This window comes from Lycium ferocissimum, chromosome 11 (assembly GCF_029784015.1).
Source record: "Lycium ferocissimum isolate CSIRO_LF1 chromosome 11, AGI_CSIRO_Lferr_CH_V1, whole genome shotgun sequence".
In the NCBI taxonomy this organism is placed as follows: domain Eukaryota; kingdom Viridiplantae; phylum Streptophyta; class Magnoliopsida; order Solanales; family Solanaceae; genus Lycium; species Lycium ferocissimum.
In genome coordinates, this window is record NC_081352.1 from 43,999,351 (window position 1) to 44,071,439 (window position 72,089).

Below are 72,089 nucleotides of genomic sequence, written 5' to 3' on the forward strand. Positions count from 1 at the left end.
ACCAAAAAAAAAAATTATTATTATTATTTTCTTATTTTTTGCCCACCCATGGAGGATGGGCATCTAATAACATGATAGGGCAAAAAAGGATTGATACTTTCCCAGACAAAATGTGATAAATAAAATAGTAAAAAGGAGAAAAAGAGAGAGATGTTGATGAATTCTTTTTAATTTTGACCAGAGAAATGTTGATGACTGACATAGTTAGAAGCATATTGCAGAGACTGGAGCCTTCTAAGCTTCTCTGATCTCCACTCTCTCCAATATATCTACTTATTTTCCTTCCCAATAGTGAGACAGAAGTTAAAACAATAAAGCAAAAGAAAAGAAAAAAAAAATATGGCCTATTGAACAATGAAATGAGTTGAAAACTATGTTTCATTTTCAAATTTTACCAGCCGTAAAAGATAGTATAATTTGTTTCCTTCTATCAAAATACTGGAGGATAGAATTACCAATAGCTGTGCTGACGGGAGACAACACTATGAATTTAGTTGAGGTATGTAAAAACTAATTCAGACACCACTATTACATACCAAAAAAAAAAAAAAAAAAATCGATCGACGCACTTTACAAATTCCTACATGGAGTGCCGAGAATCTGGCCGAACGCTCAGTGCCTATTCTTTATTGTATGCAACCAACCTTACCCTGTATTCTGCAAAAAGCTATTTCAGCAGCTCGAACTCGTGACCTCCTGATAACATTGCAATAATTTTACCAATTGCGCCATGGTTACCTTTCACCACGATAATAAAAAATGCAAAAAGGGGAAAAGACAAGACCAGTGAGTGAAGTTGAAGTCTCCCTAGGAAATCTTTTAAAGAATGAGACACAAATCTCTCACCCTTTTTTCTTATCATTAATAACTCCTCTCCACCCCCAACCCCAAAAGCCATTCAATTTATTTCCCTCTTTCATTTAACAATGTGCTTCCTATTCTCTCACTTTATACCAATTCCTGCCCACTCTCTAACCAAAAAAAACAAAAGCTAAAACAAAGAGCTTCATCAAGAACCATAGCAATGGACTTTGACCTTGAAAATCCATTGCCATTTAGCCATGACCCTACTCATGCAGACACTATTTCTACTCTTTTCAACATTGAAATTGATCATATGCCATCTAAACCTTACCATCAAAAACTCGAAAACTCGGATTTTCGCATCACCATTCGTGAAACAACCATTTCTATAATCTTACAAATTTCTCATCCCTTTGATCCATTTCTCTCATATCTTGCCATTAATTATCTGGACCGCTTCCTTTACTTCCATTCACTATCGGTAAAATAACATTCAACTTTTTATTAACATATAAAAAAAATAACATAATTTGTATAATTATGATTAGGTTTTGGTAATGTAGGAAGGGAAGCCATGGATCTTGAGGCTGATTGCTGTTTCTTGTGTTTCATTAGCATTGAAGATGAGCAAAACAGAGTACTCTGTTACTGGCATTCAGGTACTTTATTCTTCTAATGCTAGTTGAAACTACCAATTATCAAATACAATTGCTTAATGTTACACATTTGCTACAGCAAGATGGTGGTATAATATTTGATACAAAGACGATAAAGCGTATGGAGTTTTTGATTCTTGGGGGCCTAAAATGGAGAATGCGCTCAATCACTCCCTTCGCTTTCATTAATTTCTTCATATCTTTGTTCAAATTCAAAGATCTGCCGTTACAACAAGCACTCAAAGGTAGAGCCACTGAGATTATATTCACAGCTCAAAATGGTAAGTTAATTCGTCACAAATGACTAATTAGTCAGAATACACCATCAACAATTTTTACACCATCATCCAAATTAATGGATACGTAAAGACATTTGATAGTATAAAAATCGTTTACAAATTGATGTATATTACTTAAGCTCATTATCACTTTAAATATCTCATTAATCTTCTTTTGTTTTTTCATTTTAGAGATCAAGATTTTGCAGTTCAAGCCATCAATAATCTCAGCTTCAGCTCTTCTCTCTGCTTCTCACGAGCTTTTCCCATTACAATTCCCATGCTATAAATCTGCTATCCTAAACTGTTCATATGTACATAAGGTAATTCATATTCTTGCTCAATTTCGTTTTTATTTTTTTCTTTTTAGCTGGTTTGTAGTTTTTTTATTTCTTTATTAAGCACATTCATTCCATTCATTTTGTTCTTTTCAAAAAGAAAAAAAAAACAGTCAATAATGTTCACGATCTTTTTCTACCTAAGACAAGTGTAATAAGCATAGTGCATAGTACAGGATAACTATATGTTGATAAATTATAAATAATGAACGTTATGATTATCTAATTAATACATTTAATGAATGCGGTTCATAAATAGTTGTTTTTAACACCAGCGGCAGAGCTTCCACACTTTATGGGTCAAATTAAGGATTTTACTCTAGTTTATATAGCTACTACGGACAACGGAATTTTAGTTGGGGTAACCAAGTTCTATACAATAATTTATTCTAAGAATAATGAGAGTGAATTACATTAAAGTTAATACTCCTAACACATAAATGAACCGGACTAGCTGTAATACGTTGCACCTAGTATAGCTAGACAATGTAGTAACTATAATATGCAATTGCACTTATTCCCAAGATTTAACTAGTACTATAACTTAAACTAACTATCAGTGTATTTCTACTGATAGTAAATTAAGTCACGTTTTATATTCTTTTACAGGTTACTAATCTATGTATGTTTACTACATAAAGTTACTTTGAATCAACTTATTAGGGATATGATAGAGTAAATTTTATTTACATTGTTAGTGCTGAACAGTGTAAACTTAACAATAACGGTATAACATTACTGGAAAAAGGGGGAATTTACGACGGGCGTGTCTAAAAAGGGAAATTTCTGATGGACGTTCCCATCGACAATTCGTCGGAAATTTGTATTTTTGATAGACAAACTTTTCGACGAGCAAACTTCGTATGATAATTCTACCAAAAAGTCATTCTTTTTAGTAGTGTAGAAAATATCAATAAAATTAGATCACTTATAAGATAATTACAAATAATAAATCTCTATGCATTAATTGTTAACACGGTGAAAAAAAATCTTTACATCGACAATGTACATAACTCAATTTCCATAACATGCATGTATAATATTTGTGCAGGATGATTTGTTAAGTTGCTATAATGTGATGCAAGAGATAGCAAAGGAGGGATATGAGTCAGTACTAGGCATAGCATCAAGCACGAGCACGCCAGTCAACGTGCTTGACCTGCACAGTTGGAGTTCAGATAACGAGCCAATTGAAGATAATACTATACTTAATGCAAATAGCAATGCCAGGCAAGAGAACAACTTCAAACGTCGAAAGATTATTACTACTACTATTGAATGACAACAGTTAAATTCAGCTTTCTACACAGCGTTGGTATTGATGTTTGATAGAGATATTAAGCTATCAATCTGAAACGTATTTTGATGAAAACGAAGCAGTGTAGTGGTGACCACTGCAAGAGTTAAAAAGATAGCATCAGGCGAAAAAGCTTAACAAGCCAACTAGTATGTATACCTATATGTGGCCCATTGGAGAGTGACACTAGCTTAGCTTTTTTGCATCAAAAAACTAAAAACGAAAAGAAAAATAGTACTCTTATTAAAGGGGTAATTGAGGATTAAAAAAAAAAAAAAAAAAAAGGAACCAAAAGAAGGAGGAGATATTGTGGGTTGGGAATGGTTTGTTTGGTTGGTGACTTTGCTTTGTATGAATGTGGAAAAAAGGCAAAAAGACTTGAAAAGGAAAAAGAATAAGAAGAAGCGAAAAGAGATCAGAGAATAATGAAAATGAGTTTTATTTCCTTTTGTTTTATTGGGAAGAGAAAAAAGAAACAAAGAGAACGAGGGATGTTAATGTGTTCAACTTTTTAAAGTTGTTTCATGTTGGTGATGGGGCTCTTATTTGGTTGCAAATTAGAGAATAAACTGTATTGTAATGCCATTCTAGCTTGACATTTTACCTATTTTATTAATGGCTTTGTTTCATGATTTTTTCTTATTTACAAAAAAGAATTTGTAGAATAAATTATTTTGTTACTTTTAAGTGTGAATCTTTGGGCTTTGGAGAAGGAGTGAAGGTAATGGTCCCAATAAATATTACTCTCTCCGTCTCAAATTATTTGTCGTTCTTATTAAAAATATTTGTTGTTTTATTTAATTAAGACAAAATCAAGTAACTTTTTCTTTTTTACCCTTGTATTAATTAGTAACACATTTAAGAGATTTTCATCATTAATGAGTAGATATTTATTGAAGAGAGATTACATAAAATATGTTAAGAGGGTAACATAATCAAAATGCTACCCTTGTAAATGCTTTTTAAACGGCGTATAAATGAATAATGCGATTAAATGTTTTGAGGCCGAGGGAATAGAGATTTGGGGATTTCAATATCCCAGAAATATGGCCAGACGTTTGATATCTGTGTAGGCAGCAGTTTGAAAGTCACCACACACATTCATACAAAATTGAACCACAGACCGAATTTATAATCGAATGTCTACTGCCCTTATTAATTACCCATCCATTATTGTTTCTACTAGTTGGCGTATGCCCGTGTTGCGCACAGGCTCAACACTTTGAATTATAGTGTATCTATATGTATGTAGTTGTGTTTGAGTAGTGATAATATATATATATATATTATATTGCCAATAAACATACATAAGCTTGCACTGTTTTCATATACACACACACACACACACACACACACTATGTTCAAAACACGATTAATATAACATTGTAGTTTGTGCTCCGTATCCAAAACTTTATTATATTAGTGTTTGCTACGAATACAAAGTTTGTGAAAATTTATTAATACTTTTAAAAGAGAAAGGCTTGTTTAAAAGGAAACTATTTTGGTAAAATTTCTCAAATGACTACCTTATTGTAGCTTCCTACCATTTGTAGCTACCCTTTTTAATATTACCATTCGTAGCTAAAAATTAGCTGATTTGTGTATGTTTTCGCATGTATTTGTTGCCAGCAAATACATGAGCATATGTAAAAAAAAAGGAACAGGCTCCTTTATTTTAAGAATAAATGGTGGTATTAAATGAGAAATTAAGATATTTTTACCTTCTTTTCGCAAAATCTCGTAATATTATTCCTTACACGTTTCTCTTCTTCCATGCATTCTTCAACATTCAAACGTAAAAATTCAAATTTCAAATTAAATCTTTAACACCTCTGAAAATATATTGACAAAACAAACACGATCAATCAACAACCAATGTATTTGACGTTTTCAATATTGATTTCGTTTTTTATTTACCGATGTATTTGATAGCATAACTAATGTATTTGACGTTTCCAATCAAACTCCATGTATTTTATATTAAATATCATGTATTTGTGTGAGCAACAATTTGCATCACCCATGTATTTAGTGGTAATGTATTTGAAGTTTTCAATATTGATTTAGTTTTTTTAGTTACCCATGTATTTGATAGCATAACTAATGTATTTGAAGTTTTTCAATCAAACCCATGTTTTTTAAATTAAATTTCATGTATTTGTGTGAGTAACAACTTGCATCACCCATGTATTTGATGGGATTAATTTGAACAAAATACATAAATATATAGAAACTTACCATGTATTTGCGTCACCCGTGTATTTAAAACTAGATGAACTGATGGAATTAATTTGAACAAAATACACAAATATATAGAAAAACTTACAAAAATACACCACCAACCACAACAATTGGTAGTTATATCATAGAACATACACAAATACATATATTTTTCGTCTTCTCAAAACCCTAAAAAACTTTCGCTCTCCCTTCTCTAGGTGTGCGCCCCATAACCACCACCATGGCACGAAGCAAAAACAATCACTTCCACCAAGTTGATTTTGTGGAAGAATAATAACACAAATAGCGAAAATTTCACGAAACAAAGGAGAGATGGGATAGAACGTGAGTACTTTTTTAAGCTTCTTTTTCCTTTTTTTTGAAAAAAAAAGAAAGAATAATACTAATCTTCTTGATTGGTGAGAATGGAAGTGAAATTTTTGCGGAAGGGTGAAGAGAGAAGAAGATGATCATAAAAGGTAAGAAGTTATGAAAAAGGAGAGAGAATGGTAATGTATATTAAGTGATTAATATTGTTACCATTAAAAGGGGATATGGGATTGGGGGTGCTAATTTTTAGGTGTATTTGTTAAATGGTAATTCAAAAATTACTGTGTAGCTATAATAGTTAAATTAGAAAAGTATTTAGTTATTATTAGTAATTAAAATAAAAGGTAATTATTACCACTAATTATGTATTAGAAGTAGCTATAACGCGTAAAAATTCCAACTATTTTTCTCTCTTTGAGACAAAACAATAGCAATATTTAAGCATCAGTTGATACTTTGAATTTTAATTCGATTAATTTAAAGGTGTAGAATATTTTATTGTTAATGTATGTAGATTGGACCTAAACAATACTTCTTTTTTTTTTTTTATCAAATTTTGATTTGGATAATTCTAATTCTAATTATTAGATTAATTTTACATGTTTAAATTGAAAAAATGTAGAAATTTGATGTTCTAGTTAAACGAAGAACTATTATTTTTTAATTTTTGGTGAATATTTTTGGTTTAGGTCATTTTACATGTCATATTGTCTTTTGCACGTATTTTTAAGGAAACGTCAATTAGAATTAGAATTTGACTAATTTACCTTATTTATTATTTGATCTCCATTTAATATTATTTTTTCTTTTACGACATTAATCTCTTTTCACATTTATTAGAGTAAGAATAAAAATGAAAAAGTAATTAAATTCTATCTTATTTTAAAATATAAATATTTTAAGTATATTTATTTTAGTAAACATAACAAATAAATGATATGGCCGAATAGCACATACAATAGTTAAATATCTAGATTAGATCTCAGGCTAATATAAAAAAAGAAAGAAAATTGTATGATTTGGCTACTTAACCTTTTGTAGAAAAGTAATAATATGAGGTCTACGTTTTTTGCTGTACAATAATTTCATTTGCTCCTATTAATGGGTTGATATGCATGTGACAATGAATCCACCATTATTGACTTAATGGGGATACTTTGGGAATTACATGAATATTGTTTGATTTTTTAATATAGGGTGCACTTTTTTTTTTTTTGATATTGCTTGTTTTTTTTAATATGGGGTCCACTTTTTATTTTTTATTTTTTATTTACATGAGTTTGGAGGTGGCGGGGTCCACTTTTTTATTTTTTTATTTTTTTAGTATGAGGGCCACTTTTTTTTATTTTTTATAACATGAGTTGGAGGTGGACGACGAAACCACCCCCAACTCATGCTTTTAATGTAGTGTGTATATATATATATATAAATGCTCTTTTTTTATTTTATAAAATTGTTTGGTGCTACTTTTATTCACAAAATTCAAATCGAATGGTTAAAATGGTGGAGTGCCGCCATGGTGTTATGTGATAGCAGGATGCCTATCATACTGAAAGGTAAATTTTATAGAACACTATAAGACCGATAATGTTATATATGGTAGTGAATATTATTGTACTTAGGGATGTCAAAAGGGCGGGTTGGGCTGAAATTGGAGATTTTAAAATGGGTTGAACTAAAAACCGTGTCGGGTCATGATCCACCCAAATTTACTTTGGGTTCAAATGGGTTGGGCTAAAATGGGCTAAAAATCAAGTTGGATCGTGACCCGCCCAATTTGACCCGCTTTTTATAAGTTACTGCAATTGTAATTATCGACATGGTGCAATCGTAATTATGATTCTTTCTTTTGCAATTGTAATTATGATTAAAAAGAAAAGGTTCTACAATAGATAAGCTCACCATGAAGATCTTTAAGGGAAAAAAGAAATGTGATGACAAATATAATTGTTCAATACTTCTATGTGATGTGACAGAATCCAAGATTGTGATTAGTACATATATTATGAAGTCCACCTCTTTCTTGATTGGTACTTGAACAACAACCATAGACAAAACAATTCTAGACTTCACTTAATAAAGTAAAGGCCAAATACTGATGGCTCACACTTGAGAAAACAGCAAACAGACACACTAAGAACTACTTAGTTTTAGGACTAAACCATGACAGACAATTTGCTACAATTTTAACACATTAAGTATGACGGATGATTCTACTGCAGTCTCACATTCAACATTGTAACATTGTGCTAGATCTGGTCGAGATGACTCCATTGTCTGTTTCTCTCCTATTCCACCTTCGACGATGATTGATATACCTAATCCCCAAGCCAAATGAGAATCAATGTGGCAATGTAACAGCCAAACACCTGTAAACAAATCACATAAACGTGTCAGCGGGATATTTTTCCACAAACATTTTCCTTCATGTCAAACACATCAAGTCATCAACAACGACATCCTAAATCTACAACCAATAATACAATCTCAACCTTTATAAATTTGTTTGTAGCACGCTTTTAAAAAAAAATTTTATTTTAAAAAATTTTTTTCAAAAATCTTTTCTAAAAAGTACTTTTGGCTAAAAGCAGTTTGTTTTTGGCCAATTGATTTAAAAAGTACTTTTGAACAAGATTAGTATTTGACCAAACTTTTAAAAAGTGCTTTTATGTGTATTTTTTCTCAAAAGTACTTTTCAAAAAAGTACTTTTGGGCAAAAGCTATTTTTTTAGCTTCTGAAAAACTGCTTCTGCTAAAGCACTTATTTTCTCCCAAAAGCTTGATCAAACACCTCACTTTTTTTAAAAAAATAAGCACTTATTGAAAAAATAAGTACTTTTAGGGGAAAAATAAGCTTGGCCAAACATGCTATTAGTCGCTGTTGTCAGCACTTAGCATCACCATCAATAAATGATTAAATTCCAAAATTACCACACTAGACAACACAGTTAATTTTAAGGTTCCCAGGTTCTCTATTAAAGATGCAGATGTAGAGTTAATGTGATACAGATGCCAATCCAACAAGATACAGTCTCCTATCGTGAGAAGCCCTATAAAGAACAGGCCATCAATTCAGAAGAATATAGGCAACTACCTAATGGCACTTTGAATACTTCTCCACCAACTAACAATCAAAAAGAAGGCTCAGAAAGTATAGTTAGAGGTCTCAAGGTTAAAAAGAGGTACACAAACCAAATTTAGGAAACAAAACATATACCTGCAAGCTAACTGAAAATTTCAGAAGCAATTTTCTCCACGTTTATTGCAATGTCATCTTCCTCTTCAGAGTCACGAGAAGCTAAAACATAAAGGTTAAAGAAAAATTGTCAAGTTACAAGAATGATTTTATAAAACAATTGACATGATAATAATTTTGATAATATTTTACCTTGATGACCATAAATCCAATCTCGCGAACACTACTTAGCTTCTGCATTCTAGGGTAAAATAGAACTTTGATATTTACCAATAACGCGACCTCCAATGCTAAAAGCAAACTCGGATGCAACAGTGGTGACAGGAATACTTAACAAATCGCTCGCCATCAGTGAGAGTTCCGGATATCTAATCCTATTAGCTTTCCAAAATTTAAGCACATCCAAATCTTCATTTCCTTTGCGAACCAACATAGGCTCTTCTAGGTATATATCTAGTTCTGTCTTTCCTGAACCAAGTTCAAATTGACTTTCAAAAGCATCAAACTCATCCATTTCTTCCACCATTTCAACATCACCTCTATCACTACTTCTTCCCACCATATCAACATCAACAGTTGAATTTTTCAAGTACTCTTTAAATAATGCATGCATATTTTCCTCAATAGCTTTCACCTTTGCATTGCAAGTGAGTGGATCAAGTCTGGAGAAGCAAAATTTTACGAGTTTTAAGTTGTACCGAGGACCAAGGACTACCGCCATTAAAGCAATTAGACTGTAGTCTTCCTGTCAATATTTAGTTTCCATTTCCGCGGCCATTGCCTTGACATTAGGATCCTGGCTATGCTTCTCTTCTCTTATCATCATATGGATTCTCCAAACCTTATGAAAATACACATTAGCAGTTGGATAGTAATTCCCTGAAAACAAAGTAGTGACATCATAGAAAGGCTTCAAAAACTTAGCGATCCTTTTCGCTTTAACCCAGTCCTCTTCTGAAGGACAAAATTTAAATTCAATATCAAGTACCTTAAAATCAGAAAATGCTCGACGATAGGGAATAGCACTATCAAGCATCAAGAATGTGTAATTCCATCTCGTTATAGTGTCTTGACGCACTTTCCCCTTCACCTTTAAGCCGAGGTTCTTAATACACTCTACAAACTTTAGTTTCCTTGCCTCAGAACCTTTAACATATCTTATGCTTTCCCTAATGTTACATATCGCGGTCTCAATTGTCTTCAAGCCTGCCTTAACAACCAAGTTCAAAATGTGGTTCACACATCGAATATGCGCAAATTTTCCATCGAAAAGTAAAGAATCCATCAACTCAAAATCTTCAATCAGCCTATCCACAACGCCTTCATTATTGCGTGCATTATCTAAAGTTATTGGAAATATCTTCCTCTCAATTCCCCATTCTTTAAGCATATTGATCAATATTGGACCTAGAATGGCACCACTATGGGGAGGATCAAAATTCTCTTTTGCAAAACCCAATTTTTATCAACATAATGAGCAGTGACACCCATATAGCCATCAGAGATGATTGAAGTCCATAAATCAAATGTCAAACATATCCTACTAGGAATACTTGCAAGTTCATCCTTGACTATTTTTTTTATGATTCTCATACAACTTACTATCGTCTCGGAAGCTGAGTGTTGTAGATGCGGATGCTAAAATGAATGTTCAGACATAAGATTAGATAAGATAATAAATAACCACATTCGCCAAAAGGTGCAAGTAGTACACATTGAGGATAAATTAACATGAGGTAATGCTGCTTGAGATGGTTGGGTCAAATTTCCTACGTCGGCTTAAAAGTACAAGTAGGTGTGAAACCATGATGAGTGAAGGTATTAAAAGCGGACAAGGTAGACCCAAAATTACATGAAAGAAATTTTTTAAAAAATCAACAATTTCTTGAAATTAAAGCAAACTTGGTTAAAGATATGACATAGTAATAAAAAGAAAAAATCCATCTGTGTAACATTTACTATTTTGGGATAGGTTTTAATCTTTGTGAATATGTTACTTTTGAACCTATTGCTTTTTTAATAATATATTGACCTTTTTATTTTTTAACTGTTCAATTGAAAAGTATGCCTCGGTATTCTACAATCGATAATTTGTATTTGCACAATAGACAATTTGTATCTGCCTTACATTCCAATTTCCATCATATAGAAAAGGAACTTTTGCCAAATTTGTACATGCATTTACATATCTAACTCAAGGACATAATCTGGTTAAACAAGAAAGTTAAGCACAGAGTTCTGAATTCTAAACCTTTGCTCCTTTTGTTTCAATTCAGTACTCATGCATTATACTTTTTAGTTTAACCATTCTATATATCTTTTTTCTGCTCTGAAAAATGTTGAATTAGGTAATGTGGTTACTCTTATCATTTTTTTTTCTTGTTTTTAAAGTTTTGATAATGTGATTTCTTCGCTTATATTTATGGCGTACTTTGTATTTATTAAGTGTCAAACACAATGATGCCCGGATTATTTCGACTCCAACAATTTCTTCAACAATGATTGATTTAAATATTTTCAAAAATACTTTTTGCACAAAACATCTTTTTCTGGTCGTCCTTCTCGGAAATTGCAAGTGAGATCTCTAAAACATAAACTATTTGTTTAGTACATAATTTTATTTCCTCTGGTACTAAATACATTAGAATTTTTTTTGAAGCATATCAATGTTCAAACCTCAAAGTATGAGGCAAATTTATTAGTTAACTTTCGTGTTTTAAATTATATTTTATCCTATTTGAAACAGAGGATAAACATATTTTGGGCCATGGATTTTGTCCTTCTTTAGACCATACTAGTTGATTGAGCTGACTGGCCTGGTTTTATTGGTCCGTGCTGAAATTATCCACTAATCGCTATTGGGCTTCCTAATGCCCATTTCTTAGCTATTTCCACATGTCATTTTTGAGTGTCGCTTTAAATTGAAGGATAACTTACACAAATAACTACATTTTAGGAGCTCTTAACAATTCGTAGCTATCTTTTCCTTAATTATGTTTCATAGCTATATTTAGGCAATTCCTGTGTATTTGGATACACTGTTCAGTTGTATCTAACCTTATCTGGTGTCATGTGTATTTGACTGTATTTGAATACATGCAACCTTAATTTCTCTGAATACATGTGTATTTAAAATGATTGCATTTCAGTGCATATAAATACACGACGAAGTTGTGTATTTTAGTGTATTTATATATTGATATATCCTTTTGTTTTGGCTGTATGAATGTATTCGAGTTTCGATCAGTAAGGTCGCCACCGGTGTCCGCAAAGTTGAATGTATCCAGCTAGACGAATACACTCAAATACACTCAGATCTGAGCAAAAAACAATCAAATACATTTAAGAATCGCAAGGAAATTAGTGAAATACATCTAGTTTCCCAAGAAAATTTCCTTCGGAATACATAGATACTACATTAAAAAATGTAGAATACACCCACATACACTCAAGTCGGGCCTCGAGATCATAGGAAAAAACAACAAATCTGGCATAATACAAATAGAAATCTAATTTTAAGAGTACAGTGTCGGTTTTTCGTATTTAGAAATCTCTACTGATTCAAAGCTATGGTTGGAACAAGTGTTGTAATCAAATCGATTAGCTCTGGCATTAATGGAAAAGAGGTGGCGGAGGTTCGATTTGATCCGGCGGTTATGGTGCGGGAACCGGTGCCGACAGTGGTGAAATCGTACTTTGTAGATACGGTGGTTAATGGCGGCGGCGGCGAGGAGTTGAATTTGGGGTGGCAGTGACAGTGAAGCTACACGTAGTTGGGATCGTGGAGAATTTGGGGTGGCAGTGACAGTTATGAGTTGGGGTGTCAAATGGGCGGGTTGGGCTGAAATTGGCCCAATCAAAATGGGCTGAGGTAATAAATGAGTTGGGCTAACATTAGCCCAAAAGTTACTTGGGCTAAAAATGGGTCGGGTCATGACCAATCCAACTTGACCCAGTTCTTTTAAAGGGTCTATTTTCTAGAAATAATTATTCGCGAAAATTATTTTTCCTGAAAAACATTTTTACGGATTTTTCATGGAAAATACTTTTTAAGAAAACATTTTCCATGGTAAATATTTTTCGAGAAAAACATTCTTCGTGAAAAATATTTCCCTTCATATTGAACACACCACAAACTTATAAGATACATGATACAAGAAAAGTCTATATATTAATAAAATAAACTCAAGTTTAAGTAAATCTTAAAACGGGCTAGAATTGAGCTAGTATTGGGCTAAGTTGAAGATCACTTTAAAATGAGCTATGATTAGGCTGAAATCAGCCCAATATAAAGTTATCTTGAGCCCAACTCATAAAAGTTTGGATTGGTTGGGCGGATCATCACCTTTTGGGCCAAATTTGACATCCCTAGTTATGAGCAAAGGCTTGTGAAATTGAGAGCTTCTATATACTGTATTAGCTATTAAACCCAAATTATCGCTATTTGTTATACTTTTTCTAAACTGGAGCTATTTCGGTTAAATACAGAGAAGAGTTTGCTCTGTCTCGTAATTGTTCCTAAATTGAAAGTACGTACACATATCCTATTCTAATTTCTGTGTAGCATACTAATTTAGGTTAATTACGCACTATATATATATTTGATATTAATCAATTTTATTCTTCCTGTCGTATTGTTTTCTCAATTTAACCTTTCAAGTTTTAATCAGGATTAAAGTTCGCACTCTATATTTATACCCATATATTGCCAGAACCTTATTTGGGAGCACGTTTCCATGGCTCAAAAATACATTTGCTGCGCTTAGTTGGAATTTTTAAAACACTTGATGATCTAAATCTTTTCCACATTTGGTTTCCCAGAACATGAACATTTCCTATTTGTTATTGTACTGTATTCAAAACAGAAAATTAGAAAAGTAGAAGTTAGAACAGAAAGGAAAAATAATTCTGAGCCCCTAGAGCTTATTTTGCATCCTTAAAGAAATTATTTTCCTCACTGTTGCCTGAGATATTTGGATTAACTCCTCCAAGGATTGAATGAACTATTCTGTAATAGGAGCACTTCATGAACACAATGCAGAAATATATGTAAAAATAAGTCTTTAGTTATTTAAAAAAAAAAAAAAAACCTACAAAATTAGAAAGTACATAAAAAGTACTGTAAACAATAATAGTTAACAATTTAAAATTTAGAAGTATATATTGGCAAAAACATGGTCAAAAAAGAATTCTTTGACTCTCTAATTGTAAGTATGTCACATATAAAACCAAAAAGTGGGAATAATATTAATTTATTGACAAGCAAAAGAAGGTTCCGCGCGATAAATGTAAAATGGTCATCTCTGTATAAGATTGACTGAAGGTTAAGTTCATGCACTATTCACGCATGCAAGGATCAACACTTTTTCTAATTTATCATATCTTAAGTTTTCAAATACTTTAATGATGCATCGTGAAAATGTTATTTCAACAACCTCCTACGCGGTCGAGGGGAAAAATAAAAGTAAAAACAGCAGTAGTATATAAAGGAGGGCAAAACAATAAGTAAGTAATTTAATCGTAGATAATAAAGCACGACAAAGTAACATCTTAACGAATTATTAACGTGTACATAAACTAAATCATATAAAACAATAATGCAATACACCAAATGAAACAGCAAAACGATAAAGCAGTTCACGAATTATTTAGGTTTAATACATAAGTAGCCCCTTTATTTAGTACACTACGAGTAATTCAAGTTCCAATTGAACATCTCGATTCCTAATAAAGTGTTTCAATTAGACACTTGTGATTTAAATTTTGAAAATTTGTCCGCATGTGTTTTCACTCGTCTATTAGATAGTTAAATTAACCACATAAAATATGTTATCTCCTTTAATTATATGCATTCGGCTAAACAAGCCATAAAACCCCAGTTGAGGTTTCCAAAAAATTTAAAATTTGAATCGAAAGTATCTGATTGAAACACTTTATTAGGAATTGAGGCGTTCAATTGAAATAAGGCTTTGTTCGAGTGTCTAAATAAAATATTCTAACAAGTTTAAGGGGCTACACATGTATTGAGTCAATTATTATTTACTTAGAAATAAACCTTTATACGTATGCTTACGGTTTTTGACGTCAGCAATTTGGTGACAGCTTACGTTATCCTTAATATGCCAAAGCTAGGTATGAAAATGATTATTTTGTCAAGTCCAACTGTACTTGTCTTATTCGGACAGTATTTTACATATTTATGAATTTGTTTATTCGTGATTGAAAAATATAATATCGACTGGATGAATTGATGTGCGATCCATTTTTCTATCATTTGCTTAAAAGATTGTTGTGAGTAAATTTATCGGATAAATGAAATTTACTTCAAGAGCCAACAGTCCGTGACAAGAAGAAATATTGATGAAATTAAAACGAAAAGTGTAAAATAAATTCAAGAAGAATTACTTAAATAGTCATCACTCAACCTTGACTAAAATTACCCGGTAAATAGATAAAATTTATGTATAAATACATATGTGTGTATTAGTGTATAGTTTATGCATATTGCCCCGAAAAGTACACAGTAGATCCCCCCCCCCCCCCGCCCCGGGCCGCGGGCTATTTGTAATATTCAAATCTTTTTCTTAAAAGATTCAATTCTAAAAGTAAAAACTCTCAGTGCGCTAAAGCCTGGTGAAAGTGACATGCAATGGAAATATTTGAGCAATTTATTAGTAGTCAAAGTCGCGTTTCTCTCATGAGTGGAAAATGTCAAACTAATTGACTTCTAATTGTGTTTAAACTAGATAACATAAATACAATCACTGTAGTTTCAAGCTAACGTCCGTGTATTTGTGAAAAAATAATGCACAGCTGTATGTACACCGTCCACTTTGAAACATTGAAGTTTCTTATGTCTTTTTCTGGAATTGCTTTATTTAAATATGCACATTCTCAATTTGAAATACAGTCAACTTCATAGTTGATCCTTAATGCAATCAACCTTTAGAGTCAAAAGGTTTTACTAGTACAAGACGACGTTTATTTAGGGATAGACGTTCGGGCCGTCAGATTGAATATAAAAATTTCAGTTTTCGGATTGAACAAATTACAATTCAAATCCAATTCAAATAAGCTCCGATTGGATTGGATTTTTTAAGTTTAGTTTCGAATTAATCGATTTGGATATTTCGGATTTTACTTTTGAGCCTTTAAGACGGGCTTATTTGTAACGAAATTCATGTGCTCCAGTTATCAAGTTACACGTCTTAGCATAAATATGAAATCAAATGAGAACTAAAAACCAATGCAGTTAAGATACTTTCAGCATAAATTCAAAAGTACATCTTCCTCTACTTCAACACAAGAATATTTTAAAGTGTCAGTTCCAGAGAGGAAAATCTAGATCTTAATTGCTCTGTAATAGTAAGAGGGGAAATAAAAGAATTTCTTGGATAACTTGAGCTAGTTCGATCACCTAGCACAGTAGCACTTGCCATGCAAAAAGCATTTTAGGCAATACAAGATAAAATAATTATAAGATTGTATCCAAATGTAAGAAAAACCCTATATTACATTTGATTTAGTAGAAAATTATGCATTTGGACTTATTACTATAATGGGTAGGGTCGTAGCTCATAGGCTGTTAATTTATTAGACCTTTCGAAATTGGATTTAGTAGTATCGTTGGCCTATTGGGAATATAATATGGGTAGAATATAAGGTATAAAAATTTCGGTGTTTCGGATATCCAAATATCCATAGTACTAAATTCATATCTAATCTGAATCCATAAATTTTAAAAATAAAATCCGCAATCCAATCCATAATTCAAAAATTCAAACCAGCTCACCATTATCATAAAAGTAGCTCAAATTTCACTTCCTACGTTAACCTCATTCATTTTAGCGACATGAAATGTCAGCTCACCACACCAACCCCTATTCTTCCATTATCACCAAAGTCACCAACAACTTTATCATATGTACCATCACCACCAACCAAAGGCAGATTCAGGATTTGAAGTATGGGTCCTACAAAACGATTTCAAGTTAATATTTACAATAATAAATTAGTTCACAGTCAAATATTTATAGATATTTAGGAAATTTTCAAACATATATATAGAGTTCGAAAAAAAGTTATTGGGTTCACTCCCGTAACCAAAATTGTGGATCTGCCCTGCCACCAACATAAATTATCTACCCATATCCTATGTTATGTTTGTGGCCTAAACGACTACAGTGGTTGCACGGGGCGGCAGCCCCCTCCGATGGACGAAGCAAAGGGCCGAAGGCCACAACGAGGACATCCGATTTAGACCGGGGTTAAGATCTTTCGCAGCCTATATATACACGAATTTTCACATAATTATGTATCCTTGAAAAAAAAAAAAATCTTTCATTGAATAATAAAAGTTTTGTTGGTGACCATCATGGTTTCCTTCCCCTTGAGGCTTTCCACATTAAAACTATGTGTTCTTCTTTTCGGGATCATTGCTTAATTCTCGTTGTCTTATAAGACTACTATTTCCTCAAACATAAAAATTTACAAAATCTCGGAAGCAGAACCCCTCTAGTTAAGCCTGTCAAATGGGCCGAGCCATGTAAATGCGGCCCATGTGAGGCTGGTTCCAGGCCGGGCCATAGTTAAAGGGTCGGGTTGGGGCTGGGTTTGAGAAGGGGAAAGGGTGTTCGACCCAGCCCCCTACCTGGTTAGGGGTATTTAGTGGGTTAATTGGGCCAGATCGGGTTTTAGTTAATGGCCTGGGTTGGGTTTTAATTATTTTAAAAGAAAATTCTAGTACTAAAATTTATTAAATTTGATATTTTAAAATCTAGTTGTTGTCAACTTTATTTTAACCATCTAGTTTCTTAAATTATACTTTGGCCCTATTTTCAATCTATAAATACAATTCATTCTTCTTCATATTATCTCACAATTCCAACCTAAACAAATTCCCTTTTTCGTGTCCTTAAAAAACGAAAGAAACTGCTGTCCCCTAATTAATACGAGCCCTTTTCTTAGCCTAAAAATTAGGGACATGCATTCATTCATTTTTAGGGCCATGGAAAATGTGGGCAATTTGTTAATTTCCTTTTTCTATTATATTTCTTTTTAACTTTATTCTATATTGGAGACATAATTGCTTTATTATTTTCAAGATTGAATAGTATATTATTATTTAACCATGTTATAAATTTGGATGACGATGCTTATGCGTTTTTAGGTCAATTGTATATATGATAAACCTATATTACGAGTATATATCAAATATTGTATGTATTTGAATTATTAATGCAAATATAGTGTTATAAAATAATATATGGTCAATTGTATATGTGATAAACCTATATTACGAGTATATATCAAATATTGTATGTATTTGAATTATTAATGCAAACATAATGTTATAAAATATATATATTTATTATATACTAACTATTGTATGTATGTAAATTGTATATTTGAAATAGTATACTGCAAATGTAAATGGCGTAGTAGCAATATATATTAGGGCAATTTACAAAAATGACTACATTTTGGGGGTTTTTTTTTAGGCATAGCTACACTTTTGCTAATTACATTTCGTTGCTACAATATATTGTATTCACACGCTACAGTAAATTGTATTCAAAATCCGGCTGAGTCAGATTTCGCTGTATTCAAGTCAGATTTTGATGTATTCAAGTCAGATCTATTCAACTAAGCTGTATTCAAGTTAAATGTATTCAACTCAGCTGTATTCATTTGTAGCTACTTTTACATTGTGTTCACTTTATTATATTTAAAATCGATTGTATACAAAAAAATATCTTTCAAAATACACCCCAACCCTGAATACATAAAAACATAGATACACCAAAAATTAACAAATACACCCTAAAAAAAATGAATACAATGTAAAAAATTAACAAAAAAAGCTCAAAAAGTGAATACAATCGTCGTATTCGTGAATACCAACACCAACCACTAGTTTCGGCCAGATCTGCCGAACCGGAGCTTCATCGTCGCCGCCTCGACCACCACTAGATCCGGCGAAACCAAACAAAATATTAATATAAATGCTGTCACCGTCACCGCCGGCGAAAACACTGGCGAAACAAATATTTCAATCCGCTAGATCTGGTTTATGTACCGCCGCCAAATCTGGCCGCAACGGTGGCCACAACGTCGAGGGGTGATTGTGGTTGTTGGTTGGCGACGTATGAGCTCCCCGTCGTGGTTTTCGCCGCCGTTGGTTGGATGCCGCCGTCGATCAGATCTGTTGGTTCATCGGAGCTCTCCGTCGTGGTTTCGCCGCCGCGCTGGCTGGTTCATCGAAGCTCTCCATCGGCATTTTGGGCGATGCTATCAGATCTGGTTGTTGTTGGTTGGTGGCAGGAGCTTGTTCGCCGGAGCTCCGACGGCTGTCCATTGACTGAGCAATAGAAACAGTCAAGATAATTATTTTTAGAAATAATAAAAATAAAATATTCTGCTTTAAATATATATGTAACTATTAATTGTATTTAACATATTACTCTTAGCTATAGGATGTAATTAATCTAAACTATAACTACTAAATATAATTACCTACTAGTGTTTGCCACACCATGTAAATTTCCCTATATATTAACCATAGGATAATATTTATTAGCTTTAAGTCAACAAATAAATCAATAATATATCTACTTACATTAATTAATTATTCTTAAAATAAACATACAAAGAGAATCATTAGTGAACGTTGGAAAAAGGAACAAAATATGAAATTCCAGATTCGGTGGGATCTCATTTAATTATCAATCAATGTGTTAATATATATAAATGTGTTAATATATATAAATGTGTCATTTGTGTTACTAAACTCTATAAATGTGTTGCACCTAGTAAAAATCTCCTTTATTAATTCAAAAAAAAAAAATTGTTGTTGGGCCGGCCAGTGCCCGGGTGGGCCAGAACCCGGGCTTGTTGGTGGGCCGGGCTACATGGCATGTCCGGCATGGCCCCCCAAATTGTTCCACTAGCCCAGCCCACTACCCCTCTTACCGAGTTCCGTTCCAGGCCGGTTATGGGCAGAGTTAGATGGGTCGGGCCTAGGCCGACCCGACCCAATTGATAAGTTTACCTCCAGTGTAGCTCCTATCCAGTTTGTCGAGTGCACTCTTAATTTGATTACACCTGTTCATTTTCGGATCTAAGGTCAATATTTAATTAATTAAATACAACCTCTAAACCATGGTTAAAGCTTATTAGTTTTATATTTTATTTGTTTTCCTTATATATAGGCAAAATCTTGCTGTAATAAGTTTTCTGTTTTTCCTTATTCTCTGCGATCAACTCTCTGTTTTTATATTTATAATTTTCATAATTTTTGTTTCCATTTATTATTGAGTGAAAATCATGGTGCGTTGACATGCCAACTCACCACACAATATATGTTCTTTGTTCCCTTTTCTTTTTCTGCACTTTAATTGTGATAATGTATCATTCTAGACGTTAGTCTATGTAGGTGGCTATATCCATAACATGGCCGGTGAAGTAGAAAACAAACAAGAGTTGCATTACTTTCTCTCGCTCTTCTTGGCCTCTTTCTTAAATTAATCACAAGTGTAGGGTTGACTCCCTTATTCCTACTTCATTATTTGTCTTATTGGGAAGGGCATAAGGTAGAAAAGATAACATGCAGACACGTACAACTGAATAAACTATGACTTTTCATCAGGAGCGGATCTACTTGGGAGCCGGGTTGAACACTCTTAAGCAGTGTATATATAAGGTAAATTTTCTGTTTACTGTATAATATATTAACTTTTGAACACTTTAGCTTTTTTTTTCCCGAACATTCTGAATGAAAATTCTGGATCCGCCAATGCTTTTCATAGACTCAGTTCATAACTTAGCTTGCGGACACTTCAATTAGATGCTCAAGGGTCCATCTAACTAAACAATTTGTGGAGAAATAGATATGTACTGATGATGCAATGTTACATGAGACAAACACCTGTTAATTTTTAGCATCATGTGATGGAAACAACATTGACTTAACAATTATTTCAGTCTATTTCTGGTCATATAAGTGCATATATATACACATACTAGAATCAATAATTAAGGTGTTCGGCGTCTAGTTTTCTTAAACAGGACTCTAGTCAAACTAATGATGTTATGTTAGCAATATCAATAGCTATGTGCTGGCAAATCTATGGTATACCATATTTACTAAAATTACTTCACACATAATTGGAGAAATTGGCTTTATAAAGAGCACACTGGATGATCGATTTTTATTTCTCTATTACAAAAGTAGTCCAATCTCGAATATTTAATTGCAAAACCTAATTATAAGTACACACAAAATATGAATATATAATCTAGTGAAAGTTGCAAAAATTTCAGAATTCGCAATTCAGCACAAGTTCTCGATCAAAAATTTCGTAGTATGTGTCAAAATCTTCTTGAAGGCTAGGTTGGGGTATATAAGAATATATTTTAAAAGAAAGGTTCTGTCCAGAAACCATGAAAGGGCTCGGTCCAAAAATGGTCAAAGGGTTCTGTTTGAAAATTGTTGATAGGATTTGTCCAGGAAAAGGAGTCTGGAAGTGGAAGTGTTTCCAATGAACTTAAATTTGGAAGTTGTTCCATTGACCTCATGTAATTATCTTCATCCATCCAGGCCATTCCATTTAGATGGGAATTAGAAGTGGAATATAAATCACTTGATGAAACCTTTAGAGGACATGAAGTGTCAACAAGATGATCTGACACCTCTCTAATATTACAGTCAGCTGCTTCATGTTCCGAAACTTTATAAGAAGATTGCTCATTTTGAGATCCAGACATCGAAGATTCAGTAAGTTGCTCCACATTTGATGAATTGGTCGTATTTGTTAATCTCGCGCGTTTCTTTAGATGAGCATGCCAATGGTTTTTGACATCGTTGTCTGACCTTCCTGGTAATTTTGCAGCAATGGCTGACCATCTGCAACATTGATAATCACAACTACGTCAGGAGCATAGTATTTTAAAAATGATTACAACTTTGTTTAGTTGATGTAATGTCCTCTGCTTACCTATTTCCAAGTTCGTTGTGTAATTTAATAATGAGTTGCTCTTCTTCAGGGCTATATTTCCCTTTGTTCAAATCAGGCCTCAAGTAATTCATCCATCTCAGTCTGCAGCTCTTCCCACATCTCATTAGTCCTGAAAATTAAATATCCAAAAAGACATTAAAGAACTTTAATTCTCTTCCTAAAAGCTAGTAGTAGTAAGAAGCATATAGAGAATCCATGAGTAAACCAAAACATGAATGAGAAGAAAGTTTGGAACTCCAAAGAGGTATTATTCTTTTTAAGACAGAAGAAAAAGTGAATCACTTAAATTGAAAAGGAGTACTAATTACCAGCATATTTAGGCAATTGCCGCCAATTGGGATGACCAAATCTTTCAACATAAGCTCTCAGTTTGTTGTCTTCTTCTTCACTCCATGAACCTCTCTTTATTCCATGAGTGTCAATAAAAGGAGTTCTCACCATTTTCTAATTTGAGTACCTTAATTCGCTATTTGTTTTCTTATTTTGATTTCTTTATGTTATTAACTCACTCTGACTAACTTGCAGTGTAAAGTTTTCGCTCTTATATGTGATAGGACTAGACAACTGAAGCCGTGTTTTCTCATTAATTTATCCCTAACTAAACCAAACAAGAAGTTGAATTGGATTTAGAATAAACAATTAATGGAACCCCAGTATAACGACTGCTTCATTTTATTAACTCTAGTGTGAACGGGGTTCGTCCGAAACTCCTTCGGCGGAAAAAACACTGTTTATATATGGTTAAAATTATTTTTTATGTATATATATAATAGATGTTGAACCCTCTTTGGCTTTTTTATATTTTTACTTTTTTATATTTTGAACCCCTTAGTGAAAATCTATGTGATGACCCACCACGTCAACATCGCCACTTAGGCACCACTTGCCAAAATTTTTGCCTATATGGAAAGCTTACAGAGAGCCCGTTTGGCTTAGCTTATAAGTTGCTGAAAACAACTTATAAAGTAAGATTTCGTTTTTTTTGAATGTTTGAGTGGTACACATAAGCCATTTTATCTTAAAATAAGTCAAAAAAAAAAGTTAGGGTAGAAATTTTTTATTTTTTTTTGGCTTAAAAATTCGTTTCAAATTTATAATATGTTTTTTAAGCTAAGCCAAACGGGCCCATAGTAGAGAGACTAGTATTTGTGGAAAAGTTCTTGGATATATCTCTTGGAAGACCCTAGATTCCAATGGACCTTTTAGTTTCGTATAGAATTCTAGAGAGGGAACTTACTATAAATATTGAAAAACTTGAGTAATAATTAATAGTTACACACTGGCCCCTTGTAACTATTATAAATGGGGAGGAGGGGCGGGGCGGGGGGGGGGGGTGGCCCAAACAATTCAAATTCACTCTAATACAAAACTTCTTTCGGTAATTCTCTTGTGTTCTTGCTATCATTCCATCATTCCTTTAGCTATTACTAATTCCTCAGGTTGACTTGGCATAGTAAAATCATGAACAAATTGTACAAGAACGTGAGCAAATTTTAAATACCGCATGTGCGCTTAATTAAAGACTAATTAAGGACACATACACTAGTGATAAGCTAATTTAGCCACCAACTGAAGATGCAAGTGAAGACGTGTTAATCCATTTCTTTATTTTTGTTTGCTATTTACCTGAGCTATAACTTGCTTTTCTTTAAAGGTCTATCGTTATTTTTTGGTCCCACTCCATGAGATGCATTTTTCAGTCCGTCCAACCGAGTCTCACGTGTACTCCCTCCGTTCCAGTTTATGTGATATTGTTTGATTATGTGCGGAGTTTAAAAATGAAAGGAAGACTTTTGAAACTTGTGGTCCAAATTAAGTCATGGATATTTGTATGGCTCTAAATTATTTCATTAAGGATAAAAAAGGGAATTTCAAATTAAATTATTTTTAAATATAAAAATAAAGGAAATTTCAAATTAAAGTATTTTTAAATATAAAAATATATCATTTTTTTTGGGACAGATGAAAAATGAACGTACATCACATAAATTGGGATAGAGGGAGTAATACTTTTTGTCCTTTGAAAACTATTTAAGTTTAGCATTCTCGATTTATTTTTTATGATGCGGCTTGCTGAGATCACTTGATAAAAAAGTTGATTCCTTTATAAGAAAATAACAATACATGTAAAACTTTTATTATAATATAAGTCATATAAAAAGATAATTTTGGTTTATATATTTAATTTATATATCAAGAGTTTTGTTCAATTGTTTAAATTACATGCTCAATCAAACACTTTAACTTAATCCAAGAGATGGAGTATGGAGTACAAAGCACATTAAACAAGCTGCAATTAAAAATCGTACGGTAGGTCAACCATTGAATTGAATGACATCTTTATAGATGAGAAGAATCAACAACTTTTAGTATCTAGGACTCTATGTTACAGTCCTTAATAAGGTGTTACACATGTTGTCGTCCCTTTCTTCTGTTTAGCGTTCACATCTAAAATTAGTTTTATTATTCCCAACACCACCCTCTGGTTTATCGGGCTTACGGTTTCACCTGAATTCAGTAATCTATTTATAAGATTTTGTATATATATTGACAAATTAATTAAAATATTTAATTGGGAACCTAATTATTACTCGTATATTATAACAACAACAACAACAACTATCTAGTGTAATTTCACAAGTGAGGTCTGAAGAGGTAGAGTGTATGCAGACCTTATATCTACCGAGGTAGAGAGGCTGTTTCCGTCGTATATTATAAATAATTTAAAATTATACAGAAATTCATAAACTTTAAAATATGAATCCGCTTATACCTTCGCGCTCGACACCCAGGCAGGCTTATACATGTGGCAGCAAGAACCAATTTTAGCATGTTACATCTTCGTGAGACCACATGGAGAACTACTCTATACAAGTAGGAAAACCTTATAAAATAGGTTATCAACCAATTAAATGTTGTATGACCGAGTCTTCCTATTCTTTCATTCTCTTAAAAAAAAAAATGACTTTACAAAAGAATGTCCATCTGGCTAAGTAAATTTCAAGTGTACTTTGTGCGGAGCAAAAACAAAAGCAAATTAAAAATAAAAATTGAGAAACTTATATATAGAAAATGTTAGTCTTATTAAAAAATATACATGTTAAAGCTCATGAAATATATTATTACTAGAAATTGGTACATCTTATCAAGTATTTATGATCATTTCGTATTTAAGAGCTTCAAAAAATACATATTAAACGAAATTTTTTGTCATCTTTTTTAATTGAAGTTGTGGTTAATTTTCGAGTGGGTGAAAAAGAATTATTTTCTTTCTTGAAATTCTTAAAATTAAATGCATGTGAACTTTCTATTTAGAATTTTACTTTGGTCTCATTTTAATATACTTAAGTTATCGGTATTTTTTTAATTAAACACTTAACCCTTCGTGAACAGAAATATTATTCAAGCTAATATTTAAATAAGATTTTCACTGTATAAGCAGAGTAAATGCATGATTTTGAAACATGAGGAGTATATATGCATTAATTTGAGGCATATAGTTAACAGCCAAATTTAATATTTTATACATTTTATGCATTAATCTGTACTATTATAAAGTACGGAGACTCAAAATAAAATATTAGTTCACCTTTTACCCATTCATTCCATCTTTGAAGAAACTGCAGTTTGAATTAAGATATTTCTTTTCTATTTATGTCTAGAACTAGAATTGCTTAGGATATATATATTCCTTCTCGAAAAAGATATTTTCCCTTTTATTTATGAGGTTTGGTGAGTCAAAGCGGACATTACATACTATGAACCAGAGTTGCATGTCAAAAGTATAATATTTGAGTCGGCTCCCGCAATACGATGATGCGGCAAATCTCAGCAAAAAAACCAGTCTCTGAAGGAAGATGTATGTGACATCTATGACAGAGGACATACTGGTAAGGACCGTGTAAATAGAATGATTAACATGCTTCTAGCCGGAAGCTTATGATGAAGGGAAGCACATTAATATTTTAGGCAAAATCACATCAGAAGTGGAGAGAAAAGTAAAGTGCTATTCTCTCCGTCTCAATTTATGTGGCATTTTTTGAATTTCGAAATTCAAACAACTCTTTCTTTGACCGTAATAATTTCAAAGATCTTTAGTATTTTGGATTGTCAAATATTTTGACTTACATTACTTTTTACGTAGTTTCTAAAGATGTAAATTTTAAGAATTTAAATTTTTTATGTCTGAGTTGATAGTCTAAATTAAAATATTTGACTTTCAAAATCTGAATCGTGCCACATAAGTTAGAACAGAAAGAGTATATAAGTTAAAGTAAAAGTGCACACAGTACGCTTACTTAATTTTGGGCTCGATAACAAAGTAATTCGACATGTGACAAGTACAGATTTCCTGATTGAGGCAAATAATGGACTGTCGCTAATAGTCCAACAAATACCAGATTAATTATTTATTTTGGCCAATGAATGAATAAATAAATACAAATTTTATGGATTCCCTGTAGGTGTTGGTGGTTCATCCATGATGTCATCAATCAGCACGAGAAGTACGTCATATAGCGTCGTGTTGCAGAGAGTTTTAACCCAAAAAGGCGGTTCCCAAAAGAAGTCAATTACGAGGACAAATTACTAAAAATTACATTTACATATCGAATAAAATATCTATTTAGCACGTGGGTGGGAGGAAAGATCAATTATCTAATGGGGTAGTATTAATTATAAACAATAAATATTACTACTATCATTCAAAATAAAAAATTAAAAGCTCAGATATGCCACTCAGCCAGTACATGTTCTCGCAATTCATCCCAAAATTTGTAGAACCAGAATACGTATCAAGAACTTCTTAAAAGGTTGTGTGGTATCAAGTTGTGGTATATAAGAATTAAATGAAAGGTTGTGTCCAGAAATTATCGAAGGGTTGGGTCCAAAAATGGTCAAAGGATTCTGTCTGAAAATTGTCGATAGGATTTGTCAAGGAAAAGGAGTCTGGGAGTGGTTCCAATGAACTGAAAATTGAAAATTGTTCCATTGACCTCATGTAATTATCTTCTTCCATCCAGTCCATTCCATTTAAATCACTTGATGAAACCTCTGGAGGACATGGAGTGTCAAAATGATCTGGCACCTCTCTAATATTACAGTCAGTTGCTTCATGTTCCGAAACTTTATAAGAAGATTGCTCATTTTGAGATCCAGATATCGATAATTCAGTAAATTGCTCCATATTTGATGAATTGCTATTTGTTAATCTCGCACGTTTCTTAAGATGAGCATGCCAATGGTTTTTGACATCGTTGTCGGATCTTCCTGGTAATTTTGCTGCAATGGCTGACCATCTGCAATATGTGACATGTAATTAGGAAAAAATCCAAAAGGGCAGTAACACACATTAATACCATGTAATGTGTAAGTGCAACATATATAGTACCTGTTTCCAAGTTCCTTGTGTAATTTAATTATGAGTTCCTCTTCTTCATGGCTATATTTACCTTTCTTCAAATCAGGCCTCAAGTAATTCATCCATCTCAATCTGCAGCTCTTCCCACATCTCATTAGTCCTGAAAATTAAATATCCAAAAAGTCATAAAGAACTTTAATTCTCTTCCTAAAAGCTAGTAATAATAAGAAGCATAATAGAGAGATTCATGAGGAAACCAAAACATGATCAGTGAGAAAAAGTTTGGGACTCCGTATCATTCTTTTTGAAACACATGAAAAGTGAAAGTGAATTAATCACCTAAATTGAAATAGAGGGAGTGCTAATTACCAGCATATTTAGGCAATTGCCGCCAATTGGGATGACCAAATCTTTCAACATAAGCTCTCAGTTTGTTGTCTTCTTTTTCACTCCATGCACCTCTCTTTATTCCATTTTTGTCAATAGATGGAGTTCTCACCATTTTCTGATTTGGAATACCTTAATTCTCTCTTTGTAAGTTTCAATTTGATTTCTTGGCCTTAATTAAACTCTATCTGACTAACTTGCAGTGTAAAGCTTTCGCTCTTATATGTCATAGGAACAGACAACTGAAGCCGTGTTTTCTTATTAATTTATCTCTCAACTAAACTAAACAAGAATTTGTTTCGTATTTAGAATAAACAATTAATGTAGACCCCCAAATTATATAACTAGACTTGAAGGGTCAAGGCATCGAATGGGTATAACCCAATAAAGAGACTGCTTGAGTTTCTTGACTCTCGTGATTAGGGGTGTTCATGGTTCGGTTTGGGTCGGTTATTGGTTAAAACCATAACCAAACCAATTTAGTCGATTTTTAAATGTCTAAAACCATACCAAATCAAGTAAAATAATAACCACCCGGTTTGGTTCGGTTTTTCGGTTTTTCAATTTATGACTTTGCAATTCAAATATTCTCTTACCTTGAATCATAACTTTTTTCCTCACGGCCCACAAGGGCGACTTTTTTATTGAGGGAAAGACATCTGATAAGAATGTAAAATGAAAAGAAATAGTAGGATTTTTACTTTTTACCTTTTCACGACTTATTTTGGGCTTGGATTGTTGGACTTGGACATACTTTTAAGACGTGGGCCTTAAAAATAAGTAGACCAAAATTAAATTAATAATTAAAAGGTATAAAATATCTTTAATTATTTATGAAAAGTTAATATTATACATATAAATAATTATAAATTTTATGTATATAATTATCGGTTTGGTTCGGTTATTTATTCGGTTATTTTTTACTATAACCATAACCAAACCAAATATTATCGGTTTTTCAAATTTAAAACCAAACCAAACCAAACCAAACCAAATGTCGGTTTTTTTATTCGGTTTGGTTAAATTTTCGGTTTGGTTTTGGTTTTAACCAAAACTGTGAACAGCCCTACTCGTGATAAGCTAATTTAACCACCAACTGATTCAGTGAAGCGTGTTAATCCATTTCTTTATTATCTTTGCTATATTTACCTGAATCATAACTTTACTTTTTGTCCCTGAGAAATTAACCTTTTCAATTTTTTCCTTGGGTACAAAAAGGAGAAAAAAAAAATAGAAAGAGCTTAGTACTCGTTTCTTAGAGCCTGTTTGGATGGGCTTAAAAAAAGCAGCTTATAAGCTGGAAACAGCTTATAAGCTGCTTTAGATAAGTTAAGCCAAACAAACCCAATTAATTTTTTGGGCTTATTTTAAGCACAAAACTTTAAAACCCAAAACTTAAAAAAAGCTGAAAACAACTTATAGGCAACTTATAAGCCAATCCAAACGGGCTCTTATTAAAAATAACTTGATACTCATTTTGACTAGTCTCAAATTATTTATCGTGATTTCTAAAACTAGTTGTTTTATCTTTAACAGTAATTGTACTTGAAGATTACATACACCTGAGTAAGTAATTAATTGAAGAAAAATCATATCTCACGATATAAATACGGTAAAAAAGTCACCCCTCACTATTAATGTTTCTTAAAGAGTGCGTAAAAGAGAACACGATAAATAATTTAAGACGGATGAAATATTTTATGTGACATGCTTTTCTTTTAATTTGTATCTAATAAAATAGCACTAGTACTTTTCAATTTGATTAAGTATTTAATCTTAACATACCCTGCTGATTTTTAATGACAAACTTGTTAATATCACTTGATATTAAAGTTTACTCTTTTATAAGGAAAAAGTAATAAAAAGATATGTGAAATTCTTATTACTACTCATATTAAAAAGAATTTTTATATATTTAATTTACATATCAAAATATTTTTAAATTTTTTAAAGTCACATGTTCAATCAAACACTTTAACGTAAGGATGAAGTATCAAATACGAAAAGGTTTACTATGTGTCTCACACAACTAACATTAGTTGTGTGAGGCTCTTTTTTGTGAGATAAAGAAGTAGACCTACATCTTACACTTTTGGGTCCACAAATTTTTAGTTTACTTTTTTGTCTCACAAAAAAAAGCCTCACACACTTAATGTCAGTTGTGTAAGGCACATTTTAAAATTTTCCATCGAATACAAAGCTCACTAAGCAAGCTGAAAATTAATACTCATACGGTAGGTCAATCATTTAATGGAATCAAATACTTTTGGTAACAGGTACGCTATGTCATAGTCCTTAATTAGGTGTTAACATGTTATTGTCCGCCCTTTCTTCTGTTCAGTGTTCACACTTCAATCTAATATGCCAACCTGCCCAACACCCCGGCAACGGACGCGTAAACAATTAAGAACAAATTTGGCAAATTAAATCTTAGTGTAAGTGACACCACATGGAGTACATGCTGATTTATGCAAATGTCTCCTTTCAAAGCGACTAATTAGATTTTATTCCTATTTTTAACAGTTACACAATATAATTCTTAGGATTGTCAAAAAATTAAACACGTCACCTTTTGCGAATAGAAAATATTGTTCAAGCTAACATTAAAGTAAACTAGTGAATATGTTCACGCTTCACGCGATTGTAAAAGCATTATTCAATCTACCAAATGATCTGCAATTTAGTAACAATTTTAGATATTCTTCTTCGTTTTTCTAAGAAAGGAAAAACTCACAACAATATATATTTGAGTTAATTTATACATTTGGACTAATTAACCATTTAAGTTGTTAAGAAAGATTCAAAAGGATCAATACAAAAACTAAAAGTTAAAATAAAAATTACATAATTATTATACAAATTGAGACATTTAATCTATATTTTGTTGTATACTAAAAGATAGAAATCATACAAATAAAATTAAATATAAGTTTTTTTATTACTATTAAAAGATCTTATTTGGCATAAAAAAAAAGAGCTTTCCTAGTTCCTTATTCTTCTTCATACTCCTTTGCAGGTTGAAATAATTTTGTTCTTCTTGATATCACAAGCTGCATTCTTGGCAATTCCAATTTTGTAACTATTCATTGCAGGTTAAATTCACAAATTCATTACAAAAAATTATATCCATATCAAAATTTGCAAATCCCGTCCCTAACAAATGAACTTCAACTTAATACAATCATAAAACATTTATACAACACCATTAACCAAGTTCCATATTATTGAGTTCATCTAAAATATCAATCTGTAAGGACATCCAAATTTTAAAACACCCCATTTTAAATTTCAACTCTTGTACGCTTAAGAAATACAAAATTAATGCTGTCAATCAAACTTGAAATCATTTATTTATTGGCACTATATGTCGGACCTTTAAATTAGACAAAATTTTAATACTATCTACACCAAATATGATTATTGACATTTTTTCAAAACCTAAGACCAAACCTTCTTGTATATATGCAAATGCTTGAGAAATAATGAAAATGGAAGACATAATCAACTAATTCAATACAAACAATATCATTTTCACTTTCCTATTCTTTGACAAACTTATCGGATCTCTAGACCTAAATATGCATCAACCAAAATTAAAGGATAAAAAAGGTCTAGCATAAAAGGAAGAATAAAGAAGAAACTAAAGCCAAAAATTAAAACAAACAAATAAACAATCAATATGAAGTAAAATTAAGTCGTCTAAATTCCCGCATCGTAAGAAAAGTAGATACCTTACATTTTATAGAACCTGAACATGCGTTGTTCACTGTTTAACAATAGATTGTATATAGTAAGATGTTATCCAAGGATCATGAAATCACAATTTAAAGAAATCTATGACGGCAACGTTATATTAGAGCCTTATGGTGTGAGGAATTAATGAAAATTTAATAGGCAAGTAAATGTATAAAATATAATGGGCAAGTAAATTGAGTATACGAAATGAAGAAAACAGCAGCGTGATAATTAACTTCTTTCAAGTTTCAATATGGACTCTTTGGAACAAAAAAAAATAAAGGAATGATATCCATATATGTAGTTGTAGATTTATTAATTTGAACCCTTCCAAATTCTACTCGAACTGATATCCATCAGACTACTCTTTTTCAAGATATTTTCACTCTTCATGGAGGGAATGAAAGGTTGGAGTAGTAATTTTCTTACATTAAAGAATAGGAATAAATGGAGTAGTAAATTTTTAGACTGTTGAAATTGAGAGCTCGAACTTGGGCAACAATGGTGAATATCGGTTATAGAGAGAGGGAGATGATAGTGAGTAATAGAGAGAGATATATTTGGGGGATATTCTATTCAACCGTATGTAATGAGTATTACATCATCTATATATATATACACTTATCTTTAATAACAATTAACTCACTAACTATCTAACTAATCAACATAACAAATCATGTACAACCCTCTAATGCACTGCTGACTAGATGTACAAGCATAACAGCTATTCTATTTTCTACACTCCCCCTCAAGTTAGGCGGTGGAATATGTTCACCATCCCTAACTTGTCGATCAAAAAATCATGCTGAGCCTTCCCCAAGCCTTTAGTCAGTCTATCAACAGTTTGATCTCGAGTCTTGACATGTGAAGTTTGAATCAAACCTTGTTGATTTTTTTCCCGGTTAAAGTGACAATCAATCTCTATGTGCTTTGTTCTCTCGTGATACATTGGATTGGAAGCTATCTATAGACCAGCTTTATTATCACAAAACAATCTCATCGGCTGCTTAATCTACAATCCCAGTTCTAACAATAACCCATGTATCCACACTAATTCAAACACTGTCCCTGCCATACTCCTGTATTCTGATTCAGCTGTACTTCTTGAGACTGTTGACTGTTTTTTTGATTTCCATGAGATTAGAGAATCACCTAACTTCACACAATACCCTGTCACTGATCTTCTTATCATTAAGCATGATGCCCAATCTGCATCACAGTAAGCCAACACCTCATTTGAAATATTACTGCTCATAAGTAATCCAAGACCTGGCTGGCCTTTTATGTATCTAACAACAGGCAGTGCTGCATCCCAGTGAGACTCCTTGGGTTCATGCATAAATTGACTCAGACTCTGTACAGCAAATGAGAGGTCTGGTCTTGTCATAGCTAAGTATAATAGTCTACCTATCAACCTCTGAAATCCAGATTTATCAAGTAGCACTTCATCCTTTTCTACTTCAATTCCTTGTGATCTCAAAGATGGGTCCGGCTCAAAGACTTGTTAGTTTCTTGTTTTGTTCAAGAGGAGTAGAAACTGGCTTGGCTCCCCCTAAACCACAGTCTGCCACCAGCTCCAATGCATATTTCCTCTGATTCATTAATATTCCTTTGTTTGATCTTGCAAATTCTATTCCTAGGAAGTACTTCAAATCTCCCAAGTCTTTCATCTTGAAATTCAGGTTAAGTGTGTCTTTTGCTTCTTGAATTAGAGAGGCACTGCTTCCCGTAATTAAGAGGTCATCCACATACACTAATATAATAACAATGTCAGTACCATGTTTCTTTGTGAACAAAGAATGATCCAGTTTACTTTGAGAGTATCCGGAATTCATAAGAGCAGAAGTAAGTTTAAAGTTCCATTGCCTACTAGCTTGTTTTAGTCTATGTAGGGATTTGTGTAGCCTACACACTTTGGACTGTTGTGACTCCTCCTGGATACCAAAACCCTGTGGGAGAACCATGTATACCTCTTCTAAAAGATCACCTTGTAAAAAGGCATTATAGGCATCTATTTGACTAAGAGTCCAAGAATACTAGGCAGCTAAGGCTATAACACACCTGACAGTAACCATTTTCACAATAGGGGAGAATGTATCATGAAAATCCAAACCCTCCTGTTGAGTAAAAGCCTTGGCCACTAAACGAGCTTTGTATCTTTCAAGAGAACCATCAGCCCTGTACTTCACCTTATACACCCATTTGCACCCTATAGGTGTTTTACCAGCAGGTAAGTCAACCACCTCCCAGGTTTTATTGTCACAGAGGGCTTGTATCTCAAGCTTCATAGCTTGGATCCAATTTTCATCTTGGGAAGCTTGTGCAAAAGTTGTAGGTTCAGGAATAGTGGTAGAAGGCAAGAATGCTTTGTGGCTAGCTGAGATGAAATCATAAGAAACATAATTTGAGATAGGATAAGGAATAGAGGATTGATGATGAAAGTCATTTAACCAAGCAGGAGCTTTGACAACTCTTTGGGACTTTCTGCTAGGCTGAATGATAGATGGATGGGAAGATGTAGGCTGTGAAGGAGTGGGATTATCAGAAGAGGGAATAAAGGGCAGAGGCTGTGTGGTGTTAAAAGTAGTAGGACTTGAAGATGTGGAAGAACCCTATGTAGATGGAAGAGTGGAAGTAGAAGCAGGTAAAGAAGTAGAACAAGTTGGATCTTGATCATCAAATAATGGACAAATAGGTGAAGTAGATTTATCTGAGATAGGACTAAAACGGACTGCAGAATTGAAAGGTGAGTGCACAAAATAATCTTGTGGATACTGGAAAGGAAAATTATGTTCTTTGAAGGAAACATCCCTACTTACTATAACAACATCAGATGCAATATCATACACTTTGTAACCCTTTTGTGTATTAGAATATCCAAGGAATACACCAGGGATAGACTTAGATGAAAATTTGTCTGAGTAAGCAGATTTGGTAGCATAACAGAGACATCCAAAAACTCTAACATGATCCAAAGAAGGTGGCTGATGATGAAACATCTCATAAGGAGATTTTCCATTTAATACAGTGGAGGATAGTCTATTTATGAGATAGGCAGCTGTTAATATGCAATCACCCCAAAATTTCAAAGGAGCATGAGCTTGAAATCTGAGTGCCCTTCCCATTTCAAGTAGGTGTTGGTGCTTTCTTTCAGCAACACCATTTTGTTGTGGTGTATAGACACAAGAACTTTGGTGAATAATACCTAAGGAACTAAGTAACTGATTGCATTGAGTATTAAAGAACTCTAAGCCATTATCTGTTCTGAGTATTTTGACAGAAGTGGAAAATTGAGTCTGAACCATCACAAGGAATTGTTTTATCAAAATAGAAACATCACTTTTGAATTTCATCAAGTAAATCCAGGTCATTCTAGAAAAATCATCCACTACTGTGAGAAAAATATCTAAAACCATGATAGGTACATTGTCTATATGGACCCCATACATCCATGTGCATAATTTTAAAGGGAAGTACAGACCTTTTGACACTAACTGGAAAAGGAAATCTAGTTTGCCTTGACAAAGGACAGACTGTACAAGTGGAAGACCTTTTATTTATCAACAGATGCTTCATTGAAAGAACTTGTTTCAAAACTTGAAGTGGGGCATGACCCATTCATTGGTGCCATATATCAATCTCTGATTGATGGCAGTTTGCATTTGCAGCAGAAGTAGAATTTGGAATGGTGTGGTCATATGGAACTGTAGCTTGAGAAGATAATGCCCTGGCAAATGGTGGTGATGATGTGGTAGTGGTGACAAGGATGTAGAGACCACCTTGTACCCTACCAATCCCTCTCACCTTGCCATTGCAAAGGTCCTGGAATATAGCACAACAATTCAATTTTCTAGTCAACTTTGAGATGGAAAGGAGGTTATACTGAAAGTTTGGAATATACAGAACATTATCAAGTTTGAAAAAACTCAGATATATTTGAAGAGCCTGTATGAGTAATATGTGTATAGTTACCATTTGGAAGATGGACTTTAGTGGAATTAGAAGGAGGAACATGTGTTGGATGGTTAATCAGATCCAAACTACAAGCCATATAATTCGTGGCCCCTGTATCAACTATCCAGTACTGAGTGGTATTAACTGCAGTAAAACAACTGCAAGTGCAAGTAGGAGAATGAGCATGTATACTTGCCATGTTTGATTCCATCTTAGGCTGCTTGGCATCCCCATCAAGTCTTTGCAAAATCTCTTGATATTGTTGAGGGGAGAACACAGGAGCATTGTAGTGGCTCTGTGGAAATGATGGCTGCTGACATCCATAACTGGTTCCTGTCTGTGTGTGACTATGACCCTATCCATGCTCAAATTGATTAAATTCAAGATTTTCACCATTGTTTACCGCAGAGTTAATTTGTGCTATGTGGTCAGTAAAGGCATTCCCATAGTTGGCATTATAAGCTCTAGGATTATATGCAGAACTATTGTAAAGTCTACCATTGTCCAGATAGTTTCTCCCATTATTAGTCCTTCCATGTAGGGGTGGGCGTTCGGTTTTATCAAATTTCGGTTTGGCTATTTCGGGTTCGATTTTTTGAAGGTGGACACCAAACACCGAACCAAACTAGTTCGGTTCGGTTCTTTCGGTTTCGGTTTTTTAAAGTTAGGTTCGGTTCGGTTTCGGTTTTTTCAATTCGTTTTTTTTTTTAATATAATATTAGAAGCGATTCCATTGACACTAATTCATATTCTCAAAAGCAATAAAATATAAAACTGATAAATTGAAATCAAAATCAAACAAACAGATACACAAGAACAGAAAACTATAATCATGACATAGGATTACTAGGTGTTATATACATACCGTAAGAATAACTAAGAAAACACATAAAGGACATACATTAATCCTAAAGAGACATCATTTGTTAAGGATATTTGATTTTTTCAATTGAAGTGGAAAATTAGGGATACAAATGCAAAAGAGGACTTATTACAATTGGGTTTTTTTTGCTTTAAACTTAATGGGCCTGGACTATTTTAATTTTTTTGGGTAATGTATTAAATTTCGATGCGCGTTCGGTTTTTCGGTTCGGTTTTTTCAAACTTCGGTTCGGCTATTTCGGTTTGGGTTTTTTGACGATGGACACCAAACACCGAACCAAACTAGTTCGGTTCGGTTCGGTTTGTTGAATTTTCGGTTCGGTTCGGTTCAGTTTTTCGGTTTTCGGTATTTATGCCCAGCCCTACTTCCATGTTGCTGGTCTCCTGGTTGACCTCTGTAATTACCATTCCCTCTTTGCTTGGAATTCTTATCATCTCCTTTAGGATTGTACAATTTGTGTCCAGGTGGGTAACCAACCAACCTGTAACACACCTTTTCAGTATGACCATTTCTATGACAATGGTTGCAGTACCCCTCACCATTTCCATGTTTCTTAAACTTTCCATATTGTCCTGCTGCTAAGGCTATAGTTTCATTCATGTTCATCTTCCCCATAGCCTGTAAAGCATTAGAAGCCATGTTTGATTGCATCATCTGACTCTCATCTTGTATCAATAACCCATATGCTTAATTCAGGGATGGTGGTGGTACTGTCATTAGGATTTGACTTCTAGCCTGACTATAAGTCTCACTTAATCCCATCAAAAATTGTATCAATCTTTGCTGTTCCATGTGGTCAGCATAGTCTTTTGCCTTGTCACAACATTGCGGAATAGGTAACAAGGCCGAATAGTTTTCCCAAGCAGTTTTCAATTTTGCAAAATATTCAGATATAGACATATTCCCTTGAACAGTGTGACTAATTTCCTGATGAACTTGATATATCCTAGTCAAATCTTTCTTTTCATATCTTTCTCTTAAATCCTTCCAGACTGCAGTTGCATTTGATGAATGAACCATCCCACATGCCAATTCCTTGGACATGGTGTTCATAATCCATGCTAATACGAAAGCATTACACCTTTCCCACTCATATTCTAAATCACCTTTGAATAGAGTTTTTACACATTTTCCAGAAATAAAACCTATTTTATTCTTAGCTAATAATACATTAATCATAAACTTGCTCCATATCAAGTAGTCATCAATACCCGTTAATTGCTGAGTAATTAAAATGCTACCTGGAGTATCAGCTGGGTGTAGATAGAGTGGATGTCGAGGATGTATCTCTGTTGGCTTGTCCACAATCGCCTCTTCAAATTGTTCGAGATTCGCCATATTAGCTATCAAGAAATTACCAATCTCTTACAAAATTGAGTGTAAATTTATACAATGAGTACAAATTTAAGATGAACCAACTCGATTCTAGGGTTTCGATATCGATTTTCAATCAGGATATTGTATAAGTGCAAATTTAAGATGAACCGACTCGATTCTAGGGTTTCGATATCGATTTTCAATTAGAATATCATATATCGCCCTTTTTAAAACAAAAGGAATGATAGAAAATTGGGAAATTGAATTTGGTTGAATTTGATCTATCTTTCTTCACCGATTTCACTTCTCTAACCCTATCTCGCTCCTTGTTATGGATCGATAACGAACTGCTCTGATAACATGTTGAAATTGACAGCTCGAGCTTGGGCAACAATGGTGAATATCGTTTATAGAGAGAGAGAGAGATGATAGTGAGTAATAGAGAGAGAAATATTTGGGGGATATTCTATTCAACCGTATGTAATGAGTATTACATCATCTATATATATACACTTATCTTTAATAACAATTAACTCACTAACTATCTAACTAATCAACATAACAAATCATGTACGACCCTCTAATGCACTGCTGACTAGATGTACAAGCATGATAGCTATTCTATTTTCTACATAGACATTTAAGTTTTTGCATTAAAGATAGTAATGAATAGAGAAGTAGTAAATTGCCAATTTATTTTTTGTCCAATAAAAAAAGGAGAAATTGTCAAAAAAAAAAAAAAATGAAATAAATAAATAAATAGAATCCTTGGCCAAAGAGAGATGCAAGATCACTTTTATATTGCCTAACTTTATATTATATATAGATAGATATAGATTAAGATTAATTAATTTTTATTGTGTTCGCAAAGTAAGCATGCTCTTGAATATGAAGAGTTTATATGCAACTGTGTCATATTGCAACCAGCCAACATTAACAGCTTATATATCATTTTATACATTGAATTGTAATATAATAAAAGCATGAAGACTGAAAGTAAAATATTAATTGACCTTTTTACTCATTAAAAATATATCCCATCTTGGAAAAATTTGTAGTTAATGTATGGAACTGTTAAAAATAGTATACTTTAAAGATGATTTCATTCCTTTAAAAGAATTTTCCTTTTTTATTTATGAGGTGTGTTGGGGCAAAGACGGGCAATACACATGTTATATACACTTGGATCGTATGTGATAAATATGTTATTAACATCGGACTCTCATAGGACAATGGTGGGCGAACCTCAACGAGGATGCTAAGTCACGCCATGATGGAGGATGACTTGATGAGGGACGATCAAACAGAATGACTAACATGCTTCTAGCTCATGCACACATGCTATTTTAGACAATTTTCATATCGGAAGTGGAGAAACAAGTAAAGTGCTATATAAAATAAAGCACAAGTCTACATGGTACACATGCTTTTAAACTCGATGATCATGAGGTAAACTAAAGACAAAGTCCTAAAAATTTGTTGAACCAAACGGACGATACGTTCTATGGACTTGGCATGTGACAAGTTGAGATTTCCCTATTGAACCAAAATAATAGACTGTCGCTGATAGTCCCAAAAAAAAAAAAATACTTTGATTAATTGATTAATTTATTTTGTCCGATTAATGAATAAATAAATACAAATTGTATGGTTTCCCTGTACGTGTTCTTGGTTCATTCATGATGTCATCAATCAACACGAGAACTACGTCATATAGGGTTGTGTTGCAGAGTACTGTTTTAACGAAAAAACGAGGATCCAAAAAGAGTTCAATCACGAGGACAAATGATAGTACTGAAAAATTCATTTACATATTGAATAAAATATCCATTTAGCACGTGGGACAAGCTTGACATGGGGTAAACAATTATTGTCATTATTATTGTTATTGTAAGGTAAACAATTAGTATAATCATTCAAAATAAAAAATTAAAAGCTAAGATGCCATTCAGCTAGCAAAGATTCTCGTCGTCCTACTCACAAAAAAAAAAAAAAAAAAAAAAAAAAAATTGGAGAACTAATGTATCAAACTGAAAGTTGAGGTATAGGTTTAAGAATTAATAGAAATTTTCTGTCCAGAAATTATCAGAGGGTTGGGTCCAAAATTGGTCAAAGGATTCTGTCTGAAAATTGTGGATGGATTTTGTCCAAGAAAAGGAGTCCGGAAGTGGTTCCAATGAACTGAAAATTGAAAGTTGTTCCATCGACTCTTCATCGATCCAGTCCATCATTCCATTTAATAGGGAATCAGAACTGGAATATATATCACTTGATGAAACCTCCAGGGACGTTGATTGTAAGGTTGCTGGAGTATCCTGTTCTGAATAGAGTTTATAAGAAGATTGTTCATTTTGAGATCCTGCAGACTCTGAAGATTCAGTAAGTTGCTCCATTAACGTCGTTGATAAATTTGTACTTGTTATTATCGCACGTTTCTTAAGATGAGCATGCCAATGATTTTTAACATCGTTGTCTGATCTTCCTGGTAATCTTGCAGCAATGGCTGACCATCTGCAATAATTGAATATGTTAGGAACTTCAATAGTACTTGAAAAAGGGAATACAACCAATTAGTTTAACTAATAATATAATGTCTTGGTGCAATATTTTTACCTGTTTCCAAGTTCATTGTGTAATTTAATAATGAGTTGCTCTTCTTCATGGCTATATTTCCCTTTGTTCAAATCAGGCCTCAAGTAATTCATCCATCTCAGTCTGCAGCTCTTCCCACATCTCATTAGACCTGCAAAATTTCAAACAATAAATTAGTACTAAGAATTTTCTCTTCCAAAAAGCAAAATAGAAAAGAAAAACAAAAAACAATTCGCCATAAAAGAAGTTAGGGGATCCGATCCATATATACTAACCAGCATATTTAGGCAATTGTCGCCAATTGGGATGACCAAATCTTTCAACATAAGCTCTTAGTTTGTTGTCCTCATCTTCACTCCATGCACCTCTTTTTATTCCATTTTTGTCAATAGATGGAGTTCTCACCATTTTCTTTGCAATTACTACTATTCGATCTCTCTCTTTTTTTTTTCTTTCTTGATTTGATTTCTTTCCTTAAAATTTTTATCTGACTAACTTGCATTCTAAAGCTCGCTGCCTTATATATGGCCATATAAGGGCAGCAGACAACTGAAGCCGTGTTTCTGATTAATTTATCCCTCAACTAAACCAAACTAGAATTTGTTTTGTATTCAGAATAAACAATTAATGAAAAACCCAAATTATATAACTAGCTAGGCTTCAAGGTCAAGGCATCGAATATCCAATAAAGAGACTGCTTTCAGTGTCTTGACTCTAGTGATACGCTTCAACACCAACTTATAAGATCCGGAAGACGTGTTAATCCATTTCTTTATTATCTAGCTAATTTGTTACTCCCTCCGTCCCAATTTGTTTGAAGGTTGCGCTTGTTTTAAACAACTTTTTCTTTCTTTTATCTTAATTTTAACCATAGATTCTTCGAGTATTTTATAATGAAATTTAGATATTTGAAAACTATATAAAACGTACTATAAGTCTGCATAATTAATAATTCACAATATATGAAAAAAATTGAAGAAAATCGTAGTCAAAGAAAGAGTTATTTGACTCCCCAAACTGATCAACTTTCAAGCAAATTGGGACGGAGAGAGTACTATTTAACTGCATAGCTTTGCTTAGGCTTCTATCACCATATCCCCCAGAAATTAACGTTTTATTGGTAAATTTTTTTATCAAGAAAAGTCAATCGGTTATAAGCTAATGTATATACTACTCTCTCCGTTTAAAAAATATTGTCTTACTTTCTTTATTAGTTTGTTCCATAAAGATTGACATATTTTTATATTTATAAACAATTTAACTTTATAAGATGATTTACAGCTACACAAATATCTAAGACTTGTTTTGGATCACATGTTTCAAAAATCTTTCTTTATTTATTAAACTCCGTATCAAGTCAAATTAAGACTTTTTGGGACGGAGAGAGTGATAATCTAAGATCATTACATTGATCAAGAACTACCCAAAAAGCGAAATAACACATACTGTTAAGCTGTCTTGTACATCAATTCTAAAGCGGTGAAATCGAAATTGGTTAGGTTAAGTCTTCAGCTCCGTCTGCTCTATATTTTGTTTATACCATTATATGACAGTTTTTGAGGCAGTAAAGTTTCATAAGTGATCATGAACTAATACGTTTTTTTTTTAAAGTAAAAAAATGTAAATTCATATAGAGAATTATTTCCAACGTCTATAACTTCTATACTCCATTTGTTATTTTGGTCTATCTAATTGATGAATAGAAAGAAACAAAGGAAAGAGAAGTGCCCACAAAAAAAATAAAAAATTATGACGAGTACTACTTGTTCCGTATTACAAGTAACTTAATAATACTGATAAAGAGCACTCTAGACACGCTGAAATAAAAAATCTTACAATAGGTCAATCATTGAATATGTGCATCCCTATATTATTCGATGTGAAGAATCAATTCCATTTACTAAATCGACTCTCTGTTATAAAAGTCTTTAGATGTTCACACATATTGTCTTCCCTTTCACACTTCAAATTAATACCCTGATCAATCAATAGCAAAATCAGAATTATTATTAGTGAAATTTAAAATATAAAAACTGAATAAATAAAAGAATTGGTGCTGAAAAGCACAGAAAAATGTAATATGTATGTGTGTGTATATATATGCATTTTAATTTTATATAAACAATATAGTATTTTTTTTTTCCTCAAAGGGAGTCCCCTTCGCCCCTAGCTCAGTAGCTCTCTGTATGTGGCTAACACCAAGGCAACTAACACTTAAACAAGAACCTATTTTGGCATTATTTGAACTTATTGACATCATGGAGTACGCTATACAAGAAGGAAAACATTAAAAATAGGCTGTCAACAAATGCAGTAATGATCAAGTCTTTTTTTTTTTTCGTTCCTCTAAGAATTAGAGAAATATGTAACCCTTAAAATTTTGGATTAATTTACTCTAATCACATTTATAATATCGAGATTTTATTCCAATCAAACGTGAGATAAACTCATCTTAAAATTAATTCCGGAATTATTTATTCCTTATCCTTTATACTAAACGAGTCCTTAAACTTGTCTTTATTTTCCTCTAAGACACCTAAGCTAATCCTTATTGTTATTGAGCACCTAAACTATTAAAGAAATGTATCAATTTAACACTTTTTGCTAATATGACATAGTGTGTGTCCCATGAGAGAGTGGAAAGTCTTGCAGTATTTTTTTTTCTTTTTTTTTTTGCTTTTTAGGTTTTTACTTCCATCTTCTTCAATTATAATCCGTCCCTAGGCCCGCCATCGCCGCTAGTTTTTTACGGCAGAGCTCTTCTTTGTATCATTATCCATAACCATCTAAAATTGACGAGACCACAATTCCACAATCTGTATTCCTCAATTTCAAGTAATCCAAATAATCAGCACTCGTTTCTGAATAACAACTTACATTCTCATTCTTCCGATTACATTATGGTATATTCAAACCCGCACATAATAAGTCCGAAGGTATGCTCGTTTATCTGGACTTTACAATTCTGTAGTAAAAACCTATTTCTCCAAGTCATAAGATCTTCAATCGGACGGCTGCAATTTACCATTAGAGTATCTGAAAGTCACATTTTTGTGCAAGATAGTCACCAATTCTGATGTCTCCATTTTCAGTCCCACAATTTAAACGAAACCCACAATTTTTTGAGAACCCAAATAGAAATTTTGGTTCAGTTGCACTTTAAAATTTAAAAAAATTTCATGATTATTTGATCCAGTTTTAATTTTAAAAAGATATATACTAAAATTTCGAAAATTGAAAGCTTATGCCCTGGAGGTGTTCCAGCGTTTTGTGGGGGGTGGAAGTTGGTGGTTTTCAGAAGCAGCCCCGTGGAACAGAAATGCAGAAGAGTCTCCTTTTTGGAGTTGGCGGAAAAGGGTCCAGTGGTGGCGGGTGTGGGTTATAAAATATGGAGTACTATGCAGTAGTTCTATTTTTCCTTATCAAATAAAAACTTCTTTTAAAATCGTTTGGATGAGTTTATGACTTTTTATTTATAAGTTTAATGTTATACGTTTGGAATTCTAGCTTATAACTTTTAACTTATTTTTATTGTTTAGCCTTAAAAATAAGTGCTTAAATTTTTTTTTTTTTTTACTCAATATAAAAGTGGTTAAAAGTTATTTTGGCTTAAAAACATTTAAAATAAGTCAATCTGAACAGGCTCTTAATTGGTTATTTGTAATTAATGGGCCACGTGTTCTTTCATTGGCTAATTTGCCATGTGACGCGTGTGAGCTACACGCATTTTATGGTCTTGACTATTTCATCAACTAGTGTTTAAATAGCTTTCAATTTTACGATACTTTTTGCTTTTCAATTCTTCTAAACTTTAAAGCTAAATTAGATTAGATTAACTTAATATTTTAAGATTATAATTTATATATTTGAAAACTATGTAAAAAGTATTATAATTTTCAACTTTCTCATATTAATTTGGTGAAAAAATACATCTTAAATTATTAGTCAAAGTTCATGCAGTTTGAATCTCAAAAAATGAAAAGTGCCACATAAATTGAGACAGAGAATACACTTTTAATCAACTTCAAGTGTTCAAGGGACACATGCTTATATAAGGTGTCTAGAGGGAAAATAAAGACAAGTTTTAAGGGGCTGGGCTATCTATGTAATTGGCCTATAATTTATGATTTAATTAGTTTTAAATACATTTCTTGTATTTTAGAACTATATATACGTATACATTATATATTGAAAGTGCTCTACAAATATAATGGGGGTTATCTCTATATTTCAAAATTAAACATTTCAACCCCTTGTATAATGAAAGTTCTGCAAAAAGGATTCTAAAAAAGTAAATTTAAAATAATTTGAACGTAGCAAAAATAATGAAAGTAAAAATAAAAGTGAGAAATTTAACATGACCATATTAAACATTATTATAAAATTACAAATGGCTAACATGTTAAAAATGCAAAAATATTATTACTAGCAATCACTACAAGAAAAATGGCCTTTAGCAAGAGGAAATCTAGTAGTTAAAAGTCCATATCTGGTCGCAACAAGTCAATAACGACTGAAACAATCCCAGGCCGCCGGTCGTTAAAAGCCTTGTCGTTAAAAGTTAACGACCGCATTAGAAGACCTGGTCGTTAGTGACTACTTTAGCGACGACGAGATATCCAAATCGTTATATCTTTTTAACGACCAAATTTTACCCTTGCTAATTGTCATTTCGTCGTTAAAAACCTTTAATGGAGGGAACAAATCCAAATACCGTAAGTGCCGAACGATCAATTTTATGTTCGTCGATAGTTTGTTAACCTTCAACAATTGAAGAGTAATCATATAGTATACAAACATCTAAAAACAAATCAAATTACCAATTTTATACAAACTTTAATAGTTAATTAAGGAATTAGAGCATCACATTACAAAAAAACAAAAGAAATGTATCCATCCAAATTGTACGACATCACATTTGTCAACTCCGACAAAAGAGAAAAAGAATGTAACATGTACAAATGAAAAGATTTTTCTAAAAAAGTCCTACCAAAACAAAATAGGTTCCTTGCTTAACTTGTGTTGCACTTTCTTCAAGAATAGCTTCTTCAGACTTACAAATCCTTGAATTTGAAAGAAAAAAGTTCATGTCACTTATAACATAACTCATAATAACTACCTTATTTCTTTTTCCACAAAAGCAAGCCTTATTTTGTGCTTAATTTCCTCCAAATTTGGTATGCAATTTGACAACCAAGCTTCAACATATAACGCCGCAATATCTAATCGGGACTTCTGATAATTTACTATATTATACATGACTCATCATTTAAGTGAGAGAAAGCAAATTAATACATCTAAGCATTTCGATGCCAATGTTATAAAACTCAAAGTGGTCTAAAGCCATAAGACTCGCTTAGGGCAACAAGGATAAAGAGTTCTGAAAACAAAGTTTTGGTCTTGAGCACAAATCTCTTACTGGATTTCTCTGTATATATTCACATGTTTAATAGCTATGGACTTTTCTTGGGTGTTGTTGCAACACTCTCTTGTAAATCAAAACAAATCATTTTATTTGATTCACCGTTTTTGTAGGGATCACGCTGTGAATCATTAGGCACTACCGAGTTTATCAAATACGATCAATAAATTATTTTTAAACTATGAAGATGAGAGAAAAGGGCGAAGAGAAAGGTGGAGGAAAAAGATTACTTGGTGAAGAGGGATCTTACCTCCACTCTCACTATATATCTTCACATTCGTACCCAACCGAGAAATGGGAATTAGTAGATCTCCTCTTTCCACCTATAACAAAGGAATGCCTCAATCTCAAGTAAATGACAAAAAATATATATAAAAGCATCATTTAAAAAGTTTGTACACATCGCAATAGCTCATTTCCACGTTGTCTTTTAACAAACTAAAGAGGAAACCGAAATGGAGCAAATATTGTGACTTTGCATCATTATACGATAATTATATTCAAAACAAAACTTTCTTCTCATTTTATACATGAATTAATTATATACCAACCAATAGCACATTTTCCGGACTAGAATGCCCAGATTGTTCTATTAGTTGTCTTGTTCATTTTGTTCTTGTGATCATCCTACCCTACAAAATTAGATAATTTTCATAGTCAAACTTATAGCACGGACAATCTTAAGACTAAAACCAATACCAAGCCACAAACCGGTATTCAGACTGATCAAATTAGTCCGAAATAGGTCCAAGAAGCAAGGTGCTCACTTTCTAAAGACTACAAATGACATCGTAACAGTCGGATCAAATGTCATGGACAACAAGAAATGGAGGTGTATAGATTTAACATAAGCTCAAAATTTATGGACAAGTTTCTTGAAGTAGAGTTTATTATTCTAGGGCAAAATTTACTATTGAACCATCTAAATGATTTCAAACCATGTGTCAAATAGAAAAATCCAATTGTGAATCCGTGTGTCAAACAAATGATTCTAAAATTCTATGAAAATAATTAGAAATCATACACTTTCATATTCACATTAATTCATGATATCTCAAAGTAAATCTAAGAGTTTATTAATTAACTCTCCTATGATGAAAATGTAAAAAAAGCAAGGAGAAACGAGAAATCATTGAGGCGAGAAGCAAAGGAAGGCATACTTTTTTGCTAATATATCGATATTGATGTTGAAAGCAGACGTATCGACTTGTTCCTTGACCCATTTATTTTGATTTCTTAAAACTCCATCTACTAGTCGAAGCTAAAAATACACATTAAAGCTCTCGAAATCGACATGAATACTTACAAGATTGATTCTTCTTAGTGTTCTTTTAAGTGAACAAATCCTAGCAAGTCTTTATTTTTCCATATAAACAAGTCACTTTTTTAAGAATTCTTCCTAGTAGCACATGGCCCAACTATAGTAGATATAGAAGTAAAGTGCTTATTTATTTTAAGCATTTTTAGAGAATGGTATAAGTCAATTTTAAAGCTCATGAGAATCTTTTTTTTCCGATAATTCTCTTATAACCACCTCGAGATCATTGAAATGATCATTTACATTAAACATAAGGTAAGTAATTAAAAAGTGTAAACAGACAACATTTAAATCTTCATTTGTTTACTTTACACGATCACATGACCAACCAAACAGAGGATAGTTGAAAGCATACAGTTCTTATCACGTGAAATAAGCAAAAAACCCTCCATGAAAAAGGAATTTTTTTTGAGAAAAGACAGAAAATCTATCACTAACCAAGAACATCACCGAGCTATTACTTATTGAGGCATTTAGCTTATGAGAATCTTCACAACTTTGCCTATGAAATTGTTGAATATTGCAAAGCTTGTAAGAAGACAAAAATGACAATAAAGGAAAGTGGTGTATATACAGCACCCACATATTAAATTAAACCATTCATTTAACCATAAAACTAAAATATGAGATCGAAAAAATTAATTTGCTAGTTGAGAATCTTCTACTGCATACTAGACATAATCAGAAATTTCTAATGCGGTAAAAGCCTAAAGAAGAGCTAAGGCTAAATGCCATCAAGTTAAAATTTTAGCCAAACACTATTTAGCAATTTGAAAGCTAATAAGCTATAACTATCATTTGCATACGAGAACGAATGACTCATTTTTTAAATTTCACAACGATTATGGCACTAATTGTAAAGAGTAAAGCTATGAGCTATATAAGATTGTTAATTTTTTATTACCACTTATAATCAAATATGGTATGTCCGGAGTTTTAGAACAAAGAAATTCAAACCAACACAAATCAAAATAGGATCATGTAGTGTGTATTTACAAGTACGGTTTATGCTCCGCTATGTGGAAAGCTAAGGGTTGGAGCCCAAGTCCGATCAAATAATTGAACTATCAACTACGACCACGATCACATACTTAATTGGGTTCAACAAATGTAAAATTCGAAAGCGACAATGGCAAAAGGCCAATGAAACCGTAACCCAATTCAATAAACACCGAAAAACACTCTCACACCCTCCACTCTAAAGACAAAGAAGTCTACCAAATTCTTAATAGTCATAATAATGTCCATAAACAATCATAAAGTATCAATGTTTGGTGAAAGGGAAAGATGATTAACAACGAAAGAAAATTGATGAAACAAGCATGTTCATCATTCTTGAACTAATTTAAGTCCTTTCAAACGTTATCAAAATATCACCAGTAAAGAAAATAACATGTAAATTAAGAACCAAAAAGAAAATATTGTAGGAGCCTAAGAGATGGTGCAATGATATTGTATTATGTATCAACTACTCTGCACCAATCCATAAACATTAAACTACTATTGCATTGCTTGAATATGAACCATTTGCGACAAGTAAAATCACCTAACACTTACGGAGAATTCCAAGAAATAAATATAGGGGCAGCTTTATGTATCGATAAAAAGCCACGATATCAATATGTACGAAGAGAATGACTTGATGCCCTAGCCACAATATCAAAAAATTCAACAAATGAAAAATACAAAACAGAAAGGAAAAATAAAAATAAAAAGCAACAAAACTCAAAAAATAAATAGACTAAAGCATGATGAATTAACAGTAAAATCAACTTAAGGGTACTATCACCACACTACTTGGATACAATAATTAACTTTGCAAAACCCTTTCACCTCATAAAAATCTTTAACAAAAAAAATATTATCACATGACAGTGACAAATGTTTAGAATTATAGAATTTCGATAATTTAAGAATGTGTACGGAATAATTAGGCAAGAGATAGGGACAAAAGTACATACATTTAGAGATTCTTAAGTTATAGTAGAGGTTAAGGGCCATGCCGTCATGAATTTTGTAGCCGAATTTGTCACGAATTTCCCGATGAGTGTTGTCTATGGGTTTCTCTTCTCGCTAATTTTCTTCAAATCCTGCATCCTTTATGCATATGGTGGTCAGGTTGAAGGTACGGCGATGGGTGGAGATAGTGTAACCTTTACGCTCGGTGATGGAGATGACGACTAACCCTAGCTTGTAGGTGACCAAGGAGAATTTGGGGGTTCCCTTTTCTTTTCTTTTTTTTGGCTAATAACTTGGTAGTTTTTTTTTTTTTTTTTTTTGAGTGGGGGGGTGGGGGGAATTTGGGCGGGGATAATTAATTAGCCGCTTTCTTTTCCGCCAAAATATTAGAATTAACGACTAGATACCGTGGTTTCTTACCGATTGGATAATGTCCCTTTGTTATTGTTGAAGTAAAAATTAATGTTAACGAAGGGAAAAAAAATTTGTCGCTATAAATATACTTATAACGACCGAATCTGTGTTCCTTCGTTAAGAAGTGGTCGTTAGAAGTCTAATTTCTTGTAGTGAATTGACACTATATCTTATTGAGCAAATTTGTAGTCATTTCTTATTTAAGAATTTTGCAATTAAAAGCTTGTTGTGCATTAATTCATTAAAGAACTTAATTTTAGTGCATTGATATAGTGTATAAATTTTTGACATTATCAGATAAATTTAATCTACAATATAACAGGTAACCCTCCATATCAAAAACCTAATATGATAACATGAAAATAGAGTAATTATTAACTTATTATAGAAGATCAACTAACTTATCTATAAGAAAAGTTACGATACAATATCAAAGTATATAATTTTAACATGAAAAATAGAGTAATTAAAAATCTACTACTTGATAGTGTAAACAATTTTAGACGCTAGTGATAGCTTATAACGGAAACTAGGAAGTAAAGGGTATGGAGCGTAGAGTTTCTAGAGAACGGCATATTTTCTTTTTTCTTTTTTCTATTTCCCTTCTTTGTACCTTTGGATGTCTTTTATACAATGCACATCACATGCATGCACTGCGCATTTAGAAGATCCATAGTTGACATGTCTCGACTGAGCCAAACAAAGGAGTGTCATAGTAGTCCAAGAAAATACTCAGACAGATTACATTATTTTGAGCAATTAATTTAAGTACTATACTAAATAAATACAAGTGGTTGCAGGTTCTCTGTATTCTTTGTTTGTTGAGGTCATCAATCTGCATGAAATCTACGTCATCATATGGCGTCAACTTTCGCCGAAAACGCGGATGCTAACGGGTTCAATAACGAGGGCATATATATAATATCACTACTACAATACTACTGTTGCTAGAAAATGTCTTTTCAGCACGTGGAGGAAGAATCAATTAGCTACCAAACTTTGCTTTTCATTTTTGATCTTCATTTAAAAAAAAAAATTAATCCCTAAATTTCAATTTAAGTGTCTTAGTTTGATTGAACAAAAAATTTAAAGAATAAAAATAGACTTTTAAATCTTATGGTCCGAAATTACAGATGTGTGTAATGTCTTTAAAATGTTCTTGAATCTTGTGGTTTTAAACTTGTCATGTAAGATATTTGAAATGTCAACTTACTAAATATGCAAAGAGGCACTTTTTTTGGGACAGTCCAAAAAAAAAAAAAAAAGTAAGACACTTAAATTTGGACAGAGGAAGTACTTTTTTATAATCATTCTCGTAATTTATTTGCAACTGTTTAACCAGGGGCGAATTTAGTAAGTAAGTAAGTTATGGAGCATGTGAACCCGTAGTCTTTCCGCAAAATTAGGTATATTATGTGTCTATTTTCTCGAATTGATCTACTATTATCTTCGGTCACCCATCCTACAAAAAAGCTTATGCACTTGGTTGAAATTCTCACTTGATGCATTTTTTTCCCTCCTTTGTTTAATAGTGCAACCATATTGTAGAAAACTAGAAATCCTAGATCCCCCACTGTGTTTAACTCAATACAAAGTTTTAGAAAGAAAGAAGAATTTTGAAATATGATTTAATTAAACAAGTCTTAGTTATTTTTGTGGCCACAATATAATAATCTCATTAAGTGTAAAATAATTTTTTTAAAATTAAATCGTTTCTAAATATAGAAATTTGACTTTTTCCGGAATAGATTAAGAAGGAAAATAGGTCATTGTTCTTATAGTCATAAAAATATCATGACATATTTAAAAATATAAGTTCTAAGAGTATTTTTGATATATTGAAGTTTTTTTTTTTTTTTTTTTTTTTTTTTTTTTTTTTTTTTAAGTCTTGTGTCTCTACTCAAACACAATTATATAAAATGACACGAAGGGAGCTAGTAATACAATTTGATTAAAGCAAGCAAGGCTTGATACAAGGTACAATAGAGTCTTATTATGTGATAAGCAATTATTTTATATGTATAATAAAAAATAAAAAATCTCTGATATGCCATTCAGTCAGCACATGTAGTTGTCCTCGTCGTTCTTTCAAAAACTTGAACTCCTGGAATGTATCAAATCCTTCTTGAAGGTTGATGAGGTATAAAGAATTAAAAGAAAGGTTGTGTCCAGAAATTGTCGAATAATGGTTCGGACAAAAAATTATCAAAGGTTTCTGTCTGAAAATTGTCAATGGATTTTGTCCAGCAAAAGTAGTCAAAGGAATCTGGAAGTGGTTCCACTGAATTGATACTTGAAAGTTGTTCCATTGTCCTAATGTGATCTTCTTCAATCCAGTCCATCCCATTTAACTTGGATATATCACTTGATGATGAAACCTCTAGAGGAAATGATGTGTCAGCAAGATCTGCACTAGCAGGTGGCACCTCTTTCATATCATAGCCTTCATGTCTTGAAAGTTTAGAAGATTGCTCATTTTGAGATACAGACTGTGAAGATTGCTCCATTGATGTTGACGAATTGGTATTTGTTCTCACAAGTTTCTTAAGATGAGCATGCCAGTGGTTTTTCACATCATTGTCCGATCTTCCTGGTAGCTTTGCAGCAATGGCTGACCATCTGTAACATTTGATATGTAGTTAGGAACAATATCCAAAAGAGACTTAATACAACTTTGTTTGATTAATACGTACTCCACTATGTAATGTGTTAGTGCAACATATTCACCTGTTTCCAAGTTCCTTGTGTAATTTAATAATGAGTTGCTCTTCTTCATGGCTATATTTCCCTTTCTTCAAATCAGGCCTTAAGTAATTCATCCATCTCAATCTGCAGCTCTTCCCACATCTCATTAGACCTGCAAAATCAAATATCCAACAAGACATAAAGAACTTTAATTCTCTTCCTAAAAGCTAGTAGTAACAAGAAGCATAATAGAGAGATTCATGAGGAAACCAAAACATGATCAATGAGAAAAAAGTTTGAGACTCCGTATCATTCTTTTTGAAACAAACGAAAAGAGAAAGTGAATTAATCGCATAAATTGAAACATAGAACTACTAATTACCAGCATATTTAGGCAATTGCCGCCAATTGGGGTGACCAAATCTTTCAACATAAGCTCTTAGTTTGTTGTCCTCGTCTTCACTCCATGCACCTCTTTTTGTTCCAGTTTTGTCAATAGATGGAGTTCTCACCATTTTCTTTGCAATTACTACTATTCGATCTCTCTCCTTTTTTTTTCTTCTTCTTAATTTGATTTCTTTAACTTAAACACTATCTGACCAGCTTGCTGTGTAAAATTCCCGCTCTTATATATGTGTGGTACGAGCAGACAAGTGAAGCCGTGTTTCTGATTAGTTTTTTCGTTCAACTAAACCTAACGAGAATTTTCTATTGTTTTTAGAATGAACAATGGGAACTCTCAATAACAACTAGGCTTCAAGGTCAAGGCATGCATAGATCCAATAAAGAGGCTGCTTAAATTCTTGACTCTAGTAATAAGCTTTCAATACCAACTGCAGATCAGTGAATATGTGTTGAACTCTTTATATTCCTTTTCTAACTTACTCGATTTATAGCATTATAGTTTATACTTGCATCTTTTTATCTCCAAAATTTAACTCTTTTCCTTTTTATACTCTCTTTGTCCCAGTTTATGTGATTTTTTTTGTTTTTTGAGATTCAAATGATGAGATCTTTGACCAACATTTTATTTTATAATGCATTTTTTCATCATATTGACATGAGAAAAAATGTAACTTATTATTCCTTTGTCCCCATTTATATGTTAGTGTTTGATTGGGTACGGAGTTTAAAGGTATTACTAGCTATAAAATCATCTCATTAATTAAGGGTAAAACAAGAAGTTTAAATCCAAATTATTACTCCCTCCATCCCAATTTGAGTGTCGTACTTTCCTTTTTCGTTTATCCCCAAAAGAGTATTTCTTTTTATATTTAGTAAGATGACAATTCAAACATCCTATATGCCAAGTTTAAAACCACAAAATTCATATAAATTTTTGCTACTTTACACATCTTTAATTTAAGTTAACAAGATTCAAAAGTCTTTCTTTATTTTTTTAAACTTAAGATACTTAAATCGGGACGGAAGGAGTACTAAATATAATACACAACTGTCAATCTTTTTGGGATTGACTAAAAAGTAAAAAATGTCACGTAAAATTGGGACAAAGGGAGTAGTACTTTTTGTATAGTTTTCGAAGATCTAAATTTTAATTTTAAATTATTAAGCTGATCATATCCATTTTTACTTCAAAGATTAGCCAAATTAACTCTAGAAAAGTAAAAAATGTCACATAAATTGGAACAGTGATGTCACGCCCCAACTCGAGGAACGTGCGGGCACCTGCTATTTTTCGCCTTAATAGGCGAACCCGTCCTTTATGCAACCGATCATCAGTAAGTAAATCATGAATAAAAGAATGAAAAACCTAAGAATAATACTATAAGTCTGACATAATATATAAATACCAAGTGCGGAAGATAAACAAATCAATCATGTCTGATCAGTACAAGAGCTACTAAATACTACTACAAGTCTGAATAGTCAATACATCATCTGAATACATATTGTCTCGAAATAGAAATGGGACAATAAAAGAGATAGAGTCTCGGGATACATGGATCATCAGTAGCTCACCCTTTGAACTCTAGGAACGTCGCCTCGGGATCAGTCGCGAGGTGTGGAAGTCTCCTTGATAACAAACTCTGCACTCATAAAATGAGTACAGCAAGGTAGCATCAGTACAAAACACGGTACTGAGTAAGCATCATAGGTCGACAACAGTTAGATCACATATGCAAACAAGGAAATGGAAAGATAATCATGCTCACAGATAGTTACAAGTCAAAAAGTCCAAATAGTACAATCAATCACCCAACAATGTCTCAAATAATTACGAATCCAAACATAAACAAATAATCATCAAATAACTCAAGTATCACTGAAGATCAATATAAATCCGAATGACGATAAGAACAAGTAATGTGAATGCAATGCAATGATACACATATGCTCCGGGGACAATGTCCACCTCTAGACAGTCATGTAGCGTCATTCCGTATCACTGCCTAGAATGACTCCTCCATCCAATATCACTGCTAACCACTATGTATCACACAACATAGAAATGGCTACGCAAATATAACAATGTTGCATGAATCATACTTATCTTCGTCAGCACCATTCCTCAATATCAAGATCAAGACAGATATATCATGGATATGCGAAAGTATGTTATGCAATGAGAATATCATAACAACATAGGGATTCCAATCAATTCATATATAGAGACAACAATCATAGTACAAGTATCACATGAATCTGTTCCTTCCAACCAGTCTCCCAGAATACATAGCTACCACCGGTTCATATGAGAGAAGCCAAGCATAAATCTAGGGAATCTACAGGCCACGAGCCTGAACACACAAGTCACACAACAATACCAATCCTAAGAATTCCATCCCAACTTCATACCCGAAGGTTCACATGATGTCTCCTACAATTCCCTAGTACTACATACGAGTCGCTAACCGAAGTTTAACCAAAAAGTAAGCCATAACCTACTTGGAGTGCTGAACAGAAATCCCAAACAAATCACGCGAGCTTTTTTCCCTTCCTCAATGCCTCTAAATACTCAAAATCTAGTTATAACATAATCTGGATTATAAATCATGAAGAACTGTTCCCATATTGTTAGCTTTCAATTTGGTCAACTTAAGCCTATGGAATTTGGGAAAACGGGCCCACAAGGGCAAAACGGGAAATCCAAAAGTGAAACATGCGATTCAAGTCTAAGTGATCAAAATCCACTAATCAATTTCTAAAACAACTCGATATTAAGCCAAAATCGTATTTAAAGAGGAACCCCCAATTTTGGGTATGAACCCTAACTCTCAATTCCACAAATTGGTTACTAATAATGAAGGAATCATGTTTATAAAGCTATTACCCATCAATTCCATACTAATACAAGCTTATACCATCAACAAATCAAGTTTTAATAATCAAAAGATCATTTAAGAAAGAAACCCCAAGAACTCTCTTTAGTCCATATGTTATTGGAAGACTCTAGCATGAATTAGGGTGTTTGTAAGGTGGATTATGAATCATAAATGAAGAATAGGATTAGATGAACTTATCCCAATGAAGAATTCCCTTGGAATCTATTGTTTTGCTCTCAAAATAGTTCTAGAACCGAGAATAATGAATGAGGAGTGATAGGGTTTGAAAAAGAATTTAAGTCATTTAACTTCCCGTCAACCGTTACAGCGATCTGAAGTCCGCTACGGCGGAACCGCTGCAGTGGTGACAAGACCGCCCTAATGGACACTCACAAACTCACTACGCCGTTGTCACGACCCAAACCGGTGAGCCGTGACGGGAGTCTGACCTCTAGCGACCAAACACCCCTAAGCACTTATCTGAAACATACTGAACATCAATAGCCCATAAATGGCACAAACTAATCTCATAAAGAGGAAACATCCGGACTCTGTACAATCTGTATATACATATAAACATAACATGCGGAAGAACAGTGCAAGCCAGCTAGGTTGCCATATATATATATATATACACTGTACACAAAAGAATATAAGCCGACAAGGCTACATCGTCTGACTACTACATACAACTGTCTACAGACCTCTACTGGAATAAAGTTATAGAAAGGACGGTACAGGGCCGCGTCGTACCCATCTATATACATCCCAAAAGAATGGCCTACAAAAATAGACTGCAACTCCGGATCGAATGGAGTGCACTGATCGCTGCTATATAAGGGTCCTACTAAGCCGGACCACCTCCTGTCTCACACCGTACTGCGCGGGCATGAACGCAACCCCCCGAGCAATGGGGAGTCGGTATGGAAAATGTGCGAATATGTAAGGCATGAAGACAACATGTACAAATATGTACGTAAATCATGAATAAGATCTCGAACTCATAAGTCAGTGTGACTATCCGCATAAATCGTATGAACTAGTATCCGTCCGCATCCGGTCGAATCGTATGTTGGAAAGTATCGACATGCGTATATATATAACTAGTAGGTACACACCTAATCGTTACATCACAGGCCATACCTTCATCCCCTGTCAAGTGTGCCTTTCTCATGTATATACTCAAACATCATAGGCCACTCTTGGACCACTCATAGGCCACACCTTCACCCCCTGTCAAGCGTGTCTTTCACATATAAAACGTAATATCACAGGTCACACTTTCACCCCCTGTCAAGTGTGCCTTTCACTGTACCTCTGAGAACTAAAAGTGAATGCATAATACAAGTAAGATTGAAAAACAGGATTCTCGAATAATATAACGACAATTGGCCTCTTCATGGGCCTTACTAAACTAGTACTACTAGGACAGGAAATCATAAGATCTGTATATTGGGAAAATACCATAGCCGGGGTACGGGGACATCAAAGCGTATTTCTCTTAGTACTTATAAGAATAGAGTAGTATGGAAACTCTCTTACTCGTTTATCGGTTCATATCATAGGATCATGCCAAAAAAAGAAGAAATAACCTTAACATACCTTGACGTATATCAAATCGCCCAACTTCCACTTCTTGAACTTGTAAATCTACAATTAAGATAACATAAGCCTTAATTAGTCTACTTGCTTTGCTTACTAATCATTCCCAAGCACGTATAAAGCTTAACGAATTATAGACGACCATCTCCTTTATGAGCTTACAATGGTAGCACCTATATATATCAAAATACCCGCAAATCCATCTCTAATCATTTCTCTAAAATAGTCTCATGTCACTACCTTGCCCTTCATCAATCTATCACTTCCACAAGGACCTTCTCTCTACCTAAAATCACTAAAACTCTCGATAGTCAACTCAAATATAAAGGTAGGAATCATTTACATACCTTGAGGGGTCAAGAATCCCAAGAATCACCTTAACTTCAACTCCCTAAGCTTCTCATTCTTGGAGAAACTCTAGAAACAACCTTCTTTTTCACAAGCTCGGGTTTACGGGGTCCGGGTCTTGTCAAATCTTCACTACTATGCCATAAATATTGGGAGAGCAAAATATTAGGGTTTTCTGATCTGGGAAAGAGATAAATAAGACAAAAAGTTGTGGACCATGTATTTATACTCGGAGAATTAAATGCTTCAGTGGTCCGGTTCGACCAGCGGGTCGACGACCCGTAGATGTGTCGACGGTCCGTCGATGTGCTCGTCGACCTGCGCCTGCAGAATGCAGGGCTGCGGAACCCTATCGATGCCGCACAACGACGGTCCGTTGACAGGTTCGACGACCCGTCGAACACGACTGCTGTCTGTAGACTTTTCCGCTTCAGTTCGGATTGCGTCGATTCGATTCGTTCAACTTCTAATCCTGTAAATCACAAGGAATACCTGCTGGTACCATTGCACACGGGGTAAGGCACTTTCTATCTCCAAAACTCAATTCCCAAGGCATACTTAACTAGGAAATCATAAGTTCTACCACTACGAAAACGAGGGGTGTAACAGCCGCTATAGCGGTTGGGCTATCACCGTAGTGATACCACCGCCGCGGTCCAAGTGTCGCCATGGCGAGGCACCAGACACCAGAAAGTTACTTAATTCCACAAGTCTCATCCCGAAATCCGACTATCACCCGAGGCCCCACATATACAATACAAACATGCATAAAAACGCACTACGAACTCACCCATGGCCTCGGATTTTCCAACGGGGGTCTCGTTGACCAAGTCAACCCCCAATACCCCAAAACCAACTTTCCAACCCAAGTCCCAAAACGCATTCTAATGCATTGGGAAGCGAACCGAACATACCAACAAGTCACAAATGACCATCCGGATCTCTCGGAATTGACGAATTTTCGAAAAAGGTCCGTTTACCCAAAAGTCAACTTTAGGTCAAACATTTTCGCAAAAAATGCTTATTATCACAAAAACCCATCTAATATTCATCCGATGACCTTGAAAATAACACCACCCGTCCCCGCAAGTCTAATATATGCTAATGAAGCTCGAAAAAAGGTCAAAAAGGTCAAAAGTACCGTAACGGCCAAACGGGTCGTTACAAGTGAAATTACTAAATCTCTTGATCACCCTTTGAAGAAAAGTCAAAGATGACCTCTCTATTTGTCGTTAGTTTGGCCTATGACAAATTAAAAAGAAAATACATAAAATGATACAAATGAAGTTCTTTTTTTCAATTTTAATTTCTTAAATTTAATATAATCTGGTGATCTTAAATATGTCATATCATATCTGTAATGGAGTGTTAGAGACAAAATGAGAATATTAAAAACAGTTTTTTTTATTAAATATATGAATTACATTTTCTTAAAAACAATAGAAAATGAAAGTGAAACAACGGATAGACAAGGAGCACACTGAATAAGCTGAAAGTAGGAGGAAAAAAAAAGGAGCTGAAATTAGAGATCGTACGGTTCTCTATGGAGTATCATTCAAAGTGCATCTGTATCGTATTATGCGCAGAAATATTTAATTAATTTTAGTAATGGGACCTTCTATTATAGAGTCTTCCGCTGTTCACACTTTGTCTCCCTATCTTCTGTTCACATTTCAGTCTTACCTCAACCAATATTTGGATTATTAGATCTTGTTGAGATCATGGAGTATATATACTCTATAAGAAAACGTTTAATTATATGGAGTAGTAAATGTTACCAAAGAAATGTTGTATGACCAAGTCTTTGCATTCTTTTCATTCTCTCAACGTACATTTGTGGTACATTTGTAACTTATAAAAAATTTAATTAAATCGTAGTAGTAAAATCACGAATATTTTGACCACTCTTCAGACGTCAAACATTATGAACCGCTTCTTCCCTAGTCTTTTTTTTATTTTTTATATTTGACTAAATTTCAATATTTCAATCTTATCTGACTTTTTCTCGTCATGTTTTCTCTTGAGCCGAGGGTTTTTCGGAAACAACCTCTCTATCTTCTGAGATACGGGTAAGGTCTGCGTACACTTTACTCCTCCCCCACGAAATTCATTGTGGGATTTCACCGAGTATGTTGTTGTAATTTCTTATGAGTGAGATTTTGGTGTTAAGTTAGACCTAAGTCCTCGTCTATTCTTAATTGAGATGATACCTGAGCAGACAAAGGTGTTGAGTCAAGTAATGTCACCCATGATCAAACCAAGAGCCAAGCTAGAATATGGTTACAGATTCGCCGAACTTATTAGCTTTGGTCTTAAGAAATTCATTGAATACATACAAATGATTAATTTAGAACTCAGTAACTTAGTAGGTGTTTGGACATGCGATTTCATGTCATGAGATGAAAACAACATTTGGACATGCGATTTCATGTCATGAGATGAAAATAACATTTGGACATAAGATGAAAATTAACATTTGAACATGCGATTTCATCTCATGAGATAAAATCCCCAATCATCCAAAAAGGCATACTTGACCCATAAATTTATATTTTTTAAAAAAAAAAAAAAAAAAAACCATAAATTGGTAGATATTTTTAACTACTTCTTTAGTTTATACTTATTACTATCAGGGGGCTGAAAAATACAAGTTATATAAGTACTTAAAGGCTTTTCTCATGTTGTAATTCTAAGTAGTAATTCTGCTACTACCTATCAGCCTCATGGTGTATTTGTTAATCCTACTAATTATACAACTGATTCGGATGTTAACCATAGTAGACATTGGATGGATCTTCTGCTAATCAACAAGCACAAAGACCCTCGCTTGTGGGAAAGTTTTGATAGTTTTCGCAACTTGTGGGGTTTTTATGTTTATAAGAAAAAATACAACTTAAGAAATTCAAATTGCATGTCCAAAGATGATTCATCTCATGATTTCAAATCATGTCCAAACGGCCCCTTAAAAAGCCTAGAATTTCAAATCCATAAACTTCAAATCATGATTGCGCCTCCGGATCAAAATGATTTTTCACCCTCTTAATCCATTGAAAAATAAAACCTTACACAAAGAAACATGTTGAAGATATATAAAATGAATAAAAGTATTTGGTCTCTAATAGTTTAAATCTTTAGATGAGATCATCACACAAAAGTTGCATAAGAGTTGGACGACCAGAGGAGGACCTATGTGTGCGTGTACCTTAAAGGCGCACATATATTTAATTAGGCACCCAGATAATAAACGAAAGTTGATTGTGAGTTCGAGTCACAAGGAGCATAAAGGGGAAGCTTCTGAGAGGAGGGGGTGAAAAAAAAGAATTATATTACAAAAAAAAAAGAGTTGGTTGGTGTGGCATTGGTTAAGTCTACTTCTTAAGTTTTTCATGAGATTGATTTATCTTAATTATTTTAGCGGTGTCTTCGCCGCTTCAAATCCTGGGTCCGTTTTTATGGACGTTCCATCCCTTAGTTTTCCCTCCCAATATAGGAATCCCATGCTATATCATCCACGTACCAGATGTTCAGACTTTCTGAACATGGTGCAAGGGGTGTAAAATTTGCCAGGTTGATTTAGGAAATGGTTATCTAATTCTGGACAATCGTCACCTTATGATTTACAGTAATTTTTAGGATTGAGGTAACCTCCTATTCCTTAACAAAATTTCAATGTAAGTTTCAGTATTTTAGATGTAAAAAAATGTCTTATCTCCTTTTTGAGTTGGAGGGTGGCATGGTTTCAAGAAGTCCTAAAAGTACCATTAAGCCCTTTCTTGAAAGTATTCTTGTGTGAACAGAGAAATTTTTTAAATAAAATTTTCCTTATTGAAGTTAAGACCAAGTCAATGGAACTCTAATTGGAGTTAAGATCAAGCATCATATGCAAGTTGTTAAATAAAAGAATGGAGCTGATCTATTGTAAGAGAATTGCTTTTCTTTTTTCCCCATTTTTTCTGACTCTTTTGGGTGCGTTTTTGTACGGCACCCTCGGAGAACTGATTCATAGTTGAAACATCCTAGATTATTTGAATAGACCTTTTCTGGACCACTCCTTAAGTATTGTCCTCCTTATTATAATAATGGATTAAAATTAGTGGAATAATTTTATTTTCAGATAAAACTTAAATTGAGCGAGCTAATGAAGATAAAATTTAAATAGCAGCATCAAAAAGGTCATTTATAAATTGCAATTGTCCCAGAAATCTTAATTGGACCTACATAGTTAATTAAAATTCAAGAGGGTAACCTGTGAGCTTAGTTCATTATGTCATTGGCTCTAAATTAGATTACGTAATGGCGTTATAAATAGTTTTATAACCCAAAAAGGCGCTAAAAGAGCTTAATGACGATGGCAAATAATATGTGGCATTAACACAATTTGACGGGTCAGTTATCCATCAACACAATTTGACTAAAGTACGTGGCATCCTTGATAATAATAATTATAATTATGAAATAATAATATTTTTATAATATTTTTTATTATCAGCTATTATGAGTTATAGTATTTTTTTTTATGTAGTTTTAAATCTATATTTTGTATGTAATTGTCTTGAAGTTCTAAAACGACAAATAATTTGAGACAATATATTTTTAGTAACAACGAAAAATAGTTTGAGACGGATGGAGTAATAATTAAGGGTGATATATTAAAATTGTAGTTCTATTTTTGGATCCTTAAGAGGCGTGTCAAGTCAATATAAGACTAGTAAAAATGGACGGAGAGAGTAGTATATTTGAATCTTCAGAAAAGGACTAAATATATCTCAATACATGCGAATTTGTTTATATTTATCGTCCATTTAAGTTTTTGATTAAATTTTGCCATCGCAATTAGCCTTTGAACCACATATTCTCTTCCTCCTGAGCAAAGTTCCCATCAAACTGAGAACATTTGAACAAGTTATACTTGTTTCTACTTTATAAACTTCATCTTACCGAGCATGCACAACTTATATCCTTTTCTTAGAAGTAACAGATTCATCTTCCAATATAATTATTGCTTGCCTTTGCTAAAAAAAAAAAAAGAAAAAAAAAGTGCATGCCCTATTTTTTATTTTGTTTAAATTTTAACTAGGGAATCCAGAGCCGCTGCTCTTTGGGTGCGCTCTGGTTAGACCTAGCTCCTAGTACAATAGCCCGCAAATCACACAAGAGATGTAAACCGCACTAGACAAGGCTCGTGCGACGAGGTCAGATTGAGAAGGTTGTTGGCGAGGGGAATCGAACTCAGATCGCTCATAAATTACTCGCTGAACCAACTTATAAAAATGAAAATCGATGAAATTTATTTCTATTTTGAACCTGCACGTGATTACTTCATAGCAGCTTCACTTCAGGTTTAAGAATCGTTTCAAATTGCAATGTGTCACCCAACAAAAAATTACTTAAAATGCTGTCAGTATGGGCTAAGAGGCCCGATATGGTTGGGCTTCGGATAAATCAATCAGTTTAATGTTGGCCGTCCAAGAATCATTTTTTTGTGCGGACTTCAAAGGTACGGGTCTTTAAGTTTTGTCCCTCAAATTGGTGGTCTTTAATTTTTTTTTTTCCTTCGACTAAGTATTCAAGTTGCGGATTCGAACTCCCACTCAAAAAAAAAAAAAAAAAAAAAAAAAAAAAAAAAAGGAATTTCGCAAGACAGAGGTTTGTAACAAAGTTAGGCCTATTCAGGCAAAAGTTCGGCCTTAAGCCAGAGGTTTGTAAAATTCAAACTAAGTAAAAAAAGATTGCCTTAAGGCAGAGTTTTGCCTTCTAGTGAAGGCAAAACTCTACCTTGCAATTTTTTTTTTAATTTTTGACGAAATGGGTTCGAATCCGAAATCAAGAGATTTTTAGCGAAGGACAAAATTAAAGACCACCAATTTGAGAGGCCAAAAATTAAAGACCAGTGCCTTTGAAGGCAATCGTGCAAATGACCCTCCAAGAATTAATTGTTGCTATCACATGATGCATCGACAAATATGTTCCAACAATTATATTTTATCATTAAAAGTGTGATATCTACTTAAGTATTTACTAGGCGTTTGGATAATATTTTATTAAAGGTGAAAAAAGAATATTTGAAGTTGAAGTTGGAAAAAAGCAAAAAATCGCCCCGATGGCTTCTTTAGTTTAAATAGTTTACGTGCTTCGTACGAACTAATTCGTCAAAGATTTGTGATGTCTTTGTGTTTTGAAATTTAAATAGAACAAAGATCAAAAGTATGCCCAATTTTACTAAATATAAAGGATTAAAACTATTCATGTACATATATCAAAAGAACTATTTTAGACCAACTTCCAGACGTAAGTCTTATTTTTGTCGTTTTCTCATGTTGTTACTACTCTATTCAGGCCAAAATAAGTGAATTTTTAAAGTGTGGCACATCTATTAAGAAAGTTAATTGATCACTAATCAAATGATCATTTATTGACCACTAATCAAAGGGTCATTTGACAATATTGTCCTTTTGCTTTCCCCAAATTTTCTTAAAAGTAGAAATAGTTAGTGTTGAGAGTTAAAAGAACTCATTAGAGGGAAGGATAGCTTTTAAAAAAAATTAGTCAATAACTGCTTCAGGCTTTAAAAAGTTCATTTATCTTCGACCAAAAAAAAAAAAAAAGTACTGGGAATTCACATTTTGAACTAGAGGAAATATAATGTACTTGAAAAAGAATAAATTGGAAGTTAAAAGTTGAAAACCTAACCGTTTAAAAAGAAGAGTGACAAAAATCTAAATCAAAAGGCTCGTAGAAAAAAAATACTTCGGTCTCAATTTTGACTAACCATTATGTTTCTTATTTTTTCTCTCCCTTTCTTTCTGAGGGTCTATCAGAAATAGTCACTCTACCCCCACAAAGAAATAAAATCTGTGTATATCTTATCCTTTCCAGATCTCACCAAGAAAGAATCTTTTGGGTATGTTGTTGTTATTTATTTCTGAAGTATGTCATAACTTAAAATACTATACCAGTTGACAGTAAGACTAATATTCGTGGTACAGAAAAATAAAGAAAACAAAGCCTAATGAAACATTAATGGAAGACAAGATACTCTAAGCTTCCACAATAGCTTTGTCTTCCAAATTCATTCTAAAGAAGAACAAGATAAAATGAGTATTTGTAATTGTGACAACTCTGTTTGGATGGTTGTTACATATTGTTTCATAATGTATCGTAATATACCGTACTGTATTGTTTTCATGAATATAATGTTTGGTTAGATTGTATCATTTCCCGTCATTACACATCAATAATTTGAAGGATAAACTTACAAGCAGGTACGTGGTACAGCTACTATAAAAAGGGTAAAAGATAAAATATGATTATTAGCTAATAAATAGACAAAATTATAAAAAGGAAATAAAGTAACGACGCGATAACACCAAATCGGTTGTTACACAAAATGGGACTTTTCGTCGTTACATAACGATGAATTTAACGCTACGATACAATAAAAATTAAGTAACAATCAAAACAAACATTCTATTTAAATTAACAATACAATAGGTAACAACCATCCATAAGAAAAAAACATACATATATGCTTAGGGGTGGTAAATGAATGGTTTGGGCAGATCAAGATGGGTTGAATCAGTAGATGGGTCATTGCCCAACCCTAAAGTTCATTTGAACTAAGATACTGAGCTAAACAATGGGTCATAACTAATAAGTTTTATAAAAATGCTATTTTTCTTTATCTTAACTAATAAGTTTGAACTAAAATTTTGTTATATCTTAACTAATAAGTTTTATAAAAATGCTATTTTTCTTTATAAAAACATAGTTATTTTACATATTTTATTATTTTTTTCGTAACTTTCACATTTAATTAGTCAAATAATTAGTGGGAAAATACATAAAAACCCCCCCAACGTATACTCGGATTAATTATGACGCACCCAACCTTTGCGGGCGACCTATTACCCCCTGAGCATTTTAAAAGTGGAATTTATAACCCTTTAAAAAGTCACACCCAAATATGTGTTGGACAGTATAGTGCACGCGCCTGACACGTGTACAATTTTTTTTAAAAAATCATTTATTTTTCTGTTTTTCTTTTTCCCTTTCCTCTGTTCTTCCTCACTCTTTCTTTCTCTTTCTCTTTTTATTTTCTTCTTCATATTTCCTCCATTTTCGCCGGAGCTCCATCCATGGCCGCCACAATTTCAGACCAACCCACCACTCACTTGAGTTTTCTACTTCACACAATCGGCTTTCCATCCTTATCCACTAATTTTGTGATTTTTAATGAATTTAACAAATTAGAAATCTGAAAATTTTCTTTTCCTTAATCAATTTAAAAACTTGATTTTTCATGCTTAATGACGTGTGAAAGCTTAGTGGCAGCAAAAGAGTAAATTTAGGAGCTGAAATCAGTAGGGGAAAAACCAACTGGATATCACCATTAACGACCATAGTAGAAGCTTGAAGCTTGAGCGCGAAGATCTACAACGAAGCTGGGTAATTTCAGATCTAAAATTTTCGTTGAGAAATTTGTGTTTAAATTCAACGTTTTGTCTCATTGTGTTGATGGAAAACTGAACAAATTCGGGCTTGAAGGTTTTACCTTAAATGGTGTTGAAATTAGGCCAAAGTGATGATGAAATGGGTCAAATTATGGAGATATAATTAGGGGATTAAAAACTATAACAGTTGGGAGTGCCACGTGGCAAAAGATTAATGGGTTAGCCGAGCTTAATATACCCCTCACGCGCTCCTTCTTCGTGTTCCCACCTCCCTGTCCAGCTCACCAGATAATGGCCAATATAATGCACTAAAAATATGTCTAGGGGGGTAATAGGTCGCCCGCAAAGGTTGGGTGCGTCATAATTAATCCAAGATACGTCGGGGGAGTTTTTTATGTATTTTCCCAATAATTAGTTGTAGTAAAAGTTATAGGAAAATTAGTACAACTCAGATGGACCCCTGTATTTTAAAATCAAATATTATACCTTTTGTACTATAAAAATTCTTCACTTACATCCTCTATGATGTATATTCCTAACTAAATATACTAAAATATAATAAATAAGAGTCAATAATATGAAAATAAAAAAAATTTAACAAAATTTTATATTCATGTCTTGTATTAAAAAAAAAAAACTTTAGAAAAATTTATCATTTGAAACTCATAAATAGGAATAAATGAACACGAATTATTATAATATTTATGGAAAAGGTCCATATATGCCCGCGGACTATGCGAAATTGCACGCATTTACCCGTCGTTTAAAGGTCAGTCCGCTGCGTCACTCATGCCCTTGAGTTAACGAAACCTGACAAAAATATTGGAGGGCAAATTTGTGCAGTTCTGCATAGTATAGGGGCATATTTGATCCTCGAAATTTCTAAATATTATGGTACAAAATATCATTGCATTTCAAAACATAAAAAACATTTGTAATTACAATTCATGCATCCACCATTACATTACATCTAAATTATACAACTAAAAGATCAAATGCAATTACCACCATCAAATGTAATTACAACCATCTTTTAAAGATTATTTTCACAAACAAGAGCACCATTTTACCTTTTCAAAAGATTTGTTTTACTAATGATAATATCTTTTTTTGTCAATTTGTTGATGACCTGGATAATACTTTCTAGATATTTTTCGTCTTTCTAGTCCCAATTTCTACACGATAATGCATGCAACAACTTCTTATTGTACCAATAGTTTTTAGATTTTTTTTGTAGTGCACTTTATGCTAGACAATGATTTTTTGGTACTCGTGATTTTGAAACTCCACACATATCGTGCAACCCACACTTTGCTTTCTTATTCTTTCACTTGTTTATGAAATGTCGGAAGCTTCGAATTCTTCAAATAGTTGTGGAAGGTTCACACCATCTCACATCATGGACTCCTAAATAATTCTACTAAATTTATGTTATGCGTGGAATTCGCGAAAGGGACAGACCACATTAAATTTTATGTAAGACCATATAAATCCCTAAAATGTAATATTCTCTCTATTATTGCTATCAAAATTTGAGCACTGCGGGAGACGTTTTTTCAGGTGTCATAAGTCTAATGTAAGTTATCTATTTTTCCTTGTGATTTTTTTTGTGGCAGATCTGTAATGAATTTTTTTATGTTTGTGATTTGTTCGGCAGTTATTGCATGCATTATCGTATAGATATTGGACCAGAAGACGAAAAAATATACGAAAGAACTATCTAGGTCATCAACTAATTGAAAAAAGAAGAAGATATTATCATTAGTAAAACAAATCTTTTGAAAAGGTAAAATGGTGCTCTTGTTTGTGAAAACAATCTTTAAAAGATGGTTGTAATTGCATTTGATCTTTTAGTTGTATAATTTAGATGTAATGTAATGATGGATGGATGGATAGTAATTGCAAATGTTTTTTATGTTTTGAAATGCAGTGATATTTTGTGTCATATTGTTGCTTTTGTGCTATAATATTTAGGAATTTCAGTGGATCAAATATGCCTCTATACTATGCGGAACTGCACAAATTTGCCCTCCAATATTTTTGTCAGGTTTCGTTAACTCAAGGGCATGGGTGACGCAAAACGTAACGTTAGCGGCATGGGCGGGGACGACCTTTAAACGACGGGCAAATGCGTGCAATTTCGCATAGTCCGCGGGCATATATGGACCTTTTCCGTAATATTTATGATAGAAATTTCTCTTTTTTATTTTAGTTTTTTATCATTTGTTGCTTCAAAATTATCTTAAATATACTTAGTTAGATGGAGTTCTATTCGTGTAGGATTTCTATTTTATGAAACGTTCAAATATTTAAGTTTGAATTTTCATAATTTAGGGGGTGAAAGTATTTGATTTTAAAATACAGGGTGTTAATTTGTAACTGAGTCATAGTACATGAGTGTTTAGTATAGTTAACCCTATATATTATAAGTTGATAACTATTGAAGTGATGAATTTGGTTCTAGAAGGCCTCTTTATTCCTTTTCCCCTGTTTTATATTTTTATCTTTTCCTTTTTGATTTTTAATAATTTTCTAGTTGAAGTGATCGCTTACCCGCACTAAAGTTTCCTCCTCCGTTTCAATTTAGGTGTCATCATTTGAATTTTGAGAGTCAATTTTTAAATTTTGAAATCTGTAAAGTTGTTGAAATAAAATTTACATATTTAAAAATCATATAAAAAATATTATAAATCACAATAATTGAAAATTCAAAATATTTATAAAAAGTATGAAAAAATTACGATATAGAAAAAATTATTAAAATCTCAAAATTTGAAAGATATCACATAAATGTAGACGGATGAAGTAATCATCCTTTATAGAATGAACATTTTATAACCAAAACCATTTGTCTCGAGAAAAAACGAAAGGTGCAAAGTGCAAATTAAGAAAAATAGATGAAATAAATAAATAAATTAAATAAAGATAAATTGCAAAAACCTGCTGTTCAAAACTAGATCTGACAATTAACTTTTCAAAGTAATAAAGATTGTACAACTTCCCAATTCCTATAAAAGCTAATGGAACGCAATGCTACTCCTAAGTGCTTAGTCAACAAGAAAATAAATAGAATGTATCTTCATCATCATAATACTTCTTTTAGCCTTATTAGAGATTTTTATGCCAATATAAGAAATATAGAGAACTTCTAGTACTTTTATTTTTATTTTTGTTTTCTATAATGTTTGCCTCGAGATGAATTTTTAAAGTGGGGAGCATGGTCATTGTGATTCATATAGTCAATTCTAACTTCTTTTTTATCGTCGTCATCGTCTTTCCATTATAGTAGAAACACGTAAACAACTACGTAAAGACAGGGGCGGCTCTAAGGCTAGGCCACTTAGGCCGTTGCCTTAGGCCCCCAACATTTGAAGGCCCCAATTTTTTTTTTCTTATTATTATTATTACTATTATTATTATTATTACATACTATATAATCTATATAAATAATTATTATAAATAAAAGTGTTATAGTATATTTTTTGTTATTTGATTAAGGTTATTTTGTACCAATAAGTTCATAAATTATGATAATTTCTTCACTCATTAATTAGTATATTTTCTTTACTCAACAATTATAATTTTATCCTTTTTATGAAGGAATTAAGTTCTATACATCGACAACATAATGAATTTCTTTTACAATCTTCTCTAAAACTGCATGAACAAAAAAGCATTCAACAACAACAACAACATACCCAATGAATCCCACAATGTGAGATCTGGGGAGGGTAGAGTGTACGCAGACCTTACCCCTACCTTAGGTAGGGAGGTCAAGCTTTCCTAAGACCTCTACCAAGAAAAGGCATAGAAAGGTTAAATACGGGCAAATAATTTAAAGCAATTATGAAAATGAAAACAACGAAAGTGAGTAAGCCATGATAAACTATTCTGTGCAAACAGATACTCGTAGAAATCAAGGGACATCAATGCAGCTACTCGCAAGAAAGGATAAACGCGACTACCTACTAGCTTTCTACCCGATCCGAGTCCTCCATACCCTCCTATCTAAGGTCATGTCTTCGGTAGCCGGAGATGCGCCATGTCCCGTCTAATCACCTCTCCCCAATACTTCTTCGGCCTACCTCTACTCTCTTCCGAAACCGTCCATAGCCTCTCGCACCTCCGCACTGGTGCATTTGCGTCTCTCCGCATCACATGCCCAAAGCATCTCAGCCTCGCTTCCCGCATCTTGTCCTCTATCGAGGCTACTCCTACTTTGTCTCGGATAACTTCATTCCTAATCCTATCGCTCCTAGTGTTCCCACACGTCCATCGCAGCGTTCTCATATCCGCCACTTTCATCTTCTGAACGTGAGACTTCTTGACTGGCCAACACTCTGCCCTATACAACATAGTCGGTCTAACCACTACTTTGTAGAACTTGCCTTTAAGTTTTGGTGGCACCTTCTTGTCGCACAACACTCCGGAGGCAAGCCTCCATTTCATCTATCCTGCACCAATACGATGTGTGACGTCATCATCAATCTCCCCATTTCCTTGTATAATAGACCCAAGATACTTGAAACTATCTATCTTTCAGATGCACCGGGTGCCAAGCTTCACTTCCACATCCCTCATGTACTCCATCACCGAACTTGCACTCCAAGCTCCGTCTTGGTCCTACTCAACTGATCCCTTTAGACTTGTGGTTTGTCTCCAAACCTCCAGCTTAGCGTTAACCTCCGCCGCGAGTCTCATCGCAACACCTCGTACTTTCATACTAAACCATATCGGTAATATCCCGTAAATCCGAGTTAGATGAGCGTATTTAAACTAGTATAAAGATCATATTTTAGCTATATGAATCCATTCGGTGATAAAAATGCTTTGAAGTCAAACCAAAAAGTGAAGTTCTTAAGGCCTTCTAAATTCGTCTAAGTCCGAGCAGTTTCCGTACTTATGGCCAGCTGGTAGCGACGTTAGGAATTTGAGAAAACTCAAAACATGAAAGTTGTAGGCCTTTGAAATACCTTTCCAACTATATATTATAGAGCTCAAACAGAGCTCCTCGTGCTAGAAGTTATACCCGTTTAACTCTCGCTATGTCATACAGTGCCGCGCGATCGCGCACTGGGCAACAGTTATCGCTCGCCGCGCGATCACCTGCGCGAAGTAACCTCTAACTGCGCGACCGCGCACCGACCATGACGTTTTATAAAGGCTCATCATGCATTCACGTTATATTCCGCTCATGTTATGCCTCATGATGATTCAGCAAGCCATGTGGTTCGCTCGGTCACACGCAAAGAAGGCACCGAGTGCCGTGTTTCGCCCTGTGCCATGGTTCGGGGTGTGACAAAGTTTCGGTATCGTAGCCTAGGTTCAGGTGTCTTTAGGGAGTCTATGAAACCGTGTCCAAGTGGGGTCACTTTTATACGTGTGTGCGCCACACACATATAAATAGTTGACCACCAAGACATTTAAGATTGTCTCACTTTTTCAACTCTACCTAATACGCCTAGTCTCAACGGATGAGGAAGATGTAAAGCTAGTCGTTATCGACGTGTTGCTTTCCGACGAGGCATCGTGAATTTTTCTAACTCGTGCTATGAAGCTTAGAGCTGTAAGTAACATTCTTTTTCCATCGACTCCGAACGTATCGAACGCGTAAGCGGCGAGAAGGAAAATTCGAGACCCAAGACTTACCAAATAGTGCATGGTGTGTTTATCAGGTGATAATACCCTTTTTAAAAACAAGTTTCGGTATAGTAGTACACGTAGGTTATATACTCCACTGTATCAAGTTTATTTGGATTATCCGACCCATGGAGCTGCCAAAGATAAGGATGATAGTTTCCGATTTAAGACGCTACAGAGTAACATGTTATGAAATTAGCCGCAAGCAATCATAAATTGTCCACTTGTGTAGTTTTGGCAGAAATAGCCCAAGAGCCAACCACCCGTAATACTAGAAAGTCTCGACTTTTTTTTTAGGGTGTATATATATATATATATATATATATATATATTTTCCATATGATCTATGTACATGACTAGGAAGGGACCTGATGCGATAAGAAAATCATGAGCAGCATTTCGATATTGATTTTTTTTTTTATGGGTTAGTTTCAATTTATTTAAGCTTATTCAGACGTACCTTAGAAAGTATGACGTTAGTAAGTTACTACAAGAAGTTAAGATATTACTATGAGATAAAAGATATGACAATTCCTCTTAGGTTATGTGATTAAGTATTTATCCCCGATGTGTATAGTATGATATAATTTTGAAAGTGTATGTAG

General features: G+C 33.3%; 6 protein-coding genes across 6 annotated transcripts; 1 reads left to right on the forward strand and 5 right to left on the reverse strand.

The window, feature by feature from the left end:
- Positions 1-808: 808 nt before the first annotated feature.
- On the forward strand, positions 809-4,005 carry LOC132037284 (putative cyclin-D6-1). The gene is made up of 5 exons (XM_059427777.1): positions 809-1,285; positions 1,368-1,463; positions 1,540-1,741; positions 1,931-2,061; positions 3,128-4,005. The coding sequence occupies exons 1-5, from the start codon at positions 1,025-1,027 to the stop codon at positions 3,356-3,358; spliced, it is 921 nt and encodes a 306-aa protein (XP_059283760.1). The 5' UTR covers positions 809-1,024; the 3' UTR covers positions 3,359-4,005.
- Positions 4,006-21,268: 17,263 nt separating this feature from the next.
- LOC132036764 (transcription factor MYB14-like) lies at positions 21,269-22,632 on the reverse strand. Its single transcript, XM_059427144.1, has 3 exons — positions 22,444-22,632; positions 22,115-22,244; positions 21,269-22,023 (listed from the first exon to the last, which is right to left on the reverse strand). The coding sequence occupies exons 1-3, from the start codon at positions 22,574-22,576 to the stop codon at positions 21,534-21,536; spliced, it is 753 nt and encodes a 250-aa protein (XP_059283127.1). The 5' UTR covers positions 22,577-22,632; the 3' UTR covers positions 21,269-21,533.
- Positions 22,633-26,626: 3,994 nt separating this feature from the next.
- LOC132036922 (transcription factor MYB13-like) lies at positions 26,627-28,018 on the reverse strand. The gene is made up of 3 exons (XM_059427336.1): positions 27,864-28,018; positions 27,525-27,654; positions 26,627-27,432 (listed from the first exon to the last, which is right to left on the reverse strand). The coding sequence occupies exons 1-3, from the start codon at positions 27,994-27,996 to the stop codon at positions 26,979-26,981; spliced, it is 717 nt and encodes a 238-aa protein (XP_059283319.1). The 5' UTR covers positions 27,997-28,018; the 3' UTR covers positions 26,627-26,978.
- A 4,610-nt stretch (positions 28,019-32,628) lies between these two features.
- On the reverse strand, positions 32,629-33,003 carry LOC132038383 (uncharacterized mitochondrial protein AtMg00810-like). Its single transcript, XM_059429060.1, has one exon. The coding sequence runs from the start codon at positions 33,001-33,003 to the stop codon at positions 32,629-32,631; it is 375 nt and encodes a 124-aa protein (XP_059285043.1).
- Positions 33,004-39,630: 6,627 nt separating this feature from the next.
- On the reverse strand, positions 39,631-40,860 carry LOC132036615 (transcription factor MYB58-like). The gene is made up of 3 exons (XM_059426986.1): positions 40,638-40,860; positions 40,384-40,513; positions 39,631-40,281 (listed from the first exon to the last, which is right to left on the reverse strand). The coding sequence occupies exons 1-3, from the start codon at positions 40,768-40,770 to the stop codon at positions 39,828-39,830; spliced, it is 717 nt and encodes a 238-aa protein (XP_059282969.1). The 5' UTR covers positions 40,771-40,860; the 3' UTR covers positions 39,631-39,827.
- A 10,535-nt stretch (positions 40,861-51,395) lies between these two features.
- LOC132036482 (transcription factor MYB58-like) lies at positions 51,396-52,819 on the reverse strand. The gene is made up of 3 exons (XM_059426836.1): positions 52,543-52,819; positions 52,203-52,332; positions 51,396-52,094 (listed from the first exon to the last, which is right to left on the reverse strand). Exons 1-3 carry the CDS (start codon positions 52,673-52,675, stop codon positions 51,626-51,628), a joined length of 732 nt encoding a protein of 243 aa, XP_059282819.1. The 5' UTR covers positions 52,676-52,819; the 3' UTR covers positions 51,396-51,625.
- Positions 52,820-72,089: the final 19,270 nt, after the last annotated feature.

Excerpts from the sequence above, each read along its gene's own strand:
- LOC132036922 (XM_059427336.1), bottom strand. The coding sequence starts at position 27,996 with ATGGTGAGAACTCCATCTATTGACAAAAATGGAATAAAGAGAGGTGCA. Across the intron at positions 27,655-27,863 it reads GCAATTGCCTAAATATGCTG|GACTAATGAGATGTGGGAAG; the intron begins GTAATTAGCACT and ends TTTAATTTTCAG. Across the intron at positions 27,433-27,524 it reads CACAAGGAACTTGGAAACAG|ATGGTCAGCCATTGCAGCAA; the intron begins GTACTATATATG and ends CACATATTGCAG.
- LOC132036482 (XM_059426836.1), bottom strand. The coding sequence starts at position 52,675 with ATGGTGAGAACTCCATCTATTGACAAAACTGGAACAAAAAGAGGTGCA. Across the intron at positions 52,333-52,542 it reads GCAATTGCCTAAATATGCTG|GTCTAATGAGATGTGGGAAG; the intron begins GTAATTAGTAGT and ends TTGATTTTGCAG. Across the intron at positions 52,095-52,202 it reads CACAAGGAACTTGGAAACAG|ATGGTCAGCCATTGCTGCAA; the intron begins GTGAATATGTTG and ends CAAATGTTACAG.
- LOC132038383 (XM_059429060.1), bottom strand. The coding sequence starts at position 33,003 with ATGACAAGACCAGACCTCTCATTTGCTGTACAGAGTCTGAGTCAATTT.
- LOC132037284 (XM_059427777.1), top strand. The coding sequence starts at position 1,025 with ATGGACTTTGACCTTGAAAATCCATTGCCATTTAGCCATGACCCTACT. Across the intron at positions 1,286-1,367 it reads TTTACTTCCATTCACTATCG|GAAGGGAAGCCATGGATCTT; the intron begins GTAAAATAACAT and ends TTGGTAATGTAG. Across the intron at positions 1,742-1,930 it reads TATATTCACAGCTCAAAATG|AGATCAAGATTTTGCAGTTC; the intron begins GTAAGTTAATTC and ends TTTTCATTTTAG.
- LOC132036764 (XM_059427144.1), bottom strand. The coding sequence starts at position 22,576 with ATGGTGAGAACTCCTTTTATTGACACTCATGGAATAAAGAGAGGTTCA. Across the intron at positions 22,245-22,443 it reads GCAATTGCCTAAATATGCTG|GACTAATGAGATGTGGGAAG; the intron begins GTAATTAGTACT and ends TTTAATTTTCAG. Across the intron at positions 22,024-22,114 it reads CACAACGAACTTGGAAATAG|ATGGTCAGCCATTGCTGCAA; the intron begins GTAAGCAGAGGA and ends TCAATGTTGCAG.
- LOC132036615 (XM_059426986.1), bottom strand. The coding sequence starts at position 40,770 with ATGGTGAGAACTCCATCTATTGACAAAAATGGAATAAAAAGAGGTGCA. Across the intron at positions 40,514-40,637 it reads ACAATTGCCTAAATATGCTG|GTCTAATGAGATGTGGGAAG; the intron begins GTTAGTATATAT and ends GAAATTTTGCAG. Across the intron at positions 40,282-40,383 it reads CACAATGAACTTGGAAACAG|ATGGTCAGCCATTGCTGCAA; the intron begins GTAAAAATATTG and ends CAATTATTGCAG.